Raw genomic sequence first — 71643 nt, 5'->3', positions numbered from 1 at the left:
CCGCCCGGCAGGCCCCCTGTCATTAGGGGGTGCTGGGAAATGGGTGTGCCAGTCTCTGTGGGGGAGATGGCGGTTTTGGTGCTGTCTGGGCTTCACAGGAGGGGGGACCCTGAGACAATCTGGTACTAAACCACCGTGCTACCCCCCAGGCTGCTTTCCAGACACCTCCAACCCAAACAGCCCTTCACCTCCGTTTATTCAGTCCTGGAAAAGAAGTTCGGGTACGCTGAAGGGAGACGTGGCGGTGGTTATTGGGTAATTTGGGGGGGGGGGGAGGCGGAGCCCAGAACAGAGAAACAGTGGAAAATCACGACCCTCAAATCGAAAGGTCAGACATTGGAGCCCCTGTTCTTCAGGCTAATGCTAGGGCTGGGGCCTGGGGACTGAAGGACGGGTGGTCCTAGGAGGAAGACACTAGATTGTTTGGCAGTAATCCCTTATCCCGCGTCCCATCCAGTTTTTGCTGCACCCTCGCCCCGCCCCCTCCTGCTTCGATGCAGGAGAAGGGGTGTGGCTGTGTGTCCCGGAGAAATGGCGGACGGGCGGGGAGGGGCAAAAGAAAGGAGGGGTTAAGTGCCTGGGGAGTCTGCGCAGGAGGCGGGGCGGAGAGGTGAGAAGAGTTGAGTGAATTGAGAGGTGGTCGTTCTGGTATGTGAATGCTAAAAGGCAATTATAGGGACTTGTGTCCTGGGTCTCCTCCATCCACCGGCTCTCACTGTCCAGCCTCTGGTGTCTACATTTCTGCCCTTCTTTCTGTCCTTAGGATGAAGCTTTAACTGAACTGAAGGAAAGAGAAACAGCCCTGAATCTTTGGAGGTCAGTGTGGAGAGTGGGAACGGTCTGGAAACCCCTGGTGTGAACGGGGCAGAAACCAGAGCAGAGAATGGAAGGAGAGGCCCCTCCTCCCCCATCTTTTCCCTCTTTACAAGATACCCTTGCCTTGGGCCTGTCCTTTCTGGTGCAAAGAAAGGGGTGTGTCATCTACTTTCTTAATTAATGCTCTGGGTAGGAAGGGTTAGGAAGGGAAAGAGGATCCCTGAGAGGGAAAAACATGGCCTACAGGGGTTCAAATCAAGAAAGGAAATTGAATCCAACTACCAAATGCTCCAAAGCACCCTTTCTGGGATCTCTCTGCAGGTCTGTCTGAATTTGGGGCCCTGCACAAGTACAAGCCTGGTGGAAAAAAGTAAACTCCTCCTGCTTCCAGCAAGTTGGTATGTGTATGAGCAACATCTGGGGACCCTTGGGGTGACTGTGGGAGGATCAGAGCAGAATCTGGGATCTCTACTGTTTTTCCTGCTCTCCACAAGTTTCCTAACGTCCATACTGCCTCTCATCCCTCATTTAGGTGCTAGGAAATTGTGTGTTGGCATTGGGTAGGGCTGGCTAGGGATGAAGGTGTAGAAAACCTTGGACAACCAAGGTCCTGTATCAGCAAACACAGGCCTTGACATCTGTGTCTGGGTACCAGCCCACTCACCAAGCATTATGTTTCCAAGTCCTCTAAGTAGCCTTGTTTAGACATGAAGTTAGCCAAAGCCTTAAGCTTCATTTCTGTCCTTTACCCCAGGTCCTTCTCAACTTGCATCCTGGGTAAAACCCGTGAGACTGAGTGGAAGTGCCTTGCCCAGACGTGCACACATCCCATTTAGGCAAGCCAGCTCCACGCACTGGATCAGGGAATTACTCCAGCTGCACCATGAGCCGAGTTCGAGATGCTGGCTGCGTAGCCGCCGGGATAGTGATTGGGGCTAGTGCCTGGTACTGTGTCTACAAATATGCCAGGGGAAGAAACCAGACAAAAAAGAGACTGGCCAAGCCCAAGACAAGGGCTGTGGCCGGGACTGGAGCCAGGTCTAGAGCTGGACTAAGGGCCGGATTCACAATTGACCTTGGGCCAAGATTCGGCCCTCCCACCCCAGTCCACACTCAGGCCGAGGACAGGGCCCAGGATGAAGCCTCTGCTCTGAACATGGCTGGACCTGAAGGAGTGGCCACAGCTGTGTCCAATGCTGAGGCTCAGAGTGGGGCAGGAAATCAGGTCCAGGAGGTAGAAGGGACAGGGGTTGGACCTAAAGCTGAACCAGTAGTCAGGGCCACAGCAGCTTCTTCAATGGCACCACCTCCCAGGGAGGCAGAGGCTTCCATGGCTGTAGAGGCCCCCACAATCACAAGGGCTCCCAAACTGCCAGAAGCCCTTGACACAGCAGAGGCTCCCGGGGTGCTAGCAGCACCTCCCAGGGCGCCAGTGATGCCTCCTACGGCGCCAGCACCTACTGAGGCTGTGGAGGCTCCTGTAAGGGCAACGCCTACTGCAGCACCAGTGCCTTCTGGGGTAACAGTGCCTACTGGGGCTGCAGAAGCTCCTGGGACTTCAGGATCCCCTAGAATAGCAGCCTACAAGAAAGCGACCCCTGGGGCTCATACAGGCGCAATACCTAAGGCCGGATCAGCCACTGGAGCTGTACCTAAAGGTGGAGGCAAGGGAACCAAGTCTCGGACTGGGGGCAAGGGCAAGGGAAAGAAAAACAAGGTTGAAGTAGACGAATTGGGGCTGGGCTTCCGCCCTGGGGATGGGGCTGCAGCAGCTGCTGCAGCCTCTGCTAATGGAGGACAGGCTTTCCTGGCAGAGATCCCTGATTCTGAGGAAGGGGAGTCTGGGTGGACTGACACAGAGTCAGAGTCAGATTCTGAGCCTGAAACCCAGCAGAGAGGGAGAGGGAGGAGACCTGTTCCCATGCAGAAGCGCCCCTTTCCTTATGAAATAGATGAGATTCTTGGTGTCCGAGACCTCAGGAAAGTCCTTGCTTTGCTTCAAAAATCAGATGATCCTTTTATCCAACAGGTAGCTTTGCTCACTCTGAGCAACAATGCCAACTATTCATGCAATCAAGACACAATTCGCAAATTGGGAGGCCTCCCAATTATTGCAAACATGATCAACAAAACTGATCCCCACATTAAGGAAAAAGCCTTAATGGCCATGAATAACCTGAGTGAGAACTATGAAAATCAGGGCCGACTTCAGGTATACATGAATAAAGTGATGGATGATATCATGGCCTCTAACCTGAACTCAGCAGTACAGGTAGTTGGACTAAAATTTTTAACAAACATGACTATTACCAATGACTACCAGCATCTGCTCGTCAACTCCATTGCAAACTTTTTCCGTTTGTTATCTCAGGGAGGTGGAAAAATCAAGGTTGAAATTTTGAAAATACTTTCAAATTTTGCTGAAAACCCAGATATGTTAAAAAAACTGCTCAGCACCCAAGTGCCATCATCATTTAGTTCTCTTTATAATTCCTATGTGGAATCAGAAATTCTTATTAATGCCCTTACTCTATTTGAGATCATCTATGACAATCTCAGAGCAGAAGTATTCAACTACAGAGAATTCAATAAAGGTTCCCTGTTTTACTTATGTACTACATCTGGAGTGTGTGTTAAGAAAATTCGAGCCTTAGCAGATCACCATGACCTCTTGGTGAAAGTGAAAGTTATAAAACTAGTGGATAAATTCTGATTGGCTATGTGCTGTCAAAAGACTTGAAGAAATTTCTTGGTTTTCCATTCTGGAAGCAATGAAAATTGAAAGTTACTACTTTTCCACTTTTCATTTAGTAAAGGGATCCTTTCAGCTGCCAGTTTTGAATAATGTATCATCCAGAGTGATGTTATCTGTGACAGTCTCCAGCTTTAAGCTGAACCATTTTATGAATACCAAATAAGTAGTCCTCTTGTACTGAAAACACATTTGTGACTTTAATCATGCTGCTTGAATGGAAATATTTTTACTGGTTCCTCTATGTAAATTGACAGTGAACCTGTCCATCAAAAATAGCCTACACTTCTGTCATATGTTTTGTCTTGAATTTATCCACCAAAGACTTCATTTGTGTATCATCAATAAAGTTGTATGTTTTGACTGATGAAAAAAAAAATGTTCTCATGTTTGAATTTAAATTCTAGCTGGTGAGATAAAGTACATAAACACAAAAGGATTACTGACAGCACCTGGACATCTGTTCATTGTCAAATATATGCTGTCTGGTTAAATAAAGAAGTTGCTGGAGACCTTTAAGGGGGAAGGGCACACTTAGGCTGAGACCTGAAGGGAGAGCATGAGAAAACACAGAAGGGCATTCAGGTGGGTAAGATGGCCTGAAGAAAGGCATGAGGTGGAAAATCTGTTCTGTGATAAGAAGACAATGAATTTGCCTGAAATGGAAGCTGTGGACGAGAAGGATGAATGAAAAAGGTGGGGAAAGTTTTGAGAAATCCTGAACCCCCACCTGAGATGGAAATATCCCAGAGTTACTGGACATTTTTGACAAAAGGAAAAATAATCTGGTGGCCATGTGCAAAATGTATTGGAGCTAGGATGGGGTTAGGCATAGAGACTGGAAATGAGAACTGTTAGGAAGTTATCATCAACCGAACATGAGAGTGTGAAGGGTGAAATAGGGTGATGATTATAAGAACTGTTAGGGAAGGGTGCCTGTGGCTCAGTCGGTTAAGCGTCCGACTTCAGCTCAGGCCATGATCTCACGGTTCGTGGGTTTGAGTCCCGCGTCGGGCTCTGTGCTGACAGTTCAGAACCTGGAGCCTGCTTTGGATTCTGTGTCTCCTTCTCTCTCTCTCTCTCTCTCTCTCTCTCTCTCTCTCTGCCCCTCCCCTGCTCACACTCTGTCTGTCTCTCTCTCTCTTTCTCTCTCTCTCAAAAATAAACATTAAAAAGGGGCACCTGGGTGGCTCAGTCGGTTAAGCATCCAACTTCGGCTCAGGTTAGTATCTCATGGCTTGTGAGTTCAAGCCCCATGTCAGGTTCTGGGCTGACAGCTCAGAGCCTGGAGACTGCTTCCAATTCTATGTCTCCCTCTCTCTCTGCTCCTTCCATGCTTATGCTCTGTCTCTCTGTCTCAAAAATAAACATTAATTTTTTAAAAAATAAATAAAATAAACATTAAGAATTGTTAGGGAATGGTGGGAATAACAGATGCTTACAAAAAAAACAAAAACAAAAACAAAGTACCAGGATCTGCTGTCTGACTTGACTGTAGGTTGACAAAGAGGGAGAATTGTATGATCTGGTGCAAGTCCTAACAAAGAAAGCCCTCTTTCTTGGGCGGTTCTTGTGATCAAGTAATGCCAAAGTAAGTTATCATTTCTAATGATGAGACAAAACATTGTGACAGAAAGACTCATTGCAAAGAGTGTTTCTTTCCCCTAAGATTAGAGATTTAGCTCTGTCTTCTTTTAGAAGAGGGGTAGTGGTTAGGCCTTTATGGGAACCCCACCCTCACCCTTAAATTCATTAAAGAGCAGATGCATCTTCCTTGCTCTTCTCCCTGGCCCACTGAAGCAATGAACATAGAAAATGGGTCCAGACATTTTTCAAACCCAGCCTGCTTTCCTGACACCTCTCACAAAATCCTCATTTTTTTTATATGAAGTTTATTGACAAATTGGTTTCCATACAACACCCAGTGCTCATCCCAAAAGGTGCCCTCCTCAATACCCATTACCCACCCGCCCCTCCCTCCCACCCCCCATCAACCCTCAAAATCCTCATTTTTTAAGTTTATTTACTTATTTATTTTGAGAGAGAGCGAGAGTGCAAGTGTGAGTGGGGTAGTGGCAGGCAGAGAGGGAGAGAGAAAATCTCAAGCAGGCTCCATGCTCTCAATGCAGAGCTGGGCATGGGGCTCAATGCCATGAACTGTGAGATCATGACCTGAGCCAAAATCAAAAGTCAGGTGCTTAACTGACTAAGCCACCCAGGGGCCTCACAAAATCCTCATTTTTGTACAAGTGTGTGATAACCTGAGGCAAGGATAAAGATAGGGATTCCTGGGAGGGGAATACATAGAAAAGGGGCAGGTGGTTATTATTCAATGGCACAATTTATCTGGAAGGCAATTTGGTAGTCAACATAAGAAGCTATAAAGATAGCAATCTCTATCAAAATAACACCAGCATTCTTCACAGAGCCACAGCAAACAATTCTAAAATTTGTATGGAACCAGAAAGACCTCAAATAGCCAAAGCAATCCTGAAAAACAAAACCAAAGATGGAGGTATCACAATCCTTGACTTCCAGAATTATTACAAAGCTGTAATCATCAAGACAGTATAGTACTGGCACAAAAACAGACACATAGATCAATGGAACAGAATAGAAAACCCATAAATTGACTCATAAACATATGGCCAACTAATCCTTGACAAAGCAGGAAAGAATATCCAATGGAATAAAGATAGTCTCTTCAGCAAATGGTATTGGGAAAACTGGACAGTGACATGCAGAAGAATTAACCTGGACCACTTTCTATTAAATGCACACACAAAAAAAACCCTCAAAATTGATGAAAGAACTAAATGGAAAACAGGAAGCCATCAAAATCCTAGATGGATGAAAGACCTAAATGTAAGACAGGAAGCCACCAAATTCCTAGAGGAGAAAACAAGCAACAACCTCTTTGACATCGGCCGCAGCAACTTCTTTTTTTTTTATTATTTTTTTAATGTTTATTTACTTTTGAGACAGAGAGAGACAGAGCATGAACAGGGGAGGGGGAGAGAGAGAGGGAGATACAGATTCCGAAGCAGGCTCCAGGCTCTGAGCTGTCAGCACAGAGCCCCACGCGGGGCTCGAACTCACGGACCGTGAGATCATGACCTGAACCGAAGTTGGATGCTCAACCGACCGAGCCACTCAGGCGCCCCAGCAACTTCTTACTTGACATGTCTCTGGAGGCAAGGGAAACAAAATCAAAAATGAACTATTGGGACCTCATCAAGATAAAAAGCTTCTGCACAGGGAAGGAAACAATCAGCAAAACTAAAAGGCAACCGACAGAATAGGAGAAGATACTTGCAAACAACATATCAGATAAAGGGTTAGTATCCAAAATCTGTAAAGAACTTATCAAATTCAACACCCAAAAAACAAATAATCCAGTGAAGAAATAAATGGGCAAAAGACATGAATAGACACTTTTCCAAAGAAAACTTCCAGATGGCTGACAGATGAAAAGATGCTCAACATCACTCATAAACAGGAAATACAAATCAAAACCACAATGAGATACCACCTCACACCTGTCGGAATAGGTAAAATGAACAACTCAGGCAACAGATGTTGGTGAGGATTCTGAGAAAGAAGACCCTTTTGCACTGCTGGTGGGAATGCGAACTGGTGCAGTCACTCTAGGAAACAGTATGGAGGCTCTTCAAAAAATTGAAAATAGAACTACCCCATGACCTAGCAATTGCACTACTAGGAATTTATACAAAGGACACAGGAGTGCTGATTCAAAGGGGCACATGCACTCCAATGTTTGTAGCAGCACTACCAACAATAGCCAAATTATGGAAAGACCCCAAATTTCCATTAACTGATGAATGGATAAAGAAGATGTGGTATATATATATACAATGGAATATCACTCGACAATCAAAAATAATGAAATCTTGCCATTTGCAACTACGTGGATGGAACTAGAGTGTATTATTCTAAGCAAAACAAGTCAGTCAGAGGACAAATATCATATGATTTCATTCGTATGGGGAATTTAAGAAACACAACAGATGAACATAGGGGAAGGGAAGGAAAAATAAGATAAAAACAGAGAAGGAGGCAAATCATAAGAGACTCTTAAATACTAAGAACAAACTGAGGGTTGCTGGCAGGGTGTTGAGTGGGGGGATGGGCTAAATAGGTGATGGACATTAAGGAGGGCACTTGTTGGGACGAGCACTGGTTATATGTAAGTGATGAATCACTAAATTCTATTCCTGAAATCATTATTAAACTATATGTCAACTTACTTGGATTTAAATAAAAAAGAAATAAAATTTAAAAAATAAAAAAATAAAGACACACCTACTTTCAGATAAAGCATTCCACTGTGGAATGTTTTTCTTAAGGAAATAATCAAATAATTTTACACAGAGAAATATACAAGGGATGCCCATTTCAGCACTGTTTCTAAGGGAGAAAAATTAGAAGCAACTTAAATGTCTAACACTATAAAACTGATAAACAGGGATGCCTGGGTGGCTCAGTGTGTTGAGCGTCCAACTTTGGCTCAGGTCATGATCTCATGGTTCATAAGTTCGAGCCCCACATCAGGCTCTGCTCTGGTGGTGTGGAGGCTGCTTTTGATTCTCTCTCTATCCCTCTCTCTCTGCCCCTTCTGCCCTTGAGCTCTCTCTCTCTCCCAAAATAAATAAATAAACTAAAAAATATTTTTTAAACTGCTAAACAATAGGCGGTATGTCCACACAGTAAAGTATTATACAATAATCAAAATCCGTGATGTGCTTCTATATTATTGGCATGAAAAGACATTCACCATATTTGAGTCCATGGCATCAGTCTAAAAAGGCTACTGCAACTGAAAGTCAGTGAAAATTCTTGCAGACGTTCATGTCATCTCTGTGTATTTTTACATAGAATTGGAATCATATTTGTACATCAGTGGTTCTCAATATAAACCCCACAAACCATTGCAGGTCCCTGGAACTGTAAGGTCAAAATTATTTTTAAACAATATAACATGTTATTTGCTATTTTCACTAGGTTGACATTTGCACTAATGCTACAAATGCCGTGGTGTATAAAACTGCTGGTGTCTTAGCATAGATCAATGCAGTGCCCCAAACCATACTAGTAGTGATTGACTTTTTACAGACACAGATTTAAAAAATGCTTTAAATCTAGTTTCATTTTAAAATGTCATGAAGGGGGCACCTGGGTGGCTTCGTCAGTTGAGTGTGTGACTCTTGATTTCGCTTAGGTCATGGTCCCAGGGTCATGGGGTGGAACCCTGTGCTGGACTCCACACTGAGAATGGAGCCTGCTTAAGATTCTCTCTCTCTCTCTCTCTCTCTCTCTCTCTCTCTCTCCCTCTCTTTCTCTTTCTCTCTCTCTCTCTTTATCTCTTTCTATCTCCCTCTCTCACTCTCTCCCTCTGCCCCTCTCCCCAGCTCCCACACTCTCTCTCTAAAAATAAAAAACAAAAAATAAATAAATAAAATGTTATGAAGAGAGTCCTTATTTATAATAAAATCATTACTTTTATTAAATCTCAATGCTTGAGTGCATGCCTTTTTAATATTTTGTGATAGAATGGCACATGTGCAAAAAGCACTGCTGCTGCAAAGCTTAAAACAATGGTTGTCTCAAAAAATATATTTGCATGATCATTTAGTTATGCCCTGAATGCACTAGGGGGTTTTTTTGTATGTTTTTTTTTGTTTTTCTTTATTATGAAATTTATTGTCAAATTGGTTTCCATACAACACCCAGTGCTCATCCAAACAGGTGCCCTCCTCAATATCCATCACCCACCCTCCCTTCCCTCCCACCCCCCATCAACCCTCAGTTTGTTCTCAGTTTTTAAGAGTCTCTTATGCTTTAGCTCCCTCCCTCTCTAACCTTTTTTTTTCTTCCCCTTCCCCATGGACTTCTGTTAAGTTTCTCAGGATCCACATAAGAGTGAAAACATATGGTATCTGTCTTTCTCTCTATGACTTATTTCACTTAGCATAACACTCTCCAGTTCCATCCATGTTGCTACAAAAGGCCATATTTCATTCTTTCTCATTGCCACGTAGTACTCCATTGTGTATATAAACCACAGTTTCTTTATCCATTCATCAGTTGATGGACATTTAGGCTCTTTCCATAATTTGGCTATTGTTGACAGTGCTGCTATAAACATTGGGGTACAAGTGCCCCTGTGCATCAGCACTCCTGTATCCCTCGGGTAAATTCCTAGCAGTGCTATTGCTGGGTCATAGGGTAGGTCTATTTTTAATTTTTCGAGGAACCTCCACGCTGTTTTCCAGCGAGGCTGCACCAGTTTGCATTCCCACCAACAGTGCAAGAGGGTTCCCGTTTCTCCACATCCTCGCCAGCATCTATAGTCTCCTGATTTGTTCATTTTGGCCACTCTGACTGGCATGAGGTGGTATCTGAGTGTGGTTTTGATTTGTATTTCCCTGATGAAGAGCGACGTTGAGCATCTTTTCATGTGCTTGTTGGTCATCTGGATGTCTTCTTTAGAGAAGTGTCTATTCATGTTTTCTGCCCATTTCTTCACTGGATTATTTGTTTTTTGGGTGTGGAGTTTGGTGAGCTCTTTATAGATTTTGGATACTAGCCCTTTGTCTGATATGTCATTTGCAAATATCTTTTCCCATTCCGTTGGTTGCCTTTTAGTTTTGTTGGTTGTTTCCTTTGCTATGCAGAAGCTTTTTATCTTCATGAGGTCCCAATAGTTCATTTTTGCTTTAAATTCCCTTGCCTTTGGGGATATGTCAAGTAAGAAATTGCTGCAGCTGAGGTCAGAGAGGTTGTTTCCTGCTTTCTCCTCTAGGGTTTGGATTGTTTCCTGTCTCACATTCAGGTCCTTTATCCATTTTGAGTTTGTTTTGGTGAATGGTGTAAGAGAGTGGTCTAGTTTCATCCTTCTGCATGTTGCTGTCCAGTTCTCCCAGCACCATTTGTTAAGGAGACTGTCTTTTTTCCATTGGATATTCTGGTGTTTGTTTGTTTGTTTGTTTTTATGGAGTGCCATTTCTACTTGAAAGAATAGTAGAAAAACTGGTTTTTCAGACTTGGGTATTGGGCAGACATTTTCTTGAAAATGAATGTGTGAACGTTCAAAGTAAACATTGACTGTATTTGTCACCAACAATAATACTTGAGCTTTCAAGCAAAATCAGAATTTTGCAAAACTTGCATCCACAATCATAGCCTAAGGATTTTCTGAAGCAATCCTTGGTGATAATGAAAAAGGCTAAAGGCTTTTTTTCTCCTTGGAGGAGAAATGATGGAGGATCCAGAGCCTAATGTTGATCTTCCTCGGTTTTACTATGACCATTGTAATTCATATAACATCAAACCCATGGCCATTTAATAAAGAATACCATTGCTGTAGTAACAAGGTGACCCTGGGTAAGGCTAGACCCAAGATTGTTTGAGCCCTTAGTAAGGAGTATCTGAAAAGATGTCAATCTGGAACTGTAATGTCTTCTCCTGGGTGAGGTAGAGGTGGTGTTTGAGCTCATATACTGAGGATAGATGCATCAGCATCTCTTGGTTCAATTCCAGCTATTAGGGTAGTCCACCCAGCTTCCTTTACTCTAGCAGTGGAAACTTCAATCCACTTCAGATGAAATGTATTCTGGCACAGAGAAATGTAAATCTGGCCTTATGAATGAGCTAAGAATCACACAATAGGCAAATATTTCATTTCCTGAAGTCTCAGTTTTTGTGTCTTAAATCACATTACACGTGAAAGATCAACAGCATAGCCCAGGTGTGGCTGAGACATAAGAATAGTTATTTGAAAAGATTTAACTTTACAGGAAATGTACTGTTCTATTATTCCTAAAATATGACTGTTGAAACATTCTTTAGACATTCTGTACTATAGTTTTTACTTTTTACATTGTGTGTCCAGGGCATGGGTGAAATGGAACAATTCTTACAACCATGTTTGCACTGAATAGTGCTTCCTTGCTTTAATTTATTGGTCTGGGTAAACAATCGGATTATGAAGTGATCATGTTCTTTTTCTTCAATAATATGAACAGATAAATGCAAAGACTGAGAACACAGGGCTGTTGTTTTAGTCGCCAAGCACAAGGCTGAAGTGATACAAACTGCTGCTATTGGAATCCCTAAGGCTGCACCTGTTTCCACCTTTCATCAGGTCAGGTTATTCAATTTGCCACTACTTGTAAGATATATCACAGTATATTTCCTTATATTCCTTTTGTGTGCTTAAGCAATGGCTACAGACTAAAAGTAAGTCAGAAATAGGGTAGTAAATAATAGAGTCTCAAAAAAACATGGGATATTTGGGTTGAAATGGGGAAAGTAAAAATGAGACTACCTTCCACAATCTGGGTATGAAAACTAATAGCCTACAATTAACTGAGCGCTTTCCCTCTTATAATAGGTCCTACATGACAAATAGTTGTTCCTATAGAATGACTTCATGGAGAAAAAGAATTAGTTGGTATCAGATATTTGTTTCTAACGACACTGACCAACTTCCAGTGAAAACAATGAGTAGACTAAATTATGGAATACCTGATTCAATATAAAAGATAAAATAGAGCCTTTATAGAATTCTCATACAAGAATTGTCTTCCACTTAAAGTTGTCAGACCAAGATAATTTGAAGAATGAGTTTAGACATTGGTCTACTATTTAATTGTAGTATCAGTTGAATTCACCACTTGACCACATTTCTTTTTTTTAATACGAAATTTATTGCCAAATTGGTTTCCATACAACACCCAGTGCTCATCCAAACAGGTGCCCTCCTCAATGCCCATCACCCACTTTCCCCTCCCTCCCACCCCCCATCAACCCTCAGTTTATTCTCAGTTTTTAAGAGTCTATTATGGTTTGCCTCCCTCCCTCTCTAACTTTTTTTTCCCTTCCCCTCCCCCATGGTCTTCTGTTAAGTTTCTCAGGATCCACATAAGAGTGAAAACATATGGTATCTGTCTTTCTCTCTATGACTTATTTCACTTAGCATAACACTCTCCAGTTCCATCCATGTTGCTACAAAAGGCCATATTTCATTCTTTCTCATTCCATTGACTGATGAATGGATAAAGAAATTGTGGTTTACATACACAATGGAATATCACATTTCTTATTTTTTTCAATATATGAAATTTATTGTCAAATTGGTTTCCATACAACACCCAGTGCTCATCCCAAAAGGTGCCCTCCTCAATACCCATCATCCACCCTCCCCATCCTCCCACCCCCCATCAACCCTTAGTTTGTTCTCAGTTTTTAACAGTCTCTTATGCTTTGGCTCTCTCCCACTCTAACCCCTTTTTTTTTTTCCTTCCCCTCCCCCATGGGTTCCTGTTAAGTTTCTCAGGATCCACATAAGAGTGAAACCATATGGTATCTGTCTTTCTCTGTATGGCTTATTTCACTTAGCATCACACTCTCCAGTTCCATCCATGTTGCTACAAAAGGCCATATTTCATTCTTTCTCATTGCCACGTAGTACTCCATTGTGTATATAAACCACAATTTCTTGATCCATTCATCAGTTGATGGACATTTAGGCTCTTTCCATAATTTGGCTATTGTTGACAGTGCTGCTATAAACACTGGGGTACAAGTGCCCCTATGCATCAGTACTCCTGTATCCCTTGGGTAAATTCCTAGCAGTGCTATTGCTGGGTCATAGGGTAGGTCTATTTTTAATTTTTCGAGGAATCTCCACACTGTTTTCCAGAGCGGCTGCACCAATTTGCATTCCCACCAACAGTGCAAGAGGGTTCCCGTTTCTCCACATCCTCGCCAGCATCTATAGTTTCCTGATTTGTTCATTTTGGCCACTCTGACTGGCGTGAGGTGATATCTGAGTGTGGTTTTGATTTGTATTTCCCTGATGAGGAGCCACGTTGAGCATCTTTTCACGTGCCTGTTGGCCATCCGGATGTCTTCTTTAGAGAAGTGTCTATTCATGTTTTCTGCCCATTTCTTCACTGGATTATTTGTTTTTTGGGTGTGGAGTTTGGTGAGCTCTTTATAGATTTTGGATACTAGCCCTTTGTCTGATATGTCATTTGCAAATATCTTTTCCCATTCCGTTGGTTGCCTTTTAGTTTTGTTGATTGTTTCCTTTGCTGTGCAGAAGCTTTTTATATTCATAAGGTCCCAGTAGTTCATTTTTGCTTTTGATTCCCTTGCCTTTGGGGATGTGTCAAGTAAGAAATTGCTGCGGCTGAGGTCAGAGAGGTCTTTTCCTGCTTTCTCCTCTAGGGTTTGGATGGTTTCCTGTCTCACATTCAGGTCCTTTATCCATTTTGAGTTTGTTTTTGTGAGTGGTGTAAGAAAGTGGTCTAGTTTCAATCTTCTGCATGTTGCTGTCCAGTTCTCCCAGCACCATTTGTTAAAGAGGCTGTCTTTTTTCCATTGGATGTTCTTTCATGCTTTGTCAAGGATCAGTTGGTCATATGTTTGTGGGTCTAGTTCTGGGGTTTCTATTCTATTCCATTGGTCTATGTGTCTGTTTTTGTGGCAATACCATGCTGTCTTGATGATTACAGCTTTGTAGTAGAGGCTAAAGTCTGGGATTGTGATGCCTCCTACTTTGGTCTTCTTCAAAATTACTTTGGCTATTCGGGGCCTTTTCTGGTTTCATATGAATTTTAGGATTGCTTGTTCTAGTTTCAAGGAGAATGCTGGTGCAATTTTGATTGGGATTGCATTGAATGTGTAGATAGCTTTGCGTAGTATTGACATTTTGACAATATTTATTCTTCCAATCCATGAGCACGGAATGTTTTTCCATTTCTTTATATCTTCTTCAATTTCCTTCATAAGCTTTCTATAGTTTTCAGCATACAGATCTTTTACATCTTTGGTTAGATTTATTCCTAGGCATTTTATGCTTCTTGGTGCAATTGTGAATGGGATCAGTTTCTTTATTTGTCTTTCTGTTGCTTCATTATTAGTGTATAAGAATGCAACTGATTTCTGTACACTGATTTTGTATCCTGCAACTTTGCTAAATTCATGTATCAGTTCTAGCAGGCTTTTGGTGGAGTCTATCAGATTTTCCATGTATAGTATCATGTCATCTGCAAAAAGTGAAAGCTGGACTTCATCTTTGCCAATTTTGGTGCCTTTGATTTCCTTTTGTTGTCTGATTGCTGATGCTATAACTTCCAACACTATGTTGAACAACAGCGGTGAGAGTGGACATCCCTGTCGTTTTCCTGATCTCAGGGAAAAAGCTCTCAGTTTTTCCCCATTGAGGATGATGTTAGCTGTGGGCTTTTCACAAATGGCTTTTATGATCTTTAAGTACGTTCCTTCTGTCCCAACTTTCTCGAGGGTTTTTATTAAGAAAGGTTGCTGAATTTTGTCAAAGGCCTTTTCTGCATCAATTGACAGGATCGTATGGTTCTTATCTTTTCTTTTGTTAATGTGATGTATCACGTTGATTGATTTGCGAACGTTGAAGCAGCCCTGCATCCCAGGAATGAATCCCACTTGATCATGGTGAATAATTCTTTTTATATGCTGTTGAATTCGATTTGCTAGTATCTTATTAAGAATTTTTACACCCATATTCATCAGGCATATTGGCCTGTAGTTGTCTTTTTTTGCTGGGTCTCTGTCTGGTTTAGGAATCAAAGTAATACTGGCTTCATAGAATGAGTCTGGAAGTTTTCCTTCCCTTTCTGGAATACCACATTTCTTTAGTGAAACTGGGAACACTAGTAATCAAAATAGGTGATATGGGAAATCCTGAGTCCTTCTGGCCCTTTAAAAAATAGTTCCCACTATGACCTGCTGATAAGGAAAATAAATAACAATTTGTCTCATATGCTCTCTTTGAGACTCATACTTCAAAATATAAAAACACCTTAGGTCTGGTGGTGATACTGTAATATCGGAACAAAAAAAGAGAATTATAGGTTTTGAGGGTGCCTAAGAACATAAATTTATATTAGTCCATATTAATTGCAATTGAGCTGTCACCTACTATTTATATACTGTACTGATTAGCTCTAGACTTAAGTTAGATATGAAAAATAAAATTTCAGAAGAGACTACTAAAATAATAGAATGTATGATGTCTAAGTCAGTAAAGAAAAAATGCACTAACAAAAAAAAATCCAAAAGAAGGTAAGAAATGAGAAAAGTAGAGCCTCAAAAACACAATACAAATAGAAAGCACAATAGTTCACATGTATTAGTATTCATAATAAGTGAAAATGGGCTAAACTTAGTAGTTAAAAGATATTGTCATATTTTTTTTTAATCCAGCCACATGCTAAGGAATAAGTATGCAGAAACTTGGAAAGTAAAATATGTGAAAATATACCATATAAGCACTAACCAAAAGGAAGTTGGCATAGCCAAATTAATATCAGAAAAAAATATATTTTAAGACAAAAAACATTATTAAAGATAAAAATAGGCGAATGGTTAAATAAATTGTACACCTATATCATTAAATACTATTTGCTAATGAAAAGGAATGAACTATTGATACACACAACAACTTGAATGAATCTCAAGGGCATTATACTGAGTGGGAAAGAGAAAAAAGCCAATCTCAAATTGCCACATACCATATGATTCCATTTATATAACATTCTTGAAAAAATTATAGAGATGGAGAACAGATTAGTGGTTGCTAGGCATTAGGGATGGTCGGGTGGAGAATGTGTGTGACTAGAAAGAGGTAGCACAAAGGAGATATTTGCAGTGATAGAACAATTCTGTATCTTGATTGCAGTGGTGTGATAAAATAGTGTAAAACTATGTACACAGTGTACTAATGTCAGTTTCCTAACTTTGTTATTACACCTTAGTTATGTAAGGTGTAACCATTGGGGAAAACTGAATTGTATGGAAGACGTCTCTGTACTATCTTTGCAACTCCTTGTAAATCTATTATTATTTAAAGATAAAGGTTTTGTTGAATGATGATAAAAAGGTTCAAATCACAAAAAAAATAATTCTAAATGCATGGGAATTTAATAAAGTAACCTCAAAATATATAAAGAAAAATGTTATGGAACTATAAAAAGAAATGAACAAACCAACAATCACATGAGAAAATTCAACATACTTCTGTAAAGTATTCAAAAGACAAGGAGAACAAAAAATAGTAAAGATATAGAATAGTGAACAATGCAATCAACAGGCTGATTTAATGGACATATACAGAATCCTGCCCCCAATAATAGGAGAATACACTTTCTTCTTAAGCTATATAGAAAATTTACAATAATTAATCATGTACTTGGCCATAAAGCAAGTCTCAACAAATTTCTAAGAATCAATATCATAAAGATCATCTTATCTGACCAAATGAAAATAGGATAGAAAACAATAACAACAAGATAAGATTTTTAAAAATCCCATGTGTTTGGGGTTTTTAAAACATGCTTCTAAGTAATTCATATTTTTAAAAAGGAAACATAATGGAAATTTTTAAATACTGAAAACTGAGTAATAATTAAAATACTGAAGATCAAATTTGTAGAATTCAGTAAAAATCGTATTTCAAGGTGAATTTATGTTCTTAAATTTTTATGGTATACAATATTTTTCGTATAGGTAAATCTACAGAGACAGAGAGTAGAATTGTGGTTGATGAAGGCTGACGGGGAAGTAAAGGAGAGATGGAGAGTGACAGCTAATGGGTTCAAGGTTTCTGGGGGAGGTGATAAAAATGTTTTAAAATTTATCATGGTGACGGTTGCACATCCCTGTGAATATACTAAGAAATGTTGAATTGTACACATTAAATAGTGAACTGTTTAGTATGTGAATTATCTCTCAAAGAAGCTGTTATTATTTTAAAACGTTATGTTAGACTAAAAAAACAACAAAAATCAATAAGCTAGGTATCCAAATTAAGTTAGAAAAAGACTAAGTGAATAAATGTAAAGACAGAAGAATGAAAAAGACAAGAGCAAAAGATAGATCAAATAAAAAGCAAAAATACATTAGATAGTATTACCAGAGACAAAAGTTCTTCCTTTTAATGGTATAATAAAAAAGGCAAATCTTTGGTGAGAGTAGTCAAGAAAAAATATAAATAAACTATTAGCAATGAACAAAAAGACATAATATTGCAAAAGCAGAGATTTTTAAAGATAATATTATGACTAACTTTATGATAATAAATTTGAAAACAGGGACGAATTTGATGAATTCCTTGAAAAATAGAACTTACCAAAACTGACTCAAAAAGAAAAAGCCAAAGATTCCTATAACCACTGAGGAAACAAATACGTAGTTTAAAAGTCCCTCTGCCCCTCAAAACAAGCCCATATAGAACTGATAATTCAAGTCTTATACAAACTCTTCCAGAGAACAGAAAGAAGTAATACTGTCCAATATATTCTACAAGACTAATATTAACCTTTATATCAAAATCATAAAAAGTCAGTATGAAAAAGGAAAATTGTACATGTCTCACTTATAAACATATATGTGGAAATTTACAACAAAATACAAGCAAGTAGAGTCCAGCAATGTACAAAAATATACCACGATCAATATTGGAAAGCAAAATTGGCTTAAGGTTAAAAAAATCTATCAAAGCTTAATTGATACAGTCTAACATTTATATGAAAGTATTCACCTTAAAAGAGTTATGTCAATTTTGAGAAATAAGGATTAAGAGGAGATACTTATTCAACCAGATAGTAAGATATACTACAAAACCATATAGATTAGTCAAGGTAACAAAAGGCTATGCTGCATTAACAAAGGAACCCCAGAATCTCAGTGAAATAAATAAATGTTTATTTCTTGTTTACATAAAATTTAATAAGGTTTGAGCAACTCTCCGGTCTTCCATGCAGTTACTCACTGATCCAAGGTTTCTTCCATCTTTTGGCTCCTCCATCTTACTACATGGTCTTTTTTACAGGTGTTTAAACTACCTTGGCCCAGAAGTCATTTACATTGCTTTTGTTTATAGTACCTTGTCTGAGTCTGGTCACGTGGTCCCAATCCAAGCGCAAGGCAGGCTGGGAAAGTAGGGAAGTACAAAGATCATTTGGTCAGTATTAGCTGTCCCCGCCACATCACAATAATAAAAGCAATATGGAAGAGATAAATAGATAAATGAAAAGACATAGAGACAGATGTAAGTAAATATAGAAACCTAATATAGTATAAAATTGGCACCACAAATCAATGGAGAAAGGACGAAGAGTTTAGTACATTGTATTGGGAAGACTGGCTCACTATTTGAAGAAAAATAAAACTGGACTCCTGACTAGCACCAAATATAAATCTGGACACCAGAGGATGAAAGAACTAAATATGAAAGTTAAAATTATGAAGTTAACAGAAGATAATAGAGAAGCATATCTTTGTGGCCTCGAATTGGATAACAGTGTCTTAAACAGAACCTGGGAACTATATACCATATGGCAAAAAAGATTAATAGATTTGATTACATTAAAATGAGAATTTCAATAAAGGACACTATGAACAATGTTAATAGATAACAGATGAAAAAAAACGTATTTGCAATATGCTAAACTAACAGAGAATTAGTATCCAGCATACATAAAGTACTCCTGCAAATCCAAACGAAAAGGACAGGAACACACCACCCTAAATTTGCAAAATATATAAAAAGTACAATCAGATAAGACGAAAACCAAAATACTTAGAAATACACGGAGGAGGGGCGCCTGGGTGGCTCAGTCGGTTAAGCGTCCGACTTCAGCCAGGTCACGATCTCGCGGTCCGGGAGTTCGAGCCCCGCGTCAGGCTCTGGGCTGATGGCTCAGAGCCTGGAGCCTGCTTCCGATTCTGTGTCTCCCTCTCTCTCTGCCCCTCCCCCATTCATGCTCTGTCTCTCTCTGTCTCAAAAATAAATAAAACCTTAAAAAAAAAAAAAAGAAAAAGAAATACACGGAGGGATGCTTGGGTGACTCGGTTAAGGGTCTGACTCTTGATTTAGGCTCAGGTTATGATCTCAGGGTTGATGAGATTGAGCCCTGGAGTTAGGCTCTGCACTAACGTTGTGGAGCCTGCTTGAGATTTTCTCTTTCTCCCTCTCTCTCTCTGCCCCTTCACTGCTTGCTCTGTCCCTTTCTCAAAATAAATAAATAAACATTAAAGAAAGAAATACATGAAGAGATGTTCAAACTCATTATTAATCAGATAATTGCTGATTACAATACAATTAGAAATGTATTTACACCTATTTGGCTGGCAATTAGAAAGCTGAGACATACCAATTGTTAATAAGTGTCCAGAAATATAGGAACTTCAACACATACGGCTGATTAGATTTTAGACTGGAGCTGCTAATCCAAAAAACAGTCTGGCAGTACTTAATTAAAATAATTATATATATTTCCTATGGCCCAAAACTCCATTTATTTTACATATATTCCAGAACACATCTCACATAGGCATGTAAGGGAACATGTATGATGACAGTCATCACAGCATTTGAGGTAGTAGGAAATTGGAAGCAGTCTAGATTTTGTTTCTAGGAAACTGAAGTAGATTAGAGTAGATGAACACTGTGGTATATCAAACAACAATTAAAAACTCCAGATTAGGGACACCTGGATGACTCAGTCGGTTAAGTGTCTGACTTGGGCTCAGGTCATGATTTCATGGTTTGTGAATTCGAGCCATTTCGGGCTCAGTGATGTCAACTCAGGTCCTCTGCCCCCGTTTCTCTGCCCCTCCCCCACTCACTCTGTCTGTCAGAAATGAATAAACATTAAAAAGAAAAAGACTACAGATTAGATGTACACAGAGTAACATGTAACATATTTTCTAAAATACTGCTGAGTGGGGAAAAGAAACAATGAGAACCACAGTACCATACCGTTATCTAAATTAAAATATCAGAGTCAATCTCCTGAGCAGATGGGGACAGGCCCTGAGCTGGGGTGGCCTGTATCCCAAAGGGGCCTGGGCCATGCAGGGGAGAGTGACCTCCTGTGCTCCTGATGACCATCCCTCCTCGGCAGTGATGGGGTCCAGACCCATACCCCATCTCTCCTCTCTGTTTTACATGAACATGAGGAGCAGCAGTTTTTTTATTTATTTGGTCCAAAATCACATGTAGGATTTGGGAATGTGGATTTTTAAACAATTTGTTTTGTTTGGTTTAATGGAGGATATACAGACCAACCAGAACCAAGTGCCAAGAGGGCAGGAAATGGTCTGGTGGTGCCGCCTGGTCTGCATGCTTGTGTACAGCTTGGGCTGGACTGTGCAGCTGGTGGTCATGGGCAGAGTTAGGGGGTGATCTTTGCTCAGCTGATAACTGCCATGCACTGTACTACACATGTCCCCAGAGCCTTCTGGAACCATACACATTCAGGGCATTTCTCCCTCCAACCAGGGCTTGTCTCCCAACTGGCCTAGTCTCCTCCAGGTATGGTTCCCACCTCCAGGGTCCCCCTCCCAGCCTGAGTCCTGCCTCCAAAATCTGGAAGAAGCCCCCTATAGGGTCTGGCTGAGCTCCCACCTTTTCCCTCCCTGGTCCCTTTCCTTTCCTGTCCAACCCCCAGTTGGGGTTGCTGCCTGGACTAACCACGTGTGGAGCCAGGACATCCTAGTAGGCAGCCTTTGTCGCCTGCTGCCCCAGGGGTGCTCTAACAGCTCTCCTTCTCCCCGGATCAGCCTTGGCTCCCTGCCTCCCCTCAGCCTGCCATGGGGACCCATCAGCCTGGCCCCACTCCGTGGAACCCAAAGTCTTACTGTAGATAACTCCAGGTGACATTTCTATATTTATAGCAGTGTTTAAACCCCACGTGTTTTACACAGAGAACCACTCTCTCCAACCCCTGACCTTTTCCCACCCAACAAAAGGTTTTCAGAATCCTTAAGTTTTCTGGGGCAGGTGGAAACAGGATCATGGATTGTGTGTCAGCTGCAGCAATGATTACAATAAGCAGCAATGGGGAGGAAACACAACATTTTTTAAAAAATCATTTTTAAAAAAGATTTATAAAACAATTTTTTTAAGATGTTTGTGATTTGCTGACCTTGCTGTAGATGCCATGTTACCAATGATTTCCTGTCGTGGGGGCTTGTCATTGTTTACTCATTTATTTACCAACTTCTGGCCTAAGCATGACAGTGGGCACTATACCCCTGCCCCAAGTTCTGGCAGGGCTCAGCACTCAAGCTCTGTGATATAATTTGGCAGTGACCTGTTCCTTACACATTTACAGTTACCTCATTTTTCCCATGTATGTATTTGAGATAATGTTAATATACAAAGAAAAAATGATTCTTAAAGCTTAAGTGTGTTTTTTTCCATTCTGTGGGATTCACATTAGCTTATAGCATTTAACATAACTAGTATGTTGTATTTTATATGTGTATTTACTGATTGACATTTTGACAGATTTTTACTTTTTAAAAGTGAAAGTTGCTAGTTCTGCTTGACCAAGTAGTACAATCATAATTTTTTATATATTGTTGCTAATTTCAGAGGGATATTCACTAATAAATGTATGATGTATAGCAAGTATTCTCCCCAAAATAAAAATAAATAAAAATTCATGTATATAAAATAATTTGAGTTTTAAAAGAAGTCAAACAAAAATAAGCACATCAAATATATTAGGTCACTAGTCTCCAGAGTGGAGGATGGAAGTGAGGAATAGAGATAAAAGGAAACAAAGTAGTAAATGAATGAATAAAGAGGGAAAGATTTTGATTAGACCAATGCAGATAGCATGGTATGAAGGAAGGAATATAGGAATATAGTTAGTATAATCCTCATCATCTGAAGTCTAAAAAAAATAAATAAGGAAAGAAATCCATTAATGTCATAGTAGCTTAAGCTACAACTGTTGTAACAAAAGACTCAATAGTATGCCTTTTTAGAAAATTATTTCCCACTCACAAAAGAGTCTCAAGTTAATGTTCCAGATCAGTAGTGAGTTTTTGCTGCAAATGCCTATTCAGGGTCCCAGGCTCATTCCATCTTCTTATACTCCACTCTCTACTAGGTACTCAGCATTCTCTCCATTCATCTGATAGATAGGAAAAAAACAGCACAGAACAGGCATGCAGTTTTATGAGAGAAAATTTGGAAATGACATACATCACTTCTGCAACTCATTGGTCTAAACTCAGTCTTATGGCCACATTCATTCATAAGGGACAACTGATCATTGTCATCTAGTTGGGTGCCCAGGAGGAAGCAGACAGCATGGTTATAGGGGAGCACTAACAAACCCTTGCCACAATGGATAAGAGCTTTGTAAAAGGAATTATAAAATGTCATTAAAAGATATTAGTCATTCAGGATGATGGTCACATTGCCTGCTTTTCCTGACTCTGGGTAACTTTCTTTCAAATGTCTTCAGACTCATTGATACCTTTCTCAGGGCTAGCCTGATCCCCAGGCCCCTCCCTCCACCTTCAATCTTACAGGAAGCAATATTTTCCATTTCCTCAGCCATATGTCCATCCACTAAAATGGGAATGTGGGTGGGCAGGAATTGGGATTAGAGAGTGGGCAAGAGGTCAGCAGTAGAGACAGGGAGTAAACATGAGATTTTTACTTCCTCATATTTTCCAGTACTATTGCAGCCTTTAAAAATAAGCACCAACATGCAATCATTTTCACCATCAGAAAAAAGGCAATGAAATTATTTTCACTGAAAAATCAACAAGAAATCAATATGAAGAAAAATCTGTCATGAAAATATTTTCCAGCCTAAGAGGGAGGCATAGTCCAACTAATATTACAATTGTATAATTTTTCTATGTAAGAAGTGTTAATAAACATGCTAAGATATTTAATAAGTTTTTAGACTGAATCCTTCTGAACGAGATTCAGCTCTGGGCAAAGGGAAGAGCTGTGAGACTGAGGCAGCTCAGAGTGTGGAGTGTGAGGGATGCAGAGATGGTTTGATCTTTCCTGTCCCGTCAAGAGTGAGAGAAGGTGCTGTCCCCTGGCCCCTTCCTATATTCCAGAGCCTTTCATTATTTGCATTCAGGTAACTGACTCTGCTGCTGGCTCCAAGGAATTACATGAACAAGTGATGAAGGTGGTGACCTAAGTAAATGCCTTTTGGCCCTCTCCATCCCTCTCCCAGATTCTGATAGAGATAATTCAGTCCCAGCATAGATGGGTGCGTTGTTCCTACCAATGGAAACCAGAATGAGATTCCTCCTATGCCTCTACAGCTGAGGGTTTCCATGAAGCCTACAGAAGTGATTGCTGTGGGGCAATCCCCAAAAACCCACTTGTTCTCAGTCCTTATTCATGATACCTAAGTAGAAGCTGCCCTGAATCATTTCTTCTGCCTCCCACCTAGCCTGAGGAGCGCAGTCTGGCAGGTCTTTCATCCCCAAACTCCAGAGAACCCAGGAGGAGCCTAGCCGTGCTGCAAGTTTTCTGCCTGCCAGTCCACCTCCTACCTGGTGGCCCCTAAGCCAGGCTTAAGCTAGTATCCAAGGAATTCTCACCCACTGACCATACTGATTAACCTAGATAGACCAAGTGTTCTTAGCCAAGTAAAAGCACCCGGAAAGTATATGCAAGATTGTGTGTTGGGAGTGAAAGGAGGGTGTATGTGGATTTTTCAAGAGAGAGAATATAATTACCAACACATTGTTAATGGTAAGTATGACCCTCAAAGGTATTAGGAATCAAAATAAATAGAAGGTATGTTTATATTTTTTTCTAAATGGGATGATTTTTACTTTATTTTAATAATGAAATTAATACAGTAATTGTGAAAATATTCCAAAATGCAGAAATGTATTCATTTATTCATTTAATAAGTCTTTATTTAGTGCCTATACAAGTTACTGAGAATACAATGGTAAGAAAAACAGACTAGGCCTTTGCACTCATGAAGCTCACAGACTAGTGGAGGATATACATAAACCAAATAATCACACAAGTGTATGTATAATTATAATTTCATAGAAGTACAGAGAAGGAATAGAACACAGACATAGAAAAGTATACACCAGGGGCACCCAGTTAAGCGTCAGTCAGTTAAGCGTCTGACTTTGGCTCAGGTCATAATTTCGCGGTTTGTGGGTTCGAGCCCCGCATCAGGCTCTGGGTTGACAGCTCAGAGCCTGGAGCCTGCTTCAGATTCTATCTCCATCTCTCTCTGCCCCTTCCCCACTCGCGCTCTGTCTCTCTCTCTCTCTTAAATATAACATTAAAAAATTAAAAAAAAATAAAAGTACATACCAGAAGATCAAGACACACTCTGAGGCAGTAGATATGGGAAAAATTCCCTAAGGAAGGGAATTTGAGTTGAAATAAGGAAAAGTATAGTCAACTAGGCAAAAAAGACAATATAAATGTCTTGTAATCTCACTGCTACAGAATACCATAGCTAACACATTGTGGTATATCCTTCTAGCTATTTTATTATTCATATACAAATCTGTATGTACATATATATGCATATATTTTTATGTAATTGCGATAAAGCCTAGTCTACAAATTCAAGTATTTAAGACATCCGACTTTTATTTTCTATAGCAATACTCATAATTTCCTTTTTGTCTTCTCACTACATGGGGGTGACCAAAATGGTATCAGTTCAAGATCTGCTATTTCCTCTATGGTTGTGTCTAAGTTCAAGGATACTTATAGAGTGCCTTAGAATTATTGAAAGGAAAGAGACCATGTGGTTCTGGTGTCATCTACACAATTTACCATTCTCATTCCTTCCTTGTGGCCCCTTTCGACATGATGGCTCTCTATTTGCTTCTGTGCCATCCTTGATTGATCAAGACTTTCTCTGCTGCTTCCTACCTTTGCTATGCTGGGACATAAAAAGCTTGATAAGACCCTATACTATCTGGATTGAAGTAATATAAAGCAGCCACCTCCACCACAACCCCAGATGTCTCTTAAGAGACATGACCATAAGTCACATATACAATTCAATCCAACAAACCTATTTGAGAAGCTTCCAGTCAGTGGCAGACTGAACTGACTCAGAAAACTTCCCTCTTCCCACTTAAAACTCACAGAAATAATAGAATATGCATCCCCTCTAAAAATAGTAATATAGTCAAGCTCATAATCATGAAACAGAAATCCCCAAGAATCAGAAATAACTAACAACATTGAGCGGGAGATGAAGACAAACAGATGGATATTGGTTTGAAGGGCTGGGAACCAGGATTTTAATTCCGCATAATGACAGAAGACAATGCTTCTAGGCAGTGGAAGGTAGGAAGCTGGTACTGAGCTACTGTCTAAACCCAGACCCCACAGAAGCACAACCAGTACATGAAAATGATGACTAAAAAACCTTTCCTCACAGTAAAAATATGGCTTTGCTTATCTTTTATGTGAGGGTGTGGGTAGATAAAGAGCCCCCTGGGAGCAATCAGAACCTAGGCCAACTCCACCCATCAGTATGGGACTGAATTCAGTTCCTACATTTTAGATAACCCAAAGGATACAAACCAACAAAAAAATAATCTGGAACTGGTGAAATGTGTATGGCAATGGCAGAGGTTAAACTTAAAAGCAAAGAGATAATTAAGACATCAAAACAGAGATCTCAAAAAATTACCTGAAATGAGCCCAAAAAGATGAAGTGGTACAAAATATAAATTGAGACGTTAGACTACATGGCAGAAAGAATGTAAAGTATTCAAATATGTCTAGAATAATTTCCAAAAAGAGAAACTAGAGACAATGAGGAAAAGGCAGTCTTTGAAGAGACTGTGGCACAACTGAAGTAAGACATGAATACTCATATTGAACACACTGAGTCTGCAGCAGGCTGAATACAAATAAAACTGTAACCAGGTACATCTTTGTCCAGAGCACCAACTATACCTAGTATGATATTTTCATGTGTTTGGGCCTTGGGAAATCACAAATCCCTTCCATAAACCTTTCTTGAAAAGAGGAATGAGGAAAATGGAAAAGTAAGAAATATTGTGGAAGAGAAAAACAAGAACATAAGTTTATATCTGAAACATAATAATCTATCATATATGCATACATGTAAAATGTATATATTTATAATCTCCAGTGAAATATTAAATCTCTGCTTTGAAAATAAATAAGAAACCATCTTCAAGGAAAGGGAAAATGGCACTCTTTTTCCAGGATTTCAGTAAGTGAGCACTTGGAAATGTTCAATAGTTTTCAGTATCTGTCACCTCATCCCTTAGTAAATAATTGTATTATTTTCTTCTTTCTTACTCTTCAGAGGTTTCCCTTGGAGACATAAGCAAGATGAGCCCATTGGGAAACGGTATCAGCTATTGGTCAATCCATGGTCTCTATGAAACTTATTTGCTTGCAGTCTGTTTTCTCCTAGACACTAAATTCTGAGCCCAGCTCTTTTAAAGTACAGCTAATCAAAGCACAATACAATAGTTGTATTTTATTGTACTAATAGAACACTGTGTTAATTTGATACATTGCAGATGTGCAAGGGATTGGGTAGACAGAGTAAGAGAACAGATAAATTATGGGTAACAGTCTAAAGATACTTTATGAAAAATATTCAATCTACTATTAGGTAGGCATCACTAGGTATGTCTAAGAAACAGTGTTTGAAGAAAATGTGACTATGGTGAAGAATAAACACAGAATCATAAAATTGATTTCAATAAAATTTCAGTCATATCTCAGTCCTGCCTCCAAGGGATAGCTCCCAAAAGACCTTTCTTGGAGTTTTTCATTCTCCAAATTTCTCCAGTCCCTTGTATTACTTCCATAAGTGACTATTCATATCCATTGTCTGTGCACTGCAAAATTTAAAATATGTCCCACCGAAATAGAACTATTGAAGGAGTCAGAGATAATCTTTAGCAAAATAAATAATAACAGCACTGGAAGGATTATAATTAAATCAAGAAAAATAATTTCTGGGATTAAAAAGCAAAATTTTCAGAGATGCCTGGGTGGCTCAGTCAGTTAAGCATCTGACTCTTGATTTCAGCTCAGGTCATGTCCTCACAGCTCATGAGATCAAGCCCCATGTCTGGCTTCACACTGGCAGGGTGGAGTCTGCTTGGGATTCTCTCTCGCTCTCTCTCTGCCCCTCCCCTGCTTGCACACACATGCTCTAGCTCTCTCACTCTCTCTCTCAAAATAAATAAATAAATAAATAAATAAATAAATAAATATTTTTTAAAAATTTAAACACTACTTTCAAGTTTAAAAACTGAGATTAGGGGCGCCTGGGTGGCGCAGTCGGTTAAGCGTCCGACTTCAGCCAGGTCACGATCTCACGGTCCGTGAGTTCGAGCCCCGCGTCGGGTTCTGGGCTGATGGCTCAGAGCCTGGAGCCTGTTTCCGATTCTGTGTCTCCCTCTCTCTCTGCCCCTCCCCCGTTCATGCTCTGTCTCTCTCTGTCCCAAAAATAAATAAACGTGGAAAAAAAATTAAAAAAAAAAACTGAGATTAAATGAAGGAGGAAATATATTTTAAAAATGAGACAATTTATAAGCACACCCTCTTATCTTAACAAAATAAAATCAGAAATAAATAATAAAAGATAACCATAAAATGTAACTGCCTGATTATATAGTTCTCTAAAATAACTAGTGGGTCAAAGCAGAAATTAAAACTAAAGTTGTAAGCTATATGGAAAGCAAAGAATACATCATATCAAAGCCTATGGAGCATGACTAAAGCCGTACTCCATGAAAAATAAAGTCTTAATTACCATTATGATTCAAGAAGACCATATAAAGGGAAATAAGCACTCTTCTTGAAGAATTAGATAAAGATAAATACAACAAAACATATCCAAAACTACAAGAAATTATAAAAGTTAAAGATAAAAATATGACCAAGATAAACAATTGTAAAAGTGAAAAATCCAAAACTGACTCTTTGAAAAGACCAATAAAATAGACTCTTCATGAGTACAACTAAGTGAAAACAGAGGGGAAGCAAAAGTATACACATTATGAAGAATAATGGGTTTAACTATATAAATGTGATTAAAAATTATAATTTTACATACATATCTGACATCAAATTAAAAACTCTAGAGATAATGGGTGATTTCCTAATAGAAATTACCAACATTAACTCAAGAAACAGAGGATTTGAGTAGAGAAATTACTAGAGATTGGAATTGTGATTATAGATCTACCACTAAAAAAGTAACCAGAATCAAATGATTTCACAGTTCAGTTCTATCTAACCTTTAAAGAAGAGATAATATCCATGTTACTCAATCTCTACTAGAAAAGAATAAAAAAATTGAAAATTCACTGAAGAATTTTATAAAGCTAGCAACCCTAAAACCAAAATCTGTTAAAGATAGTACATAAAAGAGAATTATTAAAAATACTAATAATAAATATGAAATCAAAATATTAACAAATTATAAAACATATAACCAAATAGAGCCCAGAAGGTTGGCAAGAAAAAGCTATATCATGATTTAATAGGGATTGATCCACAAAGGCAAAAATGTCAAAATTAAGAATTCTACCAATATAATTAATTTCATAAAAATATTAAAGGAGAAAAAGTATGCTTCTTTCAATAGATATTGAAAAGTGATTGGGGAAAAAATCAGCATATACTCCTAATGGATACCAACAGGAACAGAAGGGAATAACTTAAATATTAAAAGCGCTTTTTACCAACAATCAATAGTAATCCTCATTCTAAACATGAAATGTCAGAGTCATTTCCACTAAATGGGAATAAATCAAGGTTATCCACAATCTTTATTTTTATTCAACAGTATCTTTGGAGATTAAAGCTACTGCAATAAGATAAGAAAATAAATAATTAGTATAAAATTGGGAAAGTTAAAACTAATTTCAATTTACAATAGATATGATTGTGTTTGTCTAAAACACAAAGGACTATTTAAAAAGTACAAAGTTAATAAGCACATTTGAAGAGGTGGTGCAACATAAGATAATACAAAAAAATAGCTTTCATCTATTCCAGCAAATTTTCAGGGAGTATGACGAGACCATGTGCTAACATTATTTTCTTATTTCTTTTGCTTAAAAGGATATATTGTTGGTGAAAGGAGTAACATCTATTAAATTCATCCACAGAAGGTTTTCATCAATTGCTACTTCAGCCAACTGTGTTGGTGTCAATGTCCCACTGTATCTACTTCATTTTTTATTACATTTTTTATTTGTACTCAAGTGTGTTTTATAAACATAAATCTCTATTCCAGCTTTTATAAGAATATTACTTTATCTTGTTAGTGTCCACCAAAACGTCCTAATTCATAGTGTTCAAGCTCTCTAGATCTAACAGTTCGTTCCATGTTTCAAAAAGATCAGTTTCTTATCTTTGGTTCCAAGGTAAATATAACAATATATAACAACTCTCCTCCTTGGAAGATTGAATTAGCTAGCAGATTTTCAAATTATCAGATACACTGATTAGTTCATCCACTGTCATGTGTCCCAAGACAATATTAAGATTGCTTTGAGTGAAGTGTTGTCATACTCACAAAGTCATCTGCTAGACTGCCTTTTACAAATTCTTATGGCATGCTCAAACCCCAAAGCACACTGTATTTATCTTTCTGGTGTTTTAAATGTCTTCATAATAGACCCATAACACAATGAATTACTAATTTCACAACCCAGTACTATTAATTTCATCTTTAATAAAAGCGGCTCTATAATACAGGAATTCACCAACTGTCCTCGGTATATCATACTTCAAAGATAGCAAAAAGAACAATAATGTTTCCATTTACAGAGAACAATAACATTTTGTACATAGCCTATGACTGATAACATATGAAAAATTCTGCCAAAAAGTGGAGGAGACTATGGCATATTCAATGTCTGGGGCTGGGAAAAAGAAGTAAAATTACTTCTCTATTTCATACCACTCATAAAAGTACATACCAGGAAGATTAAATTTTTTTTTTCAACGTTTATTTATTTTTGGGACAGAGAGAGACAGAGCATGAACGGGGGAGGGGCAGAGAGAGAGGGAGACACAGAATCGGAAACAGGCTCCAGGCTCCGAGCCATCAGCCCAGAGCCTGACGCGGGGCTCGAACTCACGGATCGCGAGATCGTGACCTGGCTGAAGTCGGACGCTTAACCGACTGCGCCACCCAGGCGCCCCATACCAGGAAGATTAAACACACACACACACACACACACACACACACACACACACACACACAATTTTTTTAAGTTTGAAGAAAATATAAAAAAATTATTTTAAAACTGTGGGGTGGGAAAAGTCTGCCTCAGCATGACCCCAAAACTAGAGACCCTAAAGGGAAAGGTTGAGTGATAGGACTACCTAAAAATGTAGATCATCTACACAGAAGGACAACATGAACAAAGTTAAATGAAGTAAGAGATGCATGGAAAGATACACATGATTTGTTTTAAGTGAAATAAAAGTTGCAAAACAGAACAATGGACTATCAGTTCATTTTCTGATAAAAATGTGAATACATATATCATTTATGTTTCTATATGCATAAAACATATTAGACTTGTAATAATAGCTAACTGTAATGATGGGTAAGAAAAAGGCAGTTTTATGTTTCACTTTATATGTTTATCTGTTTTAATTTTTAATAAGCATGAGTTATTTCTATGGTTTAATAAAATAAAATAAAGAAGATTAAAAATGAGTTCATTGTGAAAAATAACTTCTCAGAGTTCTGGTAATTCGCAAATCTGTCTCAAAGTGGTAGTCAAATGCCCAGTTGGATGCATAATGTTGTCCACCAGTGCAAAGCCTATACTATGGCCTTCTTCCCCAGACACTAATTTTCTCTGGGTTAAACAAATCTGGGACATCTATTAGTAGTTTAAGAACAGCTTAAAAACATTCCAGGGTGTTATTAACATCTTAATACTTCCCCAATTATAAACATATCCACCTTAACAAACATAATCATATATGTGATATACATTTATAGACATTCAAAGTTATGATATTCATGAATAAGGATTTAAGCTTTATATTGGAAGAAAATCAAACAGAATTTATTGAATTTTCACAGATGACATGGTGCAATTTAACAATTCCATTTTTGGGCTGTAAATTACATGGGTCAGTTTAACAAGAGGTGAAGACTGATGATGTTAAATAGTAGTTGATTATAATGAATCATTGTCCAAATCAGTTTGAATGGATTTACAATTTGTAAAATATTTTAAATACTGGTGGTTTTATTCATTCTTGCTTAAATTCCACTTTTCTAATATCAAAATGAGAATCCTTTTAGCTCATTTTAAATGATAAAAGAAAGTAAAAATTAAAATTTTTGCTTTATGAATCAATTTCATTATGTCTGCATTTTCACTGCAGTTTATTGAACGAAAGCCACAAAAATTAGCATGAACATAGTTAAATCACATTTCAGTGAACAGAAGACTGAAATGGAAATGGAAAAAAATAATTAAAGAGCTGACAATTAATTTTGCTTGGGTTTCAGAAAAATTTAATAACAAATTATCATTACTCATCAAACAAAAATAATCCAGAAAAGAGAGACACTAATCAACATGTAGGGAAGAATGTATTGCACCAATACCAGTTTCCTCCTGCTATAAAAGTATACATCTCTCAAACTCTGTATGAAAGCTAATTGATAATATATCTTTATAGTCATAGTATATCTTCTATAGTCATAAAACTGCCATCCACTCATACTCTGCCTCTGTCAAAGGGGTATCCAAACAGACAAAATTTAGATTTGTGTCCAGGAAGAAATATACTCTAACTATTGAATACAAGTATTTGATTTCAGTAACAAGTCAATCCCCACAGCAGACATGGATGTACCAGGTTCTTCTGCTTTGATGGCACCAACATTTAGCTAACATCAATTTGTCCTGATTCCCTGAGAACTAAATAAATAATCATTTGATGATAATTCGGTTTCTAATGTAGACTGATTTCAGGGACAGAATGTTCTGAGCTCCAAACACTAAGAATCTGGTCTACTACTTGGTAACTATTTTTCTTACAGTAACATAAATTATCACTATATATATATATATATATATATATATATATATATATATAATGGAATATTACCCAGCCATCAAAAAGAATGAAATCTTGTCATTTGCAACGACGTGGATTGAGCTAGAGTGTATTATGCTAAGAGAACTAAGTCAATCAGAGAAAGACAAATACCATATTATTCCACTCATATGTGGAATTTAAGAAACAAAACAGATGAACCTAGGGGAAGAGGGGAAAAAGAGAAGGAGGGAAAACTATAAGAGACTTTCAACTATAGAGAACAAACTGAGGGTTGATGGAGGGGAGGTGGGCAGCGGATGAGCTAAATGGGTGATGGGTATTAAGCAGGGCACTTCTTGGGATGAGCACTGGGTGTTATATGGAAGTGATGAATCACTAAATTCTACTCCTGAAATGAATACCACACTGTATGTTAACTAACTAGAATTTAAATAAAAACTTGAAACAAACAAACAAAAAAGAAATGCTCGATAAACAGGGGGCTCTATGCCCAAAGATCTTGTATTATTACTCTTTCATTTTTTTAAATATAAATGGTCAATAGGGCCAGAGAGTTACACTAAGCCCAATCTCATTGGTGGACTGAATTATATGTGCATGAACCTGTAAGGATAAAGTAATAAGGCTTCCTGCTCTCCTCACCTCTTTTCTTCCTACGCTGAGGTCTATCACCAAACACACAAACTGTCCAAACCCTTAACACAAGGCCTGAGGGGAACCCAATGCACAGGGTCAAATGTGGAAGTATATCATTCTGAAAAATAAATATTTGTTATCCTGCTTAATACAACCCCTCAGGGCAGGACAGACCAGGGGTCACTATCCTAGTTTACTACACACCAAGATGGCATGCAAGATAGTTCTGGTTTAAAGGCAAAGAAGAGCCACATCTCAAATAGAGAAACCAGAAAAAAACCTTTAACTTGGGATGTGATGTAAAATGAATGTACAAAGATAACATTGAAAATAGTCATAATCATTCTTAGAAAACCCATTTTCAAGAGAACTTAGCAGAGAAATTAAACAAATGGAAGCATAAACACACAATTTTCCTGAACCATATCAATTTGCTAAACCTACACTTGGAATGTTTATTGAGACAAGACAAGTAAACTATGAATTTTAAAAAAGAAAACCACTTTCCTGAGCCTTGAAATATTGTGCTTTAGGTGACAATTTACAAAAGAACTATACTTCATTTTTGTTAAGATTACCTTTGGACACATTTTACTGGGATAGACCCACTTAAATTCCTGAAATTGTTAGATGATAACAAAACCAAAATATCCTCCAAGTTCCTAATTTCCTCAGTTTCCCAGGAGCTGCCATCATCTCTAAAGACAGGACACTGCCTCCTCCATGCCCCCATGATCTGCCACTATCACGGCCACAATCCTAGAACTATACCCTTCCCAAAATGATTGAGAGTGACAACCTCCAGTGTGAAAGCATCAGGACACTGGCATGTGGCTTGGCTGGCCATGTGGCCTGCCTGAACCAGGCTGTCACACATCTGTCTCACACAGCACTTCCCAAAGTCTGGGCAATTTGGTTCCAAATAATACCAGGTGTGGGACATCAAAAGTACATGCCATGCACATAGGGCTGTGCCACGCTAAGACTAGTTCCTCCTCAGTCTCTGTTCAACCAGAGTTCCAGAAAATTTTTGGCATCCACTCACACCCTAGGTCGCCACATTACCACAGCAATGACAATTCTGTATTAAATGCCCACTGTTGCGTGACCTGGTGTCATGGAAATTAAATGGTCACAGAAGCACAAAGAGACTATACAGCCAGTTATCTTCCAGAAGGAGGAAATAAAGATATAACTGGGAGGGAAGGAGAGGGGGAAAGAATGAGAGGGAAGGAGGAGAAATCTGCCAGAGCAGATGGATGCTAGTCAGGCCTGTGCCCCTGCCACATGGTGGCTTTTTATTACTTAACCTCATTTTCACCCACATTTCAAATGAGGTTAAGTAAAAAAAAAAATCACTCAGCACCCCAAATTCAACATGGCTTGATGTAAATTTCTTTTTTAGATGTTCAAGCTACACATCTGGGTCAGAAAACAAGTGTGTTCTCATTGCCTCTGTTTTCTCAAGTATCTTCAATGAATATTTTTTAGGAGCAAATTAGAAAGATTTTAAATCAGGCTCTGAAAATTTATATACAGTATCATCTAATTTTATGTATACAATATATAGAAATATGGATAGTGAAAGTGTCTGAAAGGGTATACACTCAGCCTCAATTCTGTGCTTCTCTCCCCAGCTGCCACAGTTCCTTTGGCACCCCTCCACTCTTATGCTCTGCACCTCCTCTCTGGGAAACCACATCCAGTCCCATGTCCTCAATTACCATTCATCTTCTGATGGCTCCCAAGTCTTTATTTTTCCTCTGAGTGCCAGTTAAATCCATTCAAATGACAATAGGCTGTCTCCACCTGGATGGCACATAGATTCCTCAAACTCAATTTATTTTAAGTGTATTAGCCTTCCCCTCCCAAATCTTTTTCTCCTACCCAATAATAGAGCAAGAAAAAAATGTTACTTGCCTTTTCCCTAATCTATCCTTAAAACTGGTATCAAATGAGTCTCCAACTTTACTTCATTCAATAGGGTCCTCGTATGCAACAACTTTAAGCCAACCAGTTCCTGACCCTTTTGTCTACTATAGACAACATTAAGGTAAGTATATAGAAGCCTGGGGCTGAGAGCAGTTGGTAACTGAATGGAGGATTTTACCCTTCCCTGATCTCACTTGGAATATGTTGCGAAAGCTGGTGAGATCATGTCTGAAGAAACACTGAGCCCTTGGAAATAAGGAAATCTTATTCTTTGAGAAATTATTTTAACAGTTGTCTTGGAGGAATCACAGAACTCTACACAGTAGTCACTTAATAAATGCTAACTTTTATTGTTCTTATTTATTAAATGACACTGACACATGGCAGAATGCCCCCAACAAAACAAAGGCCACCCCAAAAAACTATCAACCCTGCATTCTAGGGAATTAAGAGTGCTTATTTTTCTTAATTAACTGCTCTGTGCCAGAACATTCAAAGTATTTTGCATGTATTATTTAATTTAATCCTCATGACAAGCCCTATCTTCATCACTCATCTATCATTTCAGAGAGGAAACTTCATGCCATCTCATTTTTAATCTAAATTCTTTTTTTCCACTCAGTACATGCTCCAATCACCTGCTTCATTGTCAACACTTTCTTTTTCAATAATTTCCAAAAAAAATACTCATTTTATATAAATAAAAATATAAAGATGAATAAAAAATAAAAAAGTAAAAGATCACTCATTATCCTTCCACTCAGATATAGCCAGTTACTTTTGGGGTATCTATAATTCCGTAATTGTTAGTGTCTACTTTAAAATGTTTTTTTATCTTCAAAAAAGAAAAGGAATCATTCTATGAATACTGCTATCTAAACTACCTTTCTCATTTAACAATGCAGGATGAATATCTTTTCCTGGCAACATGGATTTGGATCAACATATTTATCTTATATACTGTGTGAACATTCCTGAATTTATTTCACCATTCAGGTGTGCTAGACACTTAGTTGTTTCCAATTGTTACTGTTTTGGACAGTGCTGGGATGAAAAGCCTTGTCCATAAAGCCTTTAGCCAATTATTCAATTATTTCCTTAGGACAAAAGAGTAACAAACTTTAAGGCTTATATGTATTACCAAATGGCCCTCCACAAATCTTGGTCAAACTCAGTGTAAACTTATTCCTACCACAAGAGTTTGATAGGATCCATTTATCCACACCCTCGCAGATGCTGCACAGTTGGTGAGAGAGGAATCTCTATATGAATTCCAATTGTTCTTTCTAGTCAAAAATATTTGACTCTTGGTGTTCAGTGGGATAATATTCAAACAACTCTCCACAAACTGGCTTCGTTCAGCTTTCCAAATTTATTTACTTCCATTCCCCACACTCTCTAAGTAGACTAGTATCCTCACTGTCATAGGAAAAGGGTTCCTACCTCCATGCCTTTCTCACCCTAGTGCTCCCTCACTCCAGCTCTTGGAATGCCCTAACTACGTACACCATTCAGGACTCATTTTAAATAGCCTCTTCTTCCATGAATCTGTAGCTGACTACTGTATCCCACAGAAGCCTTTGCTTCCTCAGTGCTCTGAGACTGCATATTTGACAATGAGTATATGGTCCAGATATTGTTATCTATTTGTTTGTATTTTTCTTACCTCTCAAACTATATTATAAACCAAAGGACAAGGCTGGTTTCTTTCTTTCTTCTTGTTTTGTTCAGCATTAATACACAACTTTATTGATGATATACAAATCAAGTTAATGCAAATGACAGGAGAGAGCTTACTTATGAAAAACTAGTTCACTGTCACTTACGCAAAAGAAATAGTAAAAATATTTCAATCTAGGCAGCGAGATAAAAAGCAACAAACATGTTTTCAGAACAGGTAGTGATATTCATTCATCCAGCTTAGACCTGAAGATCAACTCAGATAAAAATCAGCATTGATTATACAATGATATTCATCACTCAAAATTGGCAGCTGAAAGGATTCCTTTACCATATAAACAAGGTGGAGAAAAGGAATAGTTTACAATGTATGTTACTTCTAAACTACAAAATTAAGAATTTATTCCTGGCTCTTTGGGAACATATGCTCAGCCAGTTTGGCCATGAATTTTCCAACTTTTACTTTCACCAAAAAATCATGGTGACTTTCTATTCCCAGAATCTTATCAGCACACACTTGAAATTCTTTTAAAAAGAAGAAAAGTGAACCTTCACTGAATTGATTCTGAGCAGATTCATTTTCTTCCCATTTAAAATTGTCATTTATGTTCTCAAATATGACCAGAAGTTTAAGAATAACCTCTTTGTTCTCCTTCTTATTAAAGAGGGAACCAAGTGAAGATGGTACTTGGGCCCTGAGCAGTTCTCTAGTCATGGCTGGATTTTCAGCCAAATTCAAAAGGAGTTTCAAAACCTGAAATTTGGTTTCTTCATTTCCTGCTGAAAATAAACGAAAAAAGTCTGAAATGGAATTAGCAAGCATGTGCTGATATTCATTAGTAACAGTCATATTTGTGAGCAATCTTAGTCCAGCCAGCTGCACCGATGAGTTCAAGCGAGAAGTGATTGTGTCATCACACACTTGATTCATGTATATCTTAAGCCTGCGCTGATTTTCAGCATTCACACTCAAGTTATTCAGGACAATTAAAGCCTTTTCCTTAACTATGGGATCCCGAGTATTGAGAATCTTTGCAACAATTGGGAGACCACCTAGATCACGAATAATATCTCTGTTAAATGCATAAGCAGCGTTGTTACCCAGAGCAATTAAAGCTGCTTCAAGAATATAAGGCTTTTCAGACATCTCAACCAAGCAAAGAACTTTCTGCAGCTCTTGAGGGGACAAAATAGTATCATCTGAATTGGGGGAAGCCCGTTTCTGAACAGCCCGACGAGCCCGAGTAGCCCTGGCCCTTGCTCTGGCCCTTGCTCTGGTTCCAGCCTCAGTCCCAATCCGGGCCCAAGGTGGGTACCACACTATACCCTTGTTTTCACTGTTGTCATCATCATCATCAGACCAGTCATTGTACCTGGCCCCAGGACAGTCCCCAACATCATCCACATCCCCAGACCCACCCTCAGCCATTTTCTCCTTGTTCTGTTTTCTTCCCCGGGTCAGTCTATAAATGCAATAGCAGGCTCCAGCCCCAATCACTAGTCCCGCAGTCACCCAGCCTACTTTCCTGGCGTAGCCCATGCAATCGTCCCTGACAATAGCAGGGACCAAGGAACAGAGTATTCACTCAGGCTGGGAGAGGAGCACTATGGGCCTGGGTGCAAGGCTGTGGAAGGTGATCGTCTTCAGCCACTTCAAGGACACAATAGCTGATACTGGAGGTGGACCTGGGAGTGGAGGAAGGAAATGGGATTTGAGTTTCTTTTTTGTGTTGCCCCACACAGAGAGTTGCACAGAAGGACGGGAGCATAACAAATGTGTAGCTGGTATGAAATGTAGATTGTTAATAAACCCTCTGTATCCTCCTCATTTCACCCTCCCCCTACCCTCCCTAACCCACCCTCTTCCCAAGCCTAGATAAAGGCTATGGAGCCCACAGTCTCTGCTGAGGCCTCAGCACCCCAACCTTGGGTGTCCCCAGGGAATGACACTGTTACACTAACCTCCTCCAGACAGACAGTTTGTCCCTTCTTCCCTTCCCTGGAGGTGTGCCACGCCCAACAACCCTTGCGATCTGCAGAGAGACCACAGCCGGTGAGAACTAAGGACTTTGATGGATTGACTGTTCACATCCGTAGCTTTCCTGATTCACCATCCAGGCTGTTAGATTTTTTTAACCTCTATGCCATCCAAAACATGCACAAGCCTGCCCCTTCCCTAACCTGAAATGGGAGGGATGTTAGGAAAATAAGGTAGAATTGAGTGAGCTTATCCAACTGCGGCTGATTTCCAGCCCCCCCCCCATTCCAGGCAGCCCCCACGCCTACACCGACCTCTACTGATCCAAGGAAACTTCCTCCCTCTCTTCAAGTGGTGCCACCTGCTACAGCAGACCTGCAGGATGACAGATCGAAAACATCGGACTAAGTACTGTTGAGAGAGGATTATGAACAAACTCTCTGATAGGTTTCCATACTGTCATTCTCCTCCACCCCCACCCCCACCCCCGCCCCCGCGACACACACATACATACACACACACACACACACACACACACACACCCTGAACGCCATTTCACCACAGTCCCAAGAGTACAAGAAAGACACTCAGACTCAGCCCTAACCTAGATCATTGCCATCTCTGGCTTCTCCCTAACCCCACCACCGCCCCTCTTAGGGTCTCCAGATAGTCTTACCCTCAAATCGACCTTCACCAATTGGGGTTAATTTCCTTCCTCTTCTCTTGCCTGGTGTAGTGTCGCAACCTACGGAAAGACTGGCAATCCAGGAGAGGCTTGGACCCCCTAGACACAGAGCCATGGTCAGGAAGACACAGCCACAGTCAGAAAGACGGAAAACGGCTGCTACTAGAGCTCTTGGTGGACGACCAGTCCCCAGAACATGAAACTGTTTCCTAATTCAGAGGCCTGGTTGTCAAAGGTTTCCCACCCCTATTAACCCCTCTCAGCGTTCTGCTGACACATCACTTTGCACCTTCCCCCTCCCCAAATGTTCAACCTTTCCGCCAGCACTGTCCTGAAGGACTGGGGGCCAACACCCAGGCCACAGCTCCCTTTCCGGATTACAGCCTCGGCTCCCAGCAGATTTCCAACTCCGGATCTCTGTGCTCCTCCCCAAACAGCCCCCTGCTCACCATTTCGTAGCATCAAAATGGTCTGCGGGCGGGACAGATGTCTTGGAAAGCCGGCGGGGAGAGGAAGAGACGACGGAGGCGTCTCAGGACCCGCGACGGTCTCCGCCCTACGCCCTCGGCCATCCCCACCTTATGGAATCTCCCAGGCACTGACCTGCAAGAATCCAGGACAATTTCCTTCTCCTCCACCTCTTTCCCTCTGCCGCAGGCCTGCTAGCCCTCAGGGCAATGGGGAGCTGGTACTCAGACGGGAACAAGGACCAGAACAAGAAGGACTTCTGCACACGTCAGCTCTTGGTCACGTGAGACCTACGTCATCCACCAACTCGGGTCCCTAATTTCCCCTCCCACCAGCAGTGCGGCAGAAAAGGGACCGCCCCCCCTCTATTCCCTCCCCCATACCAGGCCTTGTTACTCTTTCTTCTTTGCTAACCCCATTTCCCTGTAGTTGTGTTTGCCTTCCTCGGATTACCAGGAAGGGACAGCATCTTCCCCAGGGGCTACTGGCCACTTGTACTTTTTGAAAAATTGCCTCTTCCTTCCCCTAAGCTCCTGGGACGGCAACCTCTCCTTTAACCTCCCCTCCTCCCAGCTATTAATGTCTACCATTTCCTCTGAAGTCTAGTCCCTGATCTCAAACGAAAAAGCCATCAGAAAAGGAGACTTGTAGTGAGAGCGTGTTTTTTACTTTCTTAACACATTTTAGTTCTTTTTGTTCTGCCCTCTCCCGCCCCCAACCTGCATTCTTTTGTGAGGAAAAAAATACTATAAAGCTATTTTCATTTGAGAGAAAAAAAAAAAAAAAGAGTGGGAGTTGGAGAGTGATGTTGGGTGATGGCCTCCAAAACCCCACATTTTCTCATTCGTGGGGAATGTTACACACCTCACTCCAAATCATATTGATGTCTTCTGAGGCCTAACACATAACACAAACCCTAAATGAGCCCGTTGAAGTGTCTAGAATTGCATAAATCTCCTGATGAGGCCAGTCTTCTAAACAGGAGAGCTACACACTTACACTTGCATCAGTCAGCAAGAAAGAGGCATGGAGCCCTCAGAAGCCAGTAACACAGAAAAGATTGAGTAGGAATCACAGCTATGTAGTGGATATCTGTCCAAAAAGGTATGCACACTGACAAAGTAAGTAGCATAAAAGAACATTACAAAATATACTTGAGTACAAATAGGAAATATCACCTTTAAATAAAATAAGTGTTAGAGAAACACTGAGACCACTGAGACCAAATTGCCTGAAATCAGCATCTAGCAATTAGTGTAAAACAATTTCACGGACTGATTTGGTGAACTCTGTGATTCACCTGTCAGCAATGATAGAACTTTTTTATACGGGGAAAAGTAATCAAATAATGTCAGAACATGGGATCTACAATGGAATATTCCTTAATAGTTCAGATATAAGGCTATTATCTGAGTATAACTTTTATAATCCACAGACAATATGGAAGCAAATCAAGAAACTGGAAAGTTTGGGAATAGGCAAAACTCCACAGAAATTCTTGTCAGGGTAACTTCCAGGAGGCAGTACTTGGATATGACTGAAATTTAGCAAACAGAAACCAAATCAGCTATGTGATACTGTATTTGGAGAAAGATTATGTGCAGCGTGGGGCTTATTCAAGAATAGGAATGTATGAAAAGAAGAGTCAGAGAAAAATATTGGTAGTTCCCACCCAAGTGCTGTCTGGGGAGAGGGAGTCTTGGCTAAGATGAATGGAACATTCAGCTTTCCTTGGCAGAGCCATCACCATAATGTGTAAGAGTATTTCAAGCTTCCTTAGCTGAAAGCCACTTCTTAAGGTGAACCAATGACCTTGATCTGATTTCAGGCTCACCAAGCAACCTTCTGAGGTTGTGGCTTCCCAAATAGTAGCTTGCCTACAGGGAGAATGGACTGGTAAAACTGACAGAAACCTCCAGTACCCCCTGACAGTTGAATTTCTCAGGGTAAATTATTCATTTGTCACTCCTATTGAGACTTAGCTTCCCTTTTGTCCCACTTACTGGGAGAGAATGCAGAGATACATGGGTTTGGGTATTCAGATCTCGATTTATACATAAGTCTCTGAATGGGGTTCTTTCCTTGATAGAGGCCTTTGCTTTCAGATGAAGTCAGGGGTTGATCATACAACAGTGAGGACAAGACACTGAACTATATATACAGCCTTGTGGAATCCTGTCAGGAAAGCCAGGTAACTCTGGCTTAGAATACAATCCTGTGCATCACCATTTCCAAAATGTACCTCTCTAATGTTTAGTTAATGTGAAAATTACAACTAAGACATCCTGTGGCACATAGGCCCCCAGCATCTCAGTCATAGCTGGACAATGGGTTAATATCCAAAGTAGTTAAAAGGCTCTTGCAAATCAATATCTGAAACAATTTACATTTATCCCTGTGAAAAGAAAGTAAGTGCATATTACGTTTTACATACCCTTTCATCTTCCCCAGCAAAAGGGTGAGCATTGTGCCCAAAATAGACCAACTCAATACTCTCCTACTAAAATTTAAATCTTGAATACAGATTTAAGAAAACACTGAAAATCAGCAGAATTGTGGTATCCTGAAGAGACTATCTGTGAATTCCTCCTACCTATACCCTTCAGAGCTGACCCTGATCTTCGACATTCCTTCATTGTTTCCATTAACCACGTTTGGTTTCTGTTGCTTGCAACCAAACAAAGTTAACTAAAACAAATTATTTAGTACAAAAACAAATAACACAGTACATAAAGTAATACAGCTTTTTAAAATAATCTTCTATAATTTTTTTTCTCACTCTCTACAATCCTATTAGTGTTTCCATCTGGGGATCCTTTTGTGTTTGGGGGCACTCTGTAAGACACCTATCACATGTGACTACATACCAAGTTAAGCCAAAATATTCCTTTTGGCAGTGGCTTCACACAGTCTTCTTCAGGCTCAGGAACTTTTAACAGGCTTGTCTGAAGAATTGCTTAAGGATTTTCCTCTTTTGCTTTTGAAATGGTATGTCAGGCAAACAACCTGCCCTTAAATAGTTGATGATGCCCTTAAATAGTTATAATGGAGAGCAAAGTGGATTTTAAATGTTAGTTTCTAGGTTCCTTGGTAAGAATTGTGGATCTGAATGACAAAGGAGTAAGATAACTGAAAGGGTTATCATTCCCATGTTTTATAGGAAGTTTTAGAGATGGAGTGGACTCAAACAGGAAAGGTCTGACAGACTGGGAAAATGACGGTCAGGATAGTTATATGTTGGAATAAGTGGAAAACATACCAAAGTAGGGGAGGGAGATATTTTATACTAGTAAGGAGAGGTAAGAGTGGCGCTTTTGTCCTTGCAGCTTTGTTAAGCTTTACATACTCCTAAGTTCTTTCTAATGTATATGGTCAAAACAAGCAAAAGCCATTTATATAAGTACTTAGCAGCCAAAAATTGAATGATGAACAGTTAGATTTGTTAGTAAAACTCCATAAATGGAATTCACTCGTCCAGAAGAAAATAAAGGGAGACAAAAAGAACAGTATAAGGAGATGATGCGAAAGAAATGCTGTAAGGGTTTTAGAGAGAAATGGCATAATACTGGTGAAGGAATTTGGACTACAAAAGTTTTGAGGAAGACCAGAAAGTTGTGGTGTGCTCTTGACTTCTGAATATTCACCAGCAAGGCACTCTGGGCTCCCTGACTCACCTCCTGAAAGGGCCTCCCCCACACGGGGGCCCCTTACAAGGGGAGCTTCCTGCTGGGGTGTCTTATTTCAATGTTCTAAGAAAGAAGCTGCCTGAAGGGTCTATATTTAGAGTATGACTCCCTGGCAGGGACAGCTGAATGTCTGGAGACTAGTTTCTGCATACTTTGTCCCTGAGTTCTGGGATTATTCTGAGGTGCTTGTATGGGGTGGTACAGTGAAATTGTCACAGAAGGCAGCGAGTGAAAAGGCCTCTTTCTCCTGGTGACTGCTTGGGATCCTGTAAACTGCGCTTTTTATGAGGGAAAAATGACAAAGATTTCATTTACAGACCCTCACCACTATCTACACTGGAAGGTGCTGAACACAAGCTGCTGCTAAGGTGACATATAGTACATGAACAACAGATCCCGGAGATATCTCACCAATGTTGTGATTAAATGAACATTCCACCTGCTAAGCCTCATTTCCATCAGTGAGTGGGATAACAGGGAATTCTTTAATTTATGGATTTCTTATGGGTTACACTACAAAACTTGAGAATAGATTTTGAATAAAGACTTTTGGGTGAAAAACAGGCTAATCTGTGAAGTTACTAATTTCTAAAGTTCATCTGAACAGTAAGATTAATCTGAATTTAGGGTCTGAAAAAAGTATGTCCTTTGAAGCCAGAAGGAAAGCCATTCAGCAATTTTCTATGAAGTTCTCAGCCATCTGACACTTAATACTATGAGTTCAGCCAAAGAAAGGGAGAGTGGTTCATGTATCAAAAATGACCACGATTAAAACGCTGACCACCCCACTATACATTCATTTTATCCATCAATCTATAAATCATATTGAAAGCACACTAGTTTTGTTTGCAAGGATATGTTTTTAAATTTTAGTATGCTGTTTGAAACCTGCTATTTCCTGTGAATTCAGTAGAAAATATTTTCAACAGGGTATAAATTAACTTAACCAAATCAATGAGGTCTTCCTATTACCTGGCAGATCTTGTTTGTTACATATATATGTATCTACATATGTACATAACTTAAATTCTTTTTTCTCCAACTGAAATAGATTTATTATATTTTCTGGTTACAAAATAGTGTAGCTTGAGTCAATAAAAAAGAAAGCATGAAATAGAACATAAATGTATCAAAAATATTAATAAAAACCTCACAACTACTTGAGCTTCCTTTCATGCAACTCCCCCCAAACCCCTGAATTTTGGTTCAGAAACCGGATGTGCAAAGGAGTAGAAAAAGAAGGTATGGGAGCAGGAGTTTCAGAGCCAAGAAAAAGATAAGAAATTTCCCCCCAGAAGAAGTATAAGTAACAGCTGACCCAGGAAAAGATGCTGCCCCATCGTGTAATTAGAGAAAGGCAAATTCGACCACCAGAGAGCCAAGGCCGCTTCTGGCTTAACGGTATTGTTATAGAGGAAAAGAGTGACAGGGCCCCGTGTGAAGGGGGGAGGTACGGGGCAGGCTGGCGCCTGCCGCACTGCTTGTGGGAGTGGAAATTGGGGGCCAGAGCTCATTCGTGACGTGTGGTCACGTGACCAAGAGCTGCCTAGAGCAGAAGTCCTGCTAGTCGCCTCCATCTGGGTACCAGCCCCTATTACTCTGCAGGCGTGTGGAGGAAGAAGGAAACTAGTCCCGGACCCGGACCGCGAGGTCGGTAGGAGCCTGGGCTCTGCTTAGAGGCGGCGGGGGTAGGAGAGGGCCAAGGGCGTCACGAATTCAGGTTCGAGCTGATCCGGGTTGTGTCCCCTTCTCACCTACTTTCTAAATGCCGGCGCCCCCCTCCCTCGTGCCCATTTAGTAGAGAGAACTGGTGGACTTTGGGGGGGTGGTTAGAGGAGTGAATGGCGGTTCCAGAGACTCCGAAGAAAGGTGCCACAATTAGGGCACTCGTGTCCCGAGCGCTGCTCCGTCCACCAAACACTCCGTCCCCTGGGTTCCCTGTCTGTTTGCAGGTTTGTAGGTCTGTTGGCCCATAGGACGCCTCAAAAGTCGTCCTGAGGGAAGGAGCAAACTGCCTTGGGACCCTGCAGGTCGGTCTGAGGGTGGGATGAGCCCTGGACCCTGGGTGGGGGTTGGTGATGGGGGTGGCGGAGGAGGAAGGGCTGGGAACTGCGCGGGCCTGGTCGAGTCGCCCTCTCCTGGCCCCTTCTTTCTCCACACCCCCTCCCATCTCAGTGCAGGGAAAGGGGTGTGGCGGCCTTTGCTGGGGAAATGGCGGATGATATGGGGGGAAGGGGGGAACCCCCGTTAGAAAAGTCAGAAGGGTATGAAAAATATTTTCAAGTCAAAGGCTGAAAATTCAGAAAAGCAGGTATTAGGACCTGTGTTCTCAGTGCTGATCCATCCAACCACACTTTCAGTTTTTCAAAGCCGGCTATCTGTCTTTCCATCTGTCCTTCTGCCAGACTGTCCATCAATCTCTGTGGAAGGAGCACTGACAACCGAAGACAAGGGAAGAAGAAGGAATTTACCTGACTTTGGTAGAGGTTGGTGGGGAAAACTGCCTGTGAAGCTTTGTAGGTGGGGGTGTGTGACAGAGGAGACTACCTGAAGGTTTGCCTCTCCATGTCACCACCCTCCTGGATAGCATAGCACAGCCCTATCTCCTGCCCTTTTCTGTAGGGCCTGAAAGCATAATGGTTGGTCCCAATGGTACATAGAGAATAATAAACAAATAACAAAGAAACAGGTTACTAATAATCCAACTCTCTCAACCAGAACTCAAACTCTACCCTGTTTGTGTAGTGAGGCACGAATTCAAACACAGCACAAGGCCCTGATACTATTTCTCAACCATAGATTCATCACAAGAGAGCTACAGGAACCTGAGAGAGGCTGAAGAGGACTACACTCCACCATTACTCACCCTGGCCTTAGCATCCTCTTCAATCAGGTGGAACAAGTCCCTCTGCCATCCTACCCAAAGACTGGCACAGACCTGAGCATGGGCCGAGCTCGGGAAGTGGGTTGGATGGCAGCAGGACTCATGATTGGGGCTGGTGCCTGCTACTGTGTTTACAAACTAACATTAGGAAGAGATGACAGTAACAAGTTGGAGGAAGAGGAAGAGGAATGGGACGATGACCAGGAGCTGGATGAGGAGGAACCTGAGATTTGGTTTGATTTCACAACTATGACTCGGCCCTGGAGTGAGGATGGGGATTGGACTGAACCTGGGGCCCCTGGAGGCACTGAAGATAGGCCTTCAGGTGGGGGCAAGGCCAATCGAACACACCCAGTAAAACAGCGCCCATTCCCTTACGAACATAAAAATACTTGGAGTAATCAAAGCTTTAGAAATTTCAGTTGTGTTCTTGACCTCTCCAAGTGTCCTTTCATTCAGGGCAAAATGTGGTTTGCTCAGCCCAAGGATGCTGGTTTTTCATCTATCCACAATATCAATAGTCATTTGGCCAGCCTCTCCATTGTTGGAAACACGATCCCCACTCCTGACCCCGCTATTAGGGAGAAAGCTTTATGTGCTCCGGATAACTTGAATGCAAGTATTGAAAATCAGGGGCAGATTAAGATGTACATCAATGAAGTGTGTCGGGAGACTGTGTCACATTGCTGCAACTCGTTTCTGCAGCAGGCCGGATTAAATTTGTTAATAAGCATGACAGTTATTAATAACATGCTTGCCAAGTCCGTTTCAGACTTGAAGTTTCCTTTGATAGTAGAGGGAAGTGGATGTGCTGAGCTTCAGGTTTTGAAACTGTTGATGGGTTTGTCCGAAAAGCCAGTCTTGGCAGGGGAATTGCTGGGTGCCCAAATGCCGCTCTCATTCATGTCCCTCTTTATGAGGAACGGAAACAGACAGGTTCTCCTGGACACCCTGGCCTCTTAAATGGCCATCTCGAACAGAATGGAACTGAATCTGCCCAAAACCCTTCTGGTGAACACACACATGTGTTCTCACTCAAAGAATCTGCAGTGGGTGCTGTTGAAGATCTAGTCTTAGCCCATCACCACATCACGGGGTGAAAGTTACACTCGCTAAATCGAGGACCACACTCCTATTGGCCAGGCAGGGGTTCCCACAGGGCTTGGAGTAACTTCTTGGTTTTGCAGTCTGCAGGCAATGTGCATTGTCAGTCACTCCCTTGTGGTCTTCTTCCTGTGGTAAAGGGATCATTCCAGCTGCCAGCTGTGGATACAGAACATCCTATTATAGCATCATGAGGGATGCCCTGCCCGTGGTGGTCTCCCTGTCTAAGCGGGACCATTTTGTGGAGACCAGACACATATCGGAGCTTGTGCTGAAAATGCTTTTGCTGCCGCCTAGGTTGAATTCTTTCTCATTTACTGCTTCTTTGCGAGCTGATGGATGGTGAACCTATTCATCAAAAACGTACACCCCCCTTTTGTGTGCTGTACTGACTTAACCTTACCCACCCAAACCTACCATTTGTATGTATCATCAATAAAGGTGTGTGCTTTGATTGGCAAAAGCGAGACATGGAACTTGCCCTTGAGTTTACAGTCTACATGAAGAGGAAGACAAAAATACGCGACCAACCAACACCAACCCACGCTAACTGGGGGCCTTTGCTCCCTGACAAATGCATGCTTATCAGTGCTCACAGGAGGCGGGGTAGAGGTGGGCTGCAGTGCTCAGGATAAGCCTCAAGAAGGGCCTGGAGGGCTGGGGGTGGGAACAGGGGAGTGGAGGTGGGGTTAGTGGAATCAGGATGGAGTGTTGGGAGGACTGAAAGAGACAACACTTTTGAAGCAGGCGGCACAGTGCCTGGCACCTGGAGCAGAGAAATCCCTCGACGAAGGTGTCTTTCCTTGACTGCCAGCCTAAATAGGAAGGTCAGTATCCTTGGGGTGTGTGTACACGTCCTTGGGGACCACTGGACAACCCATCCCTGCGCATGTCACGCACTAGTTATAGCAATGATGGTTGCTGCTCTCCGAGTGCCCACTTTGTGTAGTTCTGTCTCTCCTGCAAAGCGGCTGTTAAACCTACCTCCAGGCTCCCTCCCTCCCTTGGGACCCCAAGCCCAGATTCCTGGCAGAGCGAGAAGTGTTGGCCTCTGCTTCCTCTGGGGGAACCTCCTTTCTGCCCTTTCCCTGGTACCTTCAGTGAAACCCAAGAAGGGGCCAGCAGAGCCTTCCATGAACTCCCCATTGGGGTGGTAGGGCAGATGTTGAGGGTGGTGGCAGGGTATGACAGGTCCATGGGGAGACATCTCTGTCGCCTCCATCCAAGCTCCTGGCATCCCTAAGAGGAAAGGAGGAACCCAGCCCTGTGCACTGAACCACTCCGTGGATCTGGGCAAGTCACGCTGCCACCCCTCTCAATACTGCCAGACCCCTCCCAGCAGCACCTTGGCCCCTGCATCACCAAAGCCAGGTTCTCTGACGGCTATTGATGTGTCAAGCGATGGTCCTCTTCCTCAGAGCCCTGGCCAACAGGCTCAACAAGAAGCTTCCCTTGGGCAGAGCTGCGTCTGTGCCTGGAGCCCTCTCCTGGTCTCCATGGGATGCTGCTCTGGGCCACTGTGCCCTGCACATCAGCACTCTGCGCATGCTCTGCTTTCGGACTGCTCTCCTCTGCACAGAGCACAGTTTTACTTTTTTTCCCTTCTCCCGGAGTTTGGGTTGCAGGTAGATTACAACTCTAAGACTTGTATCCATCTGCCCTGTGCTTCGGCCTGACTAGCAGGCACCGGCACCTGCCAGGTGCCCCAGAATCTTCCAACATGCAATGGAGACACTGCTTCTTCCCAGGCACTGGCACCTTGGATGGCCAGCATGTGACTTGTGGTTGCTGTGACACCACGCCCCAGTAGGGCTCACCCCCCGGGAACTCTATTCCTCTGCTGGCTGCTGGGCCCTGCCATGTTGCTTAAGAGTTGCTAATGCGACCACCCCTTTCTCCCAAACCAGCCTCAGGTGGACTGGGCAATCTATTTCCCAAGTAGAATGGCCGTGCAGACAATGCCCACACCCACTTGTCCCAGTGGAGCCTGCTTGGCCAATGCTGTCTTCAGTGACACCCTCATGCTCATTCTCTTTAATCTCAGCACAAAGGCAGAAAAGATTTTCTCCTTCCTCCTGGCTTGGGGCCCCAAGTTAACACATGCCTCCCTTCTCCTCTTTGCTCTGCCAAATCAACAGTCAAGTGCTGCCACAGGCACTTGTCCTCCATCTCCAAGGCAGGCACTTGGCATTTTTAGGCCATGGCTGACTTCTAACTCAGGGAGGGCCTTGGAGACTTTCTGCCCATCTCCTGAGCAACTTTCTGTCCCTGGGAAGCCTGTTGGCATCGAAGGGTCTCCATGGTGTGGTTTTGGCCCAACTCAAGAGCCTCCTCTGCATCTGCTGGCACTGCCCTCCAGAAAACACTCCTTGTGTCTGGAAGCTCAGGCCTCTGGTCTGCCCTTCATCCTTTGGTTGGTTGCTGTGCCAGAGCAGGAACCCTAGAGGCACTGGAGGGGACTCAGGAGCATGCCTGCCACTCAGGGCCTGATTAAGACATACAGAGGCTTTCAGCACCAGAAAGACCATGGTGCCCCCTCTCATACCTAATTCAGAATGAAACAGCATGGGACCACCAGGCACCAAACTTGCCTACCTGCCTGCTGCAACTAACAGATTCTTTCTGGGCTTCCCCATGGGAAATATTTGACAAGGTCATCGATGCTTGAGATTGTCACACTCTGTGGGGAAGGGCCCTGCCTTGATGGGGCCCACCCCAGCCTTGCCTGCCTCTTGGCTAAATCTGGAACTGCCCCCACAGACTGCCTTCCAGCTCCCAAAAAGCCCTGGTCTGCTTCTTATTCATCTCATGATTACGTCTACATTTGGTGCCTGTGGGTACTGGCTTGCACACTAGCTCCCAGTGCCCTCCCCAGCTTGCTACCTCTCCTGGGAAATTTGTGATTTGACCTCCCTCCGCCCCCATTAAGTGGCTCCTGAGGCTGCAGACATCCAGCTTCCCAGCGGATGCCTCCAGTCTCAAAGTCTGCATCCTTCCCCAAGGCCCTATGTGCCACTCTCAAAGCAGTTTCAACCATAATCCCCTCACCTTGATGTGCCACCCACAGATAGGCACAGCCCTCACCAAGTCAATCTCTAAGCCGCCACAGCACCATTCAGCTTAGAGTTTGACAACTGTGGCTAGTGCTGGCTCCAGGCTCCTTTCCGGGGGCGGGCCACCAGTTGGTCTAAGATGCAGATGGGTGTTACACCACAGTCCAGGACAGTCCTGCAGAGGATTGGCCAGTCCCTTGTCTGCTACACATGCTGCATGCATCACCTCACACCCTGTCACTTCCCTCCTCTCTTGCTCTTGGCCTCCTGTTACCCGGAAGGCAGGCTTCTTTTCCCTCATTGCCTCTTGTTTTTGTGTGTGGCTTAGGATGTCCTCCCTCATGCCCCAATTACAAAGAGTCTCCTATAGGGTTTCCTAATTCCTTCATACTTTTACACTTAAAGGGTCTCACAGATCTACTTGGAAGTTACCTTTGTGAAAGGTAGGAGGTGTGATCCAACTTGACTTCTTTCCCCAAAGGGGTAGCAAATTAACCCAGCACCATTTAGCACTCCATTCTCACGCTGCAGTGTGGCACATGTGGGATCTTCATGCACCCAGCCGAGCATCCCCTCTGTGGCTTCCCGGTGGGAATTATGTCCTGAGGCACACCTTTCTCCCAGGAACTCCTAACTGACTCGGGGACCCTCAGCTCACTGGGGGGCCCTATGGCAGGTGGTGTGTGTGTTAGCAGGGAGGTATGTATTGGTGCTTGTGAGCAGGCCTCTGTCCCAGGTTCCTTCTCAGGACATATCCTGGCTCACAGGAAACATACGAACCCCATCCCCCAGCCTACTTTAACAACACGGGAAAGTGGGGACTGGTTTCTTCCCTCACCAAAATTACTTTATTTGTGTGAGAGAAAAGCAAGTTCATTTTCTATGTTTAGATTTGCTGCACTTTGCACATGGTAGTCTTTTGCCACTGTTGAAGTATGCCTATTGTCACATGTTGCATTCATGGCTCAATAGTTTCTCTCAACACTGTCCTTGATTTTTTATTTTTATTGTGGTATATTTCATCAATCTGGAATTTTAACTAGTCTGTTCCTGTCAATTTTTGTATTGAACTGTGATATTTTTTTAGGAGTCTTCACATCCCACATTTACTAGAAAACATTTGCCTATATTTCCTTCTTTTCTTTAATATTTTTTTTAGAGAGAAGGAGAGAACAAGTGGGGTGGAGTGGCAGAGAGAGAGGAGAGAGAGAGAGAGAGAGAGAGAGAGAGAGAGAGAGAAGTAGGCTTCCATGCCCAGTGTGTAACCTGACACAGGGCTTGATCACACGACCTGGTGATTATGACCTGAGCTGAAATCAAGAGTCAGATGCTGAACTGAATGAACCCCCCAGGCACCCTGCCTATATTTCCTTCTAATATAAATACAGTTTTTCTTTTTAGAGTTAAAGAAAGAACTTCTTTAGAGTTAGGTTCTTTTTTTAACCTACTAGTAGCGTATATTTGTAATGTGTGTGTGTTTTTGTACATGTAGTTTGAGGTAGACTTTGTATCTTAATTTTCTCTAAATGTATAATGAGTTACACTAATGTCATTCATTGCAGAATCCAATTTTTTCCCATACAGAATTAGGCAAGTATGCTCCAAATTCCCATGTTTAGAATATGAACATGGATTTACATGCATTGTCTCCTTTTGTGGATCTTAACAAGCATGTAGTCTTCAGTCACTGGACCTTTGATTCTTATCAGTAATTCACACTTAGCTCAATTGAGTAAATGACAAACACAGAATGATACATAAGGCGTAGCAATAAGTTCCACCCAATACCATTCACCTTTTTTCCCAAAATCATATCACAACTCTTTCTTGTAAAACATAAATTTTAGAACAAGGCACTTAATTCACTTTACTGTGGAAAAATAAAGAACATTCTACCATCTTGGAGCAATGAATGTCCAAGTATGGCTGTAAGGTACACACTGAGAATTTAATGATTTTAACGAACCCATTGAAGTTTATAAAGCTGTGTTAACCTAACATCAGGAAAGAATGCAAGATAAAGGCACAAATGTCCCTGCTCATGTTGCAGTGTAATTCCCCAAGGATGCCATGTTATAAACATCCTCATTGTCTTCAGTGCTTGAAGCATATGTAGACTTGGGATTGCTCACCACAATTCCCATAGAAGATAGACTGGTGATGAAGGAGTGCATCTGTTGTGCATAAATATCTCTACTGTTAAAGTAAGGTAGCTTGTGACATGTCTCTGGTGGGTCCTCACTGCACTGGTTCACATCAATGTCCTTCTGCTTCTGGAAAACTTGTTGAAGATAATGGTGATAAGCCATTGATAGTGATAGCACAGATGATGCATGTGCTGGCGATAAGCTTCCTGGCCAAGGTGACTCGGTGGTTGTCTCCATAGCCCCTAGTAGTCATGCTGATGGTGGCCCACCATCAACATATAGGGATGCTGGTGAGGTTGGAGATGTGGTCATCTTTCTCCACAGAGTAGATAAGCACAGAAAAAAAACAGAAATGCCCACAGAGAGAAAGAGAAGCAACAGCCTAACTTCATGGTAGCTGTGTCTCTATGTGATATCTAGAGAACAAAGTCCTACTGAGTGCTGGGCAAGCTTGAGAATTTGGAAAATCCTTATAAGCCTGAAGATCTGGACCACCATGCCCATGTTCTCAATGTCCTCGCTCTCTTCCTCCTTGGTGTCTACAGTCAAGGTGGCATAGAAGGGAATAATGAAGATGAAGTCAATTATATTCAGAGGGTTTTTCCAGAATTTCTTTTGAAAGGGAGAAACAAGCAGCCAGATGGCAAGCTTGCAGGTGAACCAAGTGATGCATGCAATCTCCAAGCCTTCCAGCACGGGGTCATCTACCTCTCCATCCTCATTCTGGAACTCTGATATACTGTGGACACACATGGCCACAACGGAGGCCAGCACCACACTCAAGGAGGTGATGGCAATCAATGAGCTTGGCAGACAGGCAGTAGGCTGGATTTTCCATTCAAATCCAGATCTTCTTCTGTAGTTGACCAAATTGCAGCTTATCAAACTTCTCCAGCTCCTTCTCAGAGAAAAGTCTTCAGAAGAGCCTGTACTCACATCATTGCTTTTCATGTCCCAATCTTTCTCATAGTTTTCTTCCTTGCCTTCCTAGTAGCCCTTACTGCAACAGAAAAAACCCCCACGCAGCTCCTCCATGACATGTAGCTTACCCGTGTAATAAAAATTCAAAACATATCTGAACAAGGAGGGGTTCAGTTCAAAATAGTACTCCTTATTGGCATGACTCACTGTAGTCTCACAGCTCCAGAACGGCCTCTTCTGAGTGACAGGTGAGCAGCTTTCTGAGTCTGGTGTGAGGAAACCACGGGAAGGTGTTTTGGTTGATGCACTTCTTAGAGCCTCCCTCGTTCAAGTTGACAAGTCCCTCCTCTTGTCCAGGATGATGCAAAAACTAATCAAATACCATGGTGCATAGAGGAGGCAGGGAGCTGGATGTGAAGGGAGATGAGGAAGTTCACACTGCACCCTTGTGTTAGATGTCACACTCTCTGCCCTTGTCCCATCCAGTGGAATGTCCATCATCATCTAAGAAGCTCTGCCCTTCTTCCCTCACAGAAAGTGTGGTGCACACAGGCATTTAGTGGCCAAAAGGAAGAAAATAATCGTGTTCTCCGGTTATACCAGCTGAAGCAATTGCTAGGAAATCAATCTTACAGATTTGAGTGGGATAAGATCCTCCACCAATGGGCTTCTTTGTCATCTGTAGGATCATAAGCTTCTTCTGTTTCCCGTGTCTGCTTTGTGGCACACACTGTCCTGGGAACTGCAGGAGTCCAGACAACTCAGGATCACTCAGCTCTGTGATGCTGCCTGCCCACGGCTGTGGGGATCAGGCCTCATGGTGCAGCGAGGAAAGCAGGGTGGCTTGCCTAGATCTGTCTGTCTGTCTATGCAGAATCCAATTTTTAATGTTTTAAGTGAAATTTCACTAAGTTTATGGGTTAATCATTGGCAAGAGTTGGCATCTTTATAATTTTCCCATCTAGGCACATTTATTTAAATCCTCATTTTCTTTAGTGAAGTTTTCTTTATAATCATCTTTCCCATTTCTTTTTGGGTTTTATTCCTATGTATTTGTCTGTTTTTGTTCGCTTGTGAATAGGCATGGTGAATAGGCATTTACCTTCTCCTACAATGCTATTCTCCTTCAACTCCACTGTTCTTATTCCATGTGCCAACACACTAGATATATGTGTGGTGTCTGCTGCTTTTGGAACAGCAATAAAAAAGGAGAATGATCAAGTGCTTCACCATAGTTACTCCTAAAGAGGAAGGAAAAGGAAAAGGACAAGAATTAAGTCCTATTGTTCCACAAATGCTCTTTTCCAGGAACTCTCCCTATAGACCCTTTCATTTTTTTTTTTTTTTACTTTTATATTCTCTTGCTCCCTCTTCCCTGGAGTGGAGTAGTTCAAACTGGTTATTCTGGCTTATTCAATCATGGTTTAAAACTTTTAGGAAACCAGGAATAAAGGGGAACTTCTATAATTTGATAATCACCATCTACAACAAACATAATAGTTAATATTGAAATATTGAGAGCTTTCCACTTGAGATCAGTTAACAAGAAAAAGATGGCCACTATTACCATTTTTATTCATCACCATACTGGGGAGAGTACAATAAGGGAAGAAAAAATAAATAAAAGGAACAATAACTGGAAAAAAATAATCATAACTCACATACAAAATGATTGCATATGTATAAAACCCAAAAGAATCTATAAATAAACTATAAAAATTAATAAATGATTTCCACAAGTCCACTCAATACAATGTCAGTATATTTTTAGAAATCAGCTCTATTCCCATATACCAGCAGCGAACAAGTAGGATATGAAAATTTAAAAACAAAGCCATCTGGGGTACCTGGGTGACTTGGTTGAGTGTCCGACTCTTGATTTCAGCTCAGGTCATGATCCCGGGGTTGTGGGACTGAGCCCTGCATTGGGCTCCGTGCTGAGCATGCAACCTGCTTGAAATTCTCTTGCACACTCTCTCTCTCTAAAACACAATAATAATAATAATAATAAATTAATAAATAAAAATAAAAATGAAGCCATCTAAAATAGCATTGAGATACCATCATATCCTAGGAGTCGTTCTAACAAAATGTGTACAAATCAGAACTAATATGAGTGTAAATTGGCAAACATTTTTTAAAAAAATATGAAGATGCAAAGCACCAAGAATAACCAAGAGAATTCTGAAAAAGAACAATAAAGAGGAGTCATACTACCAAATATGAAGATGCACTATAAAGCTACAGTAATTATGACAGGATTCAAACACATTGATGCAAGGATAAACAAATAGACTAATGGACAGAGGTGCCTGGGTGGCTCAGTCAGCCAAGTGTCTCACTCTTGATTTCAGCACAGGTCATGATCTCACTGTTTGTGAGTTCGAGCCCCACGTGGGGCTCTGCACTGACACTAAAGAGCCTGCTTGGATTATCTCTCCTTCTTTCTCTGCCCCTCCCCCACTCTCTCTATATATCTCTCTATCTCTCTCAAAAATAAATAAACAAGGATTAAACAAAAATAGACTAATGGACAGAATCAAAAGTACAAGGACAGACCCATATATATATGGCAACAAGTTATCACAAATATGACACTGTAGTGTATGTAGTAGAGAAAGGACAGTCTTCTGAAGAAATGGTGCTGAGTCTATTGGATATCTTTTTATAGGGAAAGAATATAATCTTGACACTTACTTCATGTCACATACAAAAATAAATTCCAGGTGAATTGTAGATCTAAATGACATAAGGCAAAACAGTAAACCTGCTAGAAGATAATGTAGATAATCTCATGACCTTATGGTAAGGGAGAATTTGTTTGAAAAGAATAAAATAAATGAATGAAAATATTGATAATTTTCTTCTTTATGAAGACACTGCTTTGTAAGTGAAAAACAAGCCACACAATCTTAATAACAATATTTGACATATGGATGGACCTAGAGGGTATTATGCTAAGTGAAATAAGTCAGATAAAAAAGACAAATACCATATGATTTCACTTATATGTGGAATCTAAAAAGACAAAACAAAACAAAACAAATAAACGAACAAAAAAGCAGAAACCACAAAGAGAACAAACTGGTGGTTGCCAGAGGGAAGGGGTGGGGATGAGCAAAATGGGTAAGAAGGAGTGGGAGATACAAGCTTCCAGTTATGAAAGTCATAGGAATGAAAGGTACAGCATAGGGAGTATAGTCAATGGCATTGTTTGGTGACAGATGGTAACTACACTTGCGTTGAGCATAACATAATGTATAGGCTTATTGAATCACTATGTTGTACAACTGAAACTAATGTAACTATGTATGTCAATCATACTTCAACTTAAAAATACTTGGTGATGTAAAAATAAATAAAACGATGGATTAATCACACCAGTGATGTATATGTGAAAATTCTAAATATAATAATTATAAATGCAACCCAGAAGTATGGCAAAGAAATAATACACTATAACAAATCAATCAATTGCTGCAATAAGAACTAAAAAAATTGTCTCAGTCCCAATGTCCCTCTTACACTTATTTCATTTTATCCTTATATTATTTCTCCATTTTTTCTAAAAACTTTAAAAATTTTCAAAAGTTCAAAAGTGCATTTTACCCACTTTGTCAAACAGGATGTCACTCTCCTTTGCAGGTGCTAGCAAAAATGTCTTCATTAGTACTGCTCACATCTTCAAGACCTAATAGCATGTTTTGTGTTCCTAAAACATCAATGTCCTATACTTGGTTGCAAGGCAAGATGACAATGTGTAATAACTTGGACAACAGAATTAGGCAGCAGATTTGAAAATGCTTAAATGCACTGATTAATTCATTCGTGGTCATATATCCTGAGATAGGAGGCATTATGAGTACTTCACTTGCTGACTCAGAATTTTTGGTCAAGACCCCCTTCTACCAATTGTAGAATTTTCATAGCCCAAATTATAGTGTATCTTATCCCCATGGTGCTTTAGCATCCTTCATAATGGACTCATAACACAATTATTCGTATCACATTTCCCAATTCAATGTATGTACCATCAAAGTTCCACTTGGCCCAACTACATCCCCTCGCCATTCCTGGGCCCTGCCTTACTTCAAATCCAGAGGAAATACAGCAATTATCCTTTCTGCCACTGCCAATGCCACTGTGGTTCAAGCCACAGCTTGAGGAATGAGTTAATGTAGTGTCACATAGCAAGAAAGGACTATTGCTGCTGCAAACTAACCAAACTACACACATGGAAACACAGTAGAGTTAATGCTCCAAAGGGTGAACTTTGACAAATGGAGACTAGCTAAGATCCCTTGATAATGGCTTTTCTAAGAATGATGATGACCATTTTCAATGCTACCTTTCCACATTCATTTTGTATAACATCCCAAGCTAAAGTTTATTTCTGGTTTCTCTGAGCTATGGCTCTTCCTTGCCCTTAAACCAGAACTATCTTGCTGCCATCATAAGGTGTAGAAAACTAGGATAATGGTCCCTGGTCAGCTCTGCCCTGAAGTGTGATATTAAGCAAGATAATAGACATTTATTTTTCGAAATGGTATACTCCCATGCTTGACCCTGCCCATTCAGTCCCCCTCAGGCATTTTGTTAAGGGTTTGGACAATGTGTGTGTTTGGGGATAGGCCTAGGGGGAAGGAGAAGGGTGGTGGGGAGAGCGGGAAGCTTTATTGGGTGGTAACTTTATCCTTACAGATCCATTCAGTCCACCATTGAGATTGGGTTTAGTGTAACTCTCTGGCACTGTTGACCATTTATAATAATACAGGATCTTTGATTAGGCATAGAACCCCCTGTTTATTGAGCATTTCTAAGTTTGCAGAAGGCATAACATATTACCAAGTGGGGTAGCATTTCTTTTTGAAAATAAAAGAATGATGAGTTATGTTACTATAAGAAAAAAACTTACCAAGTAGACCAGATTCTTAGTGTTTGCTGCTCAGAACATTCACTCCCTAAGATCAATCTACATCAGAAACCAAATTATCATCAGATGATTATTTAGTGCTCAGGGAATCAGGACAAGCTGACTTAGCTAGATGTTGGTGCTGTCAAAGTAGGTATATCTAATTCATTTAGTGTTGCTCATGTGTTTCCCCCTATATAGGTGATCAAATCCTTCAAATTTTCCCTTTATGGATTCTAGAGATTTCATCACACTGAGGAAGGTTCTTCCTACCTCTAGGTTATAAAAATAGGCTCTTGTTCCCATCAAACTTTTTATAAACACAATTCAATGCTTTCCTTTTTAATTTTTCTGTTATATACAGTTTTGTGTATTGTGAAGTAGGTGTCTATTATCAACACTTACCTTTTTCTGACAGCATACTTTGTGGAAGGTTTTTGGTTACCTCCAAAACGTTAATTTTCTCCATAAGTAGAAACATTATTTTTTATGCTTGCTACTTTTGAGGGATGGTGCACTGAGCTACTACAGTCATATCTTATATTACAGAAGTCATTTTCTTAAAAATAGAATTAATAGTTTGAGTAGTTCCTTAGTTCAAGGCTAGAAAACAGGGCCTGGGGCAAAAGTTGACCTTGAGATGTATAATACAAGGGAAAAAGTGTGAGGGGGAAAAGGGAAGTGAGACAAGGAAAGAGGGAAGGCAAGTATAAGGAGGTAAGTTACTCATCTGGACAGAACTTTTCAACAAAAACACAGCTGATTACTTACATCACATGACGTCTTCAGTAAGGGCACATAAAATTACTGCATCTATGACAGTCTAAGTGGAAGGGATAGAAAAGAATTTACCTGTTAGCTCTCTTTAGTAGTCTCCATTGGTCAAAGTCCACCCCACAGGGTGAACTTAGCAGAGAAAATAACCAAACAGAAGCATAAGCACACAGTTTGCCTGACCATATCAATTTGCTAAACCTACACTTGGAATGTTTATTGAGACAAGACAAGTAAACTATGAATTTTAAAAAAGAAAGCCACTTTCCTGAGCCTTGAAATATTGTGCTTTAGGTGACAATTTATAAGAGAACTATACTTCATTTTTGTTAAGATTACCTTTGGACACATTTTACTGGGATAGACCCACTTAAATTCCTGAAATTGTTAGATGATAACAAAACCAAAATATCCTCCAAGTTCCTAATTTCCTCAGTTTCCCAGGAGCTGCCATCATCTCTAAAGACAGGACACTGCCTCCTCCATGCCCCCATGATCTGCCACTATCACGGCCACAATCCTAGAACTATACCCTTCCCAAAATGATTGAGAGTGGCAACCTCCAGTGTGAAAGCATCAGGACACTGGCATGTGGCTTGGCTGGCCATGTGGCCTGCCTGAACCAGGCTGTCACACATCTGTCTCACACAGCACTTCCCAAAGTCTGGGCAATTTGGTTCCAAATAATACCAGGTGTGGGACATCAAAAGTACATGCCATGCACATAGGGCTGTGCCACGCTAAGACTAGTTCCTCCTCAGTCTCTGTTCAACCAGAGTTCCAGAAAATTTTTGGCATCCACTCACACCCTAGGTCGCCACATTACCACAGCAATGACAATTCTGTATTAAATGCCCACTGTTGCGTGACCTGGTGTCATGGAAATTAAATGGTCACAGAAGCACAAAGAGACTATACAGCCAGTTATCTTCCAGAAGGAGGAAATAAAGATATAACTGGGAGGGAAGGAGAGGGGGAAAGAATGAGAGGGAAGGAGGAGAAATCTGCCAGAGCAGATGGATGCTAGTCAGGCCTGTGCCCCTGCCACATGGTGGCTTTTTATTACTTAACCTCATTTTCACCCACATTTCAAATGAGGTTAAGTAAAAAAAAAATCACTCAGCACCCCAAATTCAACATGGCTTGATGTAAATTTCTTTTTTAGATGTTCAAGCTACACATCTGGGTCAGAAAACAAGTGTGTTCTCATTGCCTCTGTTTTCTCAAGTATCTTCAATGAATATTTTTTAGGAGCAAATTAGAAAGATTTTAAATCAGGCTCTGAAAATTTATATTCAGTGTACCTAATTTTATAAAAGTCACTCAGTACCCCAACTTGAACAAATCGATACAAAAGTCATTATTATTTGCTCAATAGCCAAACTGCTCATCCTACCTGACACATAAGAGCACCAAGATAAATATTTTCTTTCATCTGAACCTCAACTATTGGCAATTCCTTAGACTTTACTCTTTCTTCTACACTTTACTGTGTGGTTATCTATAAAGTTATGGACTCGACATAAAGAATATCATCTCCATTTCTGTCTTCATCAAAGGGAGTTTTGTATAAAATATCTATGGAGGCATTATACAGACATTTGTTTCTAAAGAAAGCGATTTTATTTTTTTTTATTTTTTATTTTTTTATATATATGAAATTTATTGACAAATTGGTTTCCATACAACACCCAGTGCTCGTCCCAAAAGGTGCCCTCCTCAATACCCATCACCCACCCTCCCCTCCCTCCCACCCCCCATCACCCCTCAGTTTCTTCTCAGTTTTTAACAGTCTCTTATGCTTTGGCTCTCTCCCACTCTAACGTCCTTTTTTTTTTTTTCCCTTCCCCTCCCCCATGGGTTCCTGTTAAGTTTCTCAGGATCCACATAAGAGTGAAACCATATGGTATCTGTCTTTCTCTGTATGGCTTATTTCACTTAGCATAACACTCTCCAGTTCCATCCACGTTGCTACAAAAGTTTCATTTTTTCTCATTGCCACATAGTATTCCATTGTGTATATAAACCACAATTTCTTTATCCATTCATCAGTTGATGGACATTTAGGCTCTTTCCATAATTTGGCTATTGTTGACAGTGCTGCTATGAACATTGGGGTACAAGTGCCCCTATGCATCAGTACTCCTGTATCCCTTGGATAAATTCCTAGCAGTGCTATTGCTGGGTCATAGGGTAGGTCTATTTTTAATTTTCTGAGGAACCTCCACACTGCTTTCCAGAGCGGCTGCACCAATTTGCATTCCCACCAACAGTGCAAGAGGGTTCCCGTTTCTCCACATCCTCTCCAGCATCTATAGTCTCCTGATTTGTTCATTTTGGCCACTCTGACTGGCGTGAGGTGAATACCTGAGTGTGGTTTTGATTTGTATTTCCCTGATAAGGAGCGACGCTGAACATCTTTTCATGTGCTTGTTGGCCATCTGGATGTCTTCTTTAGAGAAGTGTCTATTCATGTTTTCTGCCCATTTCTTCACTGGGTTATTTGTTTTTCGGGTGTGGAGTTTGGTGAGCTCTTTATAGATTTTGGATACTAGCCCTTTGTCCGATATGTCATTTGGAAATATCTTTTCCCATTCCGTTGGTTGCCTTTTAGTTTTGTTGGTTGTTTCCTTTGCTGTGCAGAAGCTTTTTATCTTCATAAGGTCCCAGTAATTCACTTTTGCTTTTAATTCCCTTGCCTTTGGGGATGTGTCGAGTAAGAGATTGCTACGGCTGAGGTCAGAGAGGTCTTTTCCTGCTTTCTCCTCTAAGGTGTGGATGGTTTCCTGTCTCACATTCAGGTCCTTTATCCATTTTGAGTTTATTTTTGTAAATGGTGTGAGAAAGTGGTCTAGTTTCAACCTTCTGCATGTTGCTGTCCAGTTCTCCCAGCACCATTTGTTAAAGAGGCTGTCTTTTTTCCATTGGATGTTCTTTCCTGCTTTGTCAAAGATGAGTTGGCCATACGTTTGTGGGTCTAGTTCTGGGGTTTCTATTCTATTCCATTGGTCTGTGTGTCTGTTTTTGTGCCACAAAGAAAGCGATTTTAAAACAACCAATTGCTGGGGCACCTGGGTGGCTCAGGTGGTTGAGTGTCCAACTTTGGCTCAGGTCATGATCTCGCAGTTTGTGGGTTCAAGCCCTTCATCAGCCTCTGTGCTGACAACTCAGAGCTTGGAGCCTGCTTCAGATTCTGTCTCTCTCTCTCTCTCTCTCTCTGCCCTCCCCCGCTCTTCCTCTGTCTCTGTCTCTGTCTCTCTCTCAAAAATAAATAAACATTAAAAAAATTAAAACAACCAATTGCTCAAGTTTGGAAGGCCTCTGACTCTACCTCTTACTGATGAAGTGATCTTGGGAAACTTACCTATATCCTCCAAGTGTCATTTCTTCTGCAATAAAAATATAATAATATTTACTTGACAGGATTGTTGAGGAGATTAAGTGGAGGGGATAGGAACTCTATAAATGACAATCAGTGTCTGACAAATATTAGGTACTACCAACTTTTTTCTTCTTTAATATACATCTTATCAAATGTATATTTGCTTATCAAATTTGAGTAATATTATTCTTAAAAAGAAAGAAAACTCAAGGGCTTCTAGTTTTGTCTGAAATTATTATTGTAATCAGGAGAAAAGCAAACAAATTTATTCAGCATAAGTTCTACATGACATAGGAACCCTCATAAGAAAATGAAGATCCAAACAAGTGGCAAAATCCAAGTGTTTATATAGTAGGTTGAAGGAAAAGATGCAATTGTGTAAAAGTAGCTAAAATATGGGGAGATTAAAGGAAGATAAAATTTATTTTAGCAAGATCTTTTTGTACAGAAATATCTCAACCTTAACTCCCTCTCTGGTGATAAGAATGTGTCTGTCTTTCCTCCTGGTTTAGGGAATACAATTTTCACATAAGATTTTTTTTTGGTTTTTGTTTTCTTTTGTTTTAACTTGTTTTATTTTTTACTTTTTTTAATTTACATCCAAATTAGTTAGCATATAGTGCAACAATGATTTCAGGAGTAGATTCCTTAGTGCCCCTTACCCATTTAGCCCATCCCCCCTCCCACAACCCCTCCCGTAACCCCCAGTTTGTTCTCCATATTTATAATGTCTCTTCTGTTTTGTCCCCCTCCCTGTTTTTATATTATTTCTGTTTCCCTTCCCTTACTCATATGAGGACTTTAAGAGACAAAACAGATTACTTAAGTTTTTTATCTCCTGCCTTCCTGTGCCTATTTTTTCAAATGTTTTTAGCTCAAAATAATCCTTATGCCAAAGTGGCATATTCTACCAACCCTAACTCTTACATAAAGTTCAAAACAAAAAAAAACTTCACAAAATAAAAATAAACCAAGCCACAAAATTAAGAAAATTTAAATTAACATTACTGAGATTGATAATGTTGCTTTGTTGGCTCCAAATCACAATCTGCAATATGAATACGGTAGTCATACAACAGCACCCATTCCCTTGATGTTGACACCTGTGTAAGCACCAATTAAATTGAGATATAGGTCATTTCCAACTGTCCAGAAGGTTCCCTCATGCCCCTCCCAATCATTCCCCAAAGTAACCACTGGTCTTATTCCTATCACCATAGATTAGTTTTGTTTATTCTTGAATTTCATATAATGGAATCACATGATAAATGTTCTTTTGAATCTGGCTTATTCAACATTATATTTGTGTGAGTCATCCATATTGCCACATATAGCAGCATGCGTTCTTCCTTCTTGCTGTGTAGCATGTAAATATAGCACACTTTATTTATCTATTATACCGTTGATGGTCATTTGTTTCCTGTTTGAGGCTATTGTGAATAAAGATGATATGAACGGTCTAAATAAATGAATAAATAAATAAATAAAAACATTCCTTCAGTAAGGGGAATCTGATGACTCCCCCTCAACCCTCTGCCAGTTTCCTAACTCAAACTACTGCAAAACCTCTATCAGTACAAAATGATGTACTTATTATGGAGCAAATACATCCTTTATGTATTAAATACATTTTTACATTTTTCTCATTGACTGGAATTTCATTGATCTAAGATGCCTTTGATTATTAGATGCATCATTATTTTATGTACCACTACAAAAGGAAAAAAATACTTCTAATTAAAGTATGGCACAATGCTAAGATGCCATCAACTGTAAGATGCATCATAACTTTGGAGATCCCAAACTATGGGGGAAAGAAGTTATCTTATTTATGATCAGTGAATACAGTAGTGCTACTTTGTGCTATGACAATATTTAACAGAACACAAAAGTTGTCTCCCAAGTCACCAGTCATTCTCAAAACATCCCCATTTTTATCCTATCCTTCAAGCTCAGCTTACTTAAGTGCCTCCTTTCTCTATAAAATTTTCCCCGAGCACTGCTGCCTACAGAAGTTTTTGCACTGATGGGAGGGGTGTGGCCATGATCAGAGGTTCGTGGTTTTGTTAGGATAATTTTGTCTCGATACATTTTGCCTTTCTAAATCATAAACTCAAGGGACACAATACTTTTTTCTGGTTAAAACACACAACTTTATTGATGAAACACAAGTCTAAGATTAACAAATGTAAACCAATACAAAAGTGTAGCTTATTTATAATTAGTTTGCTGTCAAATTAGGTAAAGGAAAGAGCAAAAAATACCTCAGTCTAGGTAGCAAGATGGAATCAATAAGTGCTTTCTTTATACAAGCTCTAGTATTCATTTGGCATCCTTAAAATGGTACAGCCTAAAACCAACCACCACAACCATCATCACTCTTGATGATCCTTGATATTCATTATTCCAAAATGGCAGCTGAAAGGATCTCTTTGCCATGTAAGCACAATGGCAAACAAAGAATTTACAAAATGCATTGTTCCCAAGTGCAAACTAAACAATTATCTCGATATTGTTTGGGACATACACCCAATTAAAGTTTGGTCAATACTTTTAGGACTTTTACTTTCACTACCAGATCATTGTGATTTGCTAATGCCTTGATTTTCTTAATACACACTCCAGATTCTTTGAATAAGAAAAAAAGTGAACTTCTGCTGAATTCTTTCTTAGATGATGCAAGTCCTTCACTTTTTATGTTGTCATTTATATTTTCAAATAGAGTAAGGATATTAAGAAGAATCTCTCTGTCCCACTCTTTATTAAAGAGGGAAATCAATTCTGATGGTACTTTACAACTGACCAGCTCTCTTGTCATGGCTGGATTCTCAGTAAAGTTTATAATTAGTTTCATAATCTGAATCTTGGTGAAGTAATTTCCCAGGAATAACAATGCAAAAAAGTCTGGAAAAGAATAGGAAAGCAAATGTTGGTAATGATTAGTCACAGTCATGTTAGTTAACAGTCTTAGTCCGGCCATCTGCACAGCCGAGTCCAAGCGGCAGATCATGGTATCATCACACACTTGACTGATATAGGTCTTAATCTTTCCCTGATTTTCAGCATTCACACTCAAGTTATTAAGGGCATTGTAAGCTTTTTCCCTAATAATAAGATCTTTGGTTTTTATCAGTTTTGCAATAATTGGAAGACCACCCAATTCACGAATGGCATTTTGGTTAAAAGAATATGCTGCATTGTTACCCAGAGTGACCAAGGCTATTTCTTGAATAAAAGGATCATTTGATCTTTCCAGGATGTTAAGAACCTTTTGAAGGTCAGGAGCACCCAGAATATCATCAATTTTATAGGGAAAGTTGAACTTGCCCCTACGAACAGGCCATGCTGTAGCTGGAGTCCTGGTGCTCTTACCTCGGGTTCTTCCCTTGGTTTTTCCACTTGCCCTACTCCCAGCCCTAGCGCCACTCCTGGTGGGGTGACAGCCTCCACCCCTGCCCCCTGGGCAGGGTAAACTGGGTGCAAGGGTCCTGTTCCCAGAGATGGTACCCAACCTGGCTCCCCTGCCCGCCTTTGCACTTGCCTGTTCCTTCAGGGTGCTGAAAAGGGCTTTGGCCTTGGCCTCTAGGCCTCCTCCACTCTGGGGCCCCAAGTGGACCTCTGCCTTTACATCTGAACCACTCTCAAGTACCATGCCCACCTCAGCCTTCACCTTTGAATCACCCTGAAGTCTAGCTTCAGACCCCATCCCAGCATTAGCTTTAGCTCCTTTCCCATTCTCAATCCAAGTCTCTAAAATATCACTAGATTCCTCCTCATCATCTTCATCATCGTCGTCCCAGATTTTCTCATTCTCATCTCTTCCCCAGGTCAGTCTATATACACAGTAGCAGGCGCCAGCCCCAATCACCACACCAGCGGCCACGCAGCCAGCTTCCCGAGTACGGCCCATGCTGGGGACAATGTCTGAGCCGAATTCTTAACCGGGGCAGAATGAGATTGCTCTGGCCCGGAGGGGTGCTCCTATGTTGGGGACAGAGTTTTCAGCAGGCCCTGCTGCAGCTACAGATACAGCGGAACCTAGGAATGAAAGAAAGATTTAAGGCGTCAGTCTCCCTTTTTGTGCCTTTGCATGCAGACAGACTGAACTACAGACCGACAAATGTAGAGAACATGACAGGGAATCAGGGCTGGATCATTGATTCCTCTCCTCTATTGGGGAGGTAATTTTGAAAAATTTCCCCACGCCCAGATTCTCCAACCTTATGTTCAACCATCCCACCCCAGTATGTTAAATTTAAGGTACCTAATCATTTCCCTACCTCCCTTACCCCAGATGTCCTGGGGGTAGTGGCGCCCCACATACACCCATACAGGTTCAGGCACTTTCTTCCTTCTCTTCCTTGCCTGGAAGTCCACTGGGTACTGCAAACCTGCATACAAATGGGTGGGGAGGAGGATGCTGAATGATCAAGGGACAGAAGGACCTCATCCTGGATAGATACACATCCCTTTCCTGCATCTCTGGCCCTCGCTCTGTGTACCCCAACATCACCCTCCCCTCCTCACAGAGCTGTGGCTTTGAAAATTATTATCTCCCTTCCCCATCTCCTTCATCTCTTTCAAGTCTCCACCCTATCCTCACCCAACCCAGGTCAGTTGTTTCCTTCAAAAGTGATGCTACAGCCCTTTCCCTGTAACAAGTCAGATGGTGGTGGAGAGATTGTCTGGAAGACGGACAGACATAAAATGCACAAAGTTTTGGAGCTCACCCTTCCCTCCACCACCTCCAGCATCAGGGAGGTTCCAGGACACTCCTCCCTTCACCCATTATACCAACTTCCACTGCTCTGGAGCAATTTCCTTCCTCTCTCATCTCAGTTTCTGTCTCCCCCATTAAACCTAAGGACTTAGAACTCTGGGACTTAGTGCTTGCAGGAAAGAAACAAACCCAGGATACAGTACTCCAAACAGCAATTTGAAACAAGATCTCCCCACCCCCGTTTCAGGATTCCCGTGCCCCACCCCCCAGCCACTTCCTTCTTTGTCTAATACCTGCAGAGCACTTTGTTTTGAACGCTCCAAAATGGTATAAAGAGGAGGAAAGGAGGGGGGGGTGCAGGGGAGGTTCATGAGGCCACTGGGGTTTGCAGTCTCCACTTTTCTCCACCCCAGGAGTCCCATATATTGCCACCACCCTCACTTTGGCCTACTTTTTCTGGACAATTGTCGTCTTCTTCCTGCTTCTACGGTTGAATTGGCCCTAAAGTGTGTCCATAGACACACATGCCACACGGCAGAGGCAAACGGCTCGCGGACAGAACAGCACTTCGGAAGGTCTCAATACCAGCTTTTCCAAATTCAGGACTCTGGTTGTCAAACGGATTTCATGTTTTGGTCTCTAATCCTTACCCCTACTTCTCAGGACTCCGCTGACATCAGCCCTCTTCAAGCCCAGCGTCCACTCACCCATTTCTGCAGCACCCACCCTCAGAGGTCGGCCATTTTCCCAGCAAAAACCACACCCCTTTCGAACAAGTAGAAAAGGAGGAGGCCGACGAGGGAGTATGGAAAAGTAGAGAAGCAAAAGAAGAGCCTCCTCCCCGATGCATTCCAACCCCCAATGACAGCCATTTTCCCTGTAGGCGCCGTCACATCCTTCTTCCTACATAAAATAACAGGAAGGTAGCTGGAGTCAGAAATGGGCCCAAGTTAAGGCAAGGACCTCAACCATCCCCCACCCTTCCAGGGGCCGCGGGGCGATCCCACCTTTACACCGACCTCCAGGGATTCGGAGCAGACTCTTTACTCTTTTCCTCTGGGTGGTATACAGCGCCCTACTGAAAGACATGGGGAATGACAGATGCACAGCCCCAAGATTCTGGCTTGGTAGATGGATGCACACAGGACTAGAATCTTAATATCTGCCCTTCCCGATTCAAGGCCCTGGATGCCAAAGTTTTCGAATTTCCTCCCTCTTGGTCCGGGATGTCCCCAGGAATCCGGCCCCCAAGTCCACCATTTTTGTTCTTGGAAGGGCCAGGGATAGTGGAAGGGTGTTGAGAAAGTCCGCTGTGTCTCCACCCTCCGCTACCCACACCGTAGGGATCCCCCCACCCCAGGCGGCTCCCATCCACACACAGACCTGCTGGGATCCGGGCGGTTACTTCCTCCTCCTTCCCTGGCCACTGGCCCGCCCGCCCTTAGGGCAATAGGGAGCTGGTAGCCGGAAAAAACCAGGACCAGGATTAGAAGGACGTGGGCAAACGGCTGCTGCTCACGTGAGGGCCACGTCACCCGCGAGTGCAGGACCCCAGTTACCTCTCCCATCCCATCGGCAGTGCGGCAGGAACCCGCCCACCCCTTTCCTTCCCCGCTACATCAGGTCCTGCCACTCATTTTCTTCTGCCAATCCAGGAGACTGAGGAGAGCTGCTCCTTGTGGCTGGAATTTGCTTTTCTCTGGTGAACAGGGAGAAACTGCATCTGTTCCCCTGTCCATTGGTCTTTTTTTCCCTCTTTGAGGAATAGTTCTTTTTCTTTCTCTACTCCCTCTCCAATTGCTTCTCCCATTCTCTCACCTTCCCCCACCTCCAGTCATTGAGGGCCAGCATTTTCCCTGCACCCCTATATGAAATGGAAGGAAAGATTTCAGAAAAGAACATACATTGTGGGAATATTTTACTTTCTTAAACTTTCCTGTCCATTATTTAAAATCAGTGATGCATTACTCTTATATTGAGAAAATAAAATGATGCTATTTTTTAATTTTTTTTAATTTTTTAAGGTTTTATTTATTTTTGAGAGAGAGAGAGAGAGAGACAGCACGAGCAGGGAAGGGGCAGAGAGAGACGAAGACACAGAATCCGAAGCAGGCTCCAGGCTCTGAGCTGTCAGCACAGAACCCGACCTGGGGCTTGAACTCACGAACCGTGATATCATGACCTGAGCCAAAGTCAGACGCTTAACCAACTGAGCCACCCAGGCACCCCAAAATGATGCTATTTTTATTGGAGTGGAGAAAAATGTAAGAGGTAGGGAAAACCCAAAAGGCCTCATTAATTACATTATATTTATTTATAAGAAAAATGTTTCTACTGGTTATAGCCAAATAGCAGCTTTCAAAACATACTAACTGGGTTTAAAATTGGAAACAAATTTTTCATACAATCTATGAATTATTCCACAAAGAGATCTAATCTTTAGTGGTCTAACTTTGGCCACTTAATGTGAATGATCTACTTTTTCCACTTTTGGATCACCTTACAATTTGGTTTAAAAAAGCAACACAATCCTGTCTTGTTTCATTAAAGAAAGACATGTATTTAACGTCCTAAAGTCTTGGCTGACTGCTATGTCAACCTCTTATGATATGATGGCTGTTCTGAACACCAGCCCCTGGATTAGATTCCAGTCCACTGAGGTAGAGGCACCCGAGGGTGTGAGGAGTATAGAAATGGTCTGATCCTCTCAGCTTTGTCAAAGAAGGAGGGATGAAGGTGCTGCCCTCTCACCTCTCCAGTGTTCCAAAACCTCTCATCTTTACAGTTAGGCACTGATTCTGTTGGTCACTCCAGCTCAGAGCCTGGAGCCTCCTTTGAATTCTGTGTCTCCCTCTCTCTCTGCCCCTTCCCTGCTCATGCTGTCTCTCTCTCTCATTCTCTCTCTCAAAAATAAATAAAACCTTAAAAAATTTTTTAATTAAAAAAATAGCATCATTTTATTTTCTCAATATAAGAGTTATGCATCACTGATTTTAAAGAATGGACAGAAAAGCTTAAAAAAGTACACATGGACAGGTGACCAAGATGGTAAATGTCACCTTTACTCAGGTGACCAACTTGAGTAACCACCTTTGGCTTCTTCCTTTTTTCCCCTCCTCCCCCAAATCCTCACAGATGTAACTCAAGGATACACAGAAGGGACTGCTGTTCCCACATACCCCTGCAGCTGCAGGTTTCCATGAAAAAGAAGTGATTGCTGGCTGGGGAAAGCACTCAGGTCTGCCTGCTCTGCCCTCATCCATGGTTCCTTAGTTAAAATTGCTCCTAACACTGCTGCTCCCACCTGGCTTGAGAGGTGGAGCCAGCTGGGCCTCTTGCCTCTGGCCTCCTTGCTGCAGGCACCCAGGGAGAACCAAACTCTTCTACAGGGTCACTGCCTGTAGCCCACACCCATTTTAGTCCTCCCTCAGCCAAATGTATGCTGAGGTCCAAGGGAGTCTCCTCACTGACCATACTGATTAACTAGAGTAGGCATTCTTAACTGGCTGCCTCTGTGCTGTACCTGAAATTGTATCAAAGTTATGCATATACATATGTTCATTTTAGTGGCTAGAGGAGTCATAACTTTCAGCAGATTCTCACAGGCATCTATGACTTTAAAAAACAATAGGGCACCTGAGTGGCTCAGTGAGCTCAGGTCATGATCTAGTGGTTCGTGAGTTCAAGCCCCACATGGGGCTCTGCACTATTGGTGTAGAGCCTACTTGGGATTCTCTCTCTCTCTCTCTCTCTCCTCTCTCTCTCCTCTCTCTCTCTCTCTTTCTCTGCCTTTCCACAGCTTGTGCTCTCTCTCTCCTCTCAAATAAATAAACTTTAAAAAAAAAAAGTAAAAAAGCCTAAGTACTTACCTAGGAAAAAAGATATATCCCTTGAACAGAAATCAATCTCTTCCTCTCTCTCTCTTCCTGTCTCACTCTCATTACATACACTTATTTTTTTAATGTGCAAACAATGCAGAAATGTATAAATTAGAATGTGAAAGTGGCCTGAAATTCATGTTCCACCACCAACCACTTTTAACAATTTCCACCTTTATTCATGCAAATACAAAAAGTATATGTATGCCTTTGTCAAGTTCCAAGTTGAAAAACATACACAGAACGAAATGGTTGACATTTAGTGACATAAAGTGCAATGAATTCTCCACTTTAATTTG

General features: G+C 41.0%; 4 protein-coding genes and 1 pseudogene across 12 annotated transcripts in view; 2 read left to right on the top strand and 3 right to left on the bottom strand.

Annotated features, from left to right (window-relative positions):
- ARMCX2 (armadillo repeat containing X-linked 2) overlaps positions 1 to 3883 on the top strand; it is a 4408-nt gene extending 525 nt beyond the window's left edge. Inside the window, exons 2-5 of one of the 2 annotated variants that reach the window (XM_047075712.1) lie at positions 150 to 221; positions 764 to 816; positions 1138 to 1214; positions 1571 to 3883. In XM_047075712.1, the coding sequence (XP_046931668.1) occupies positions 1700 to 3529 (1830 nt within the window). In that variant the 5' untranslated portion in view covers positions 150 to 221; positions 764 to 816; positions 1138 to 1214; positions 1571 to 1699 and the 3' untranslated portion in view covers positions 3530 to 3883. The remainder of the gene's footprint in view (positions 1 to 149; positions 222 to 763; positions 817 to 1137; positions 1215 to 1570) is intronic. The other variant, XM_047075713.1, reaches the window with a different exon arrangement.
- Positions 3884 to 32895: 29012 nt separating this feature from the next.
- ARMCX3 (armadillo repeat containing X-linked 3) lies at positions 32896 to 40137 on the bottom strand. Of its 2 annotated transcripts, none has more exons than XM_047076322.1 (5): positions 40019 to 40137; positions 39407 to 39514; positions 39045 to 39105; positions 38715 to 38785; positions 32896 to 38438 (listed from the first exon to the last, which is right to left on the bottom strand). In XM_047076322.1, exon 5 carries the CDS (start codon positions 38290 to 38292, stop codon positions 37153 to 37155), a length of 1140 nt encoding a protein of 379 aa, XP_046932278.1. In that variant the 5' UTR covers positions 38293 to 38438; positions 38715 to 38785; positions 39045 to 39105; positions 39407 to 39514; positions 40019 to 40137; the 3' UTR covers positions 32896 to 37152. The 2 variants fall into 2 exon arrangements, with proteins under 2 accessions (XP_046932278.1, XP_046932279.1); XM_047076323.1 differs by having other exon boundaries at positions 39407 to 39486.
- A 4997-nt stretch (positions 40138 to 45134) lies between these two features.
- On the top strand, positions 45135 to 48024 carry ARMCX6 (armadillo repeat containing X-linked 6). 7 transcript variants are annotated; one of them, XM_047076317.1, is made up of 4 exons: positions 45135 to 45219; positions 45522 to 45599; positions 45975 to 46049; positions 46369 to 48024. In XM_047076317.1, the coding sequence occupies exon 4, from the start codon at positions 46514 to 46516 to the stop codon at positions 47414 to 47416; it is 903 nt and encodes a 300-aa protein (XP_046932273.1). In that variant the 5' UTR covers positions 45135 to 45219; positions 45522 to 45599; positions 45975 to 46049; positions 46369 to 46513; the 3' UTR covers positions 47417 to 48024. The 7 variants fall into 7 exon arrangements, with proteins under 7 accessions (XP_046932273.1, XP_046932270.1, XP_046932275.1 ...); XM_047076314.1 differs by having other exon boundaries at positions 45975 to 46055; XM_047076319.1 differs by lacking the exon at positions 45975 to 46049.
- Positions 48025 to 52649: 4625 nt separating this feature from the next.
- Positions 52650 to 54063, bottom strand: LOC124509294 (potassium voltage-gated channel subfamily S member 3-like; annotated as a pseudogene).
- A 10823-nt stretch (positions 54064 to 64886) lies between these two features.
- On the bottom strand, positions 64887 to 68970 carry ARMCX1 (armadillo repeat containing X-linked 1). The gene is made up of 5 exons (XM_047075711.1): positions 68850 to 68970; positions 68474 to 68541; positions 68117 to 68369; positions 67027 to 67137; positions 64887 to 66784 (listed from the first exon to the last, which is right to left on the bottom strand). The coding sequence occupies exon 5, from the start codon at positions 66654 to 66656 to the stop codon at positions 65280 to 65282; it is 1377 nt and encodes a 458-aa protein (XP_046931667.1). The 5' UTR covers positions 66657 to 66784; positions 67027 to 67137; positions 68117 to 68369; positions 68474 to 68541; positions 68850 to 68970; the 3' UTR covers positions 64887 to 65279.
- Between the last annotated feature and the right edge of the window lie 2673 nt (positions 68971 to 71643).

This window comes from Lynx rufus, unplaced genomic scaffold (assembly GCF_022079265.1).
Source record: "Lynx rufus isolate CCGP_SWC_20201006 ecotype Redwood Valley unplaced genomic scaffold, mLynRuf1.p SCAF_14, whole genome shotgun sequence".
In the NCBI taxonomy this organism is placed as follows: Eukaryota; Metazoa; Chordata; class Mammalia; order Carnivora; family Felidae; genus Lynx; species Lynx rufus.
Note: the sequence above shows the minus strand (reverse complement) of the source record. Positions and strands in the feature narration are given on the sequence as shown.

Coding starts and splice junctions, on each gene's coding strand:
- ARMCX3 (XM_047076322.1), bottom strand. CDS start 38,292: ATGGGCTACGCCAGGAAAGTAGGCTGGGTGACTGCGGGACTAGTGATT.
- ARMCX1 (XM_047075711.1), bottom strand. CDS start 66,656: ATGGGCCGTACTCGGGAAGCTGGCTGCGTGGCCGCTGGTGTGGTGATT.
- ARMCX6 (XM_047076319.1), top strand. CDS start 46,514: ATGGGCCGAGCTCGGGAAGTGGGTTGGATGGCAGCAGGACTCATGATT.